Genomic DNA, 72,089 nt, shown 5'->3' with positions numbered 1-72,089 from the left:
CGCGGACAAGGAGCATCAGTCTTCACCCAGCGGTCTAAAGAGACTTCCAAGGATGAGACCATCGCCAACGAACCATACTACCAGTCACCACGACCTGCAGAAGAGTACGTCCAACATGAACCGGAGATGAGGCAGTGCCTGCCTCAGGGGGAATTCAGCGTTCTCCCTGATAGGCAACTTGATGAAGACGAACCCATGTATGTGAATCGCCCCCTTTGATGCGGAGGGTGTGATTTACTGATCCAGCCCATCAATCCGCCAGTTTATTGACCCGGTATAGTTCTTGCAGTAACCCAGTCGCTCGACCGGCTGCATAACCCATCAGCTTTTGTTTCTCTGGTGTACGTTTTAGACGACACTTGCGCTTGTCTTCCGTTGCTTTGCACTTCGCGCAATCGCATATCCCAGCATAGCAAACTAGCCGCCACCATAAACTGTACGGTAAACACTAAACAGGCACATGGTTTCCATGGAAATAACACACAGGATTGCTTCACACTAAAATTAGTAACTGGCGGCACGTCTGGTTTTGACCGACGTCAAAAGTCCCCTCACGCTCATTCATAACCGCCCACCATTATGTAACCTCGAATTTTAAACGTTGTTGTGCCATCCGAATAGGTCACAGGTCAATCAATAGTTCTGTCTAACTTTACAAGTTTTTCATGCATGTTCTTTATCAGCATCCAAGTCCTGGCACAAACAACCAAGAGCACAATCAAAAGAGACCCGGAATTTCTGATGGTCGCTGATAATTGTAAAAATAGAAGAAAAACACATGGGAACGAGTTATGAATTCGCTTTTCTTCTATTTTACATTAATTTTATCACTGGGTCAGTATCCGAGTCATTGATATTCTTCATTTTTCCTGATTTTTGTCCCCACTTTTCGTTAATATTGGCCAGTCATTTGGCATTGCTTTGCCACTGTCATGCTGATGATAAATTTCGAATCCCCAGCCAAGATTATTCAAGATCATGAGAATGGACGCCCACAGAATGTGTAAGATGTGAAAACTGTCGAGTCTCTAGGAGATTGAACAAGGGTTGCATTGTCTCCATTCACCTACCTTAGGACTTGATTGAAGAAACATCTGAATAACCACCACACCCTTGCATAGACTTAGCACAATGATGGTGTAGATCTCGCAGCAGATCTGCATGACAGTGACCTGGATACCCTTGCTCCAACGCTGGGTGCTACGATATACTGTATTCGGGTACAGATCTTGAGATGCGGATTGTAGCGCGTGTTGTAGCCGCAGTTAAATGACACTACCGATTGCAGTGTTCAGCGTGCAACGCGTACGAACCAGTCATGACCAACCTACATGTAGACGGCGTCTAGGGTTTCGTACGAAATGGGCTCTCTGCAAAATGAAGTATCACTGAAGAATAGGCCTCATGTCGGCGGAGATGCTCCAGCTTCATCACCACAGCTTCGACTGCAGCCACCTCTATCATGCAATATTCTGTTTTCGAGGTTTGTGGTTTATTGTGAAAAAGGGAAAACAGAACATACAGACATACAGAGGAGAGCAATGATGGCCTTTCAGTACATAACAATCAGCTAAGAACTCCACGCGGGATGGTAAAGGGCATGGGACAAACCAAGTTCCGCCGAGATAAATTATTAGGAAAACTGGGCATGGCCTTTCTCTAATAACCCTCCGAAATCCCGGTTAGGTTTCAAATGGGGTTTAGAACCACCAATAAGAATGATTCGTCACCCCGGAATTTCCGGACCCATTTGAACTGGATTATACCATAAACTGGCCTCTAACCACGAGACTTCTGATCCAAAATGGCTCAGTCACTGACGCTGTATGCACATCAACACGACACGTCAGGACAGCGGCATGCGCGTATGGTTGGTTCCCTTACATAGTGCTGCAGCCGGTTTGCCCGAGTTGATGTACAAACCAGATCTGAATCAAGACGTAGATAAGATCAACATAGCTCTGTGCTGTTACCGCGTACTGGCTTCATCAGTACCGTTCACCACTGCAACCCAGCCTTTGGATGGCTGCGTATCATTTATTTTAACTTTTTTATTATACAGAAGTGTTTTTGCATAATTATGGTGGCAGACACGCACCTGGCAACATGGCGGTAAATACACGCCGGACAGTAGTTATACAACAGGAAGAAAGGAAATAAATCGCTGAAAATACAGTCTCATGCGTACCATTCAAGCTTTCACAGGTACTGCGGAAGTCAGTACTGATTCACTACGACTGAACTCTGGCTAGCAGCGTCTAGGACAGGATGTATCGGCTGACAACAGATGTGCAACGCACTTACATGGTCTGGAGTCAGTAGGGCAACTGTTACTCACAGCTGCAGTATTAGGGGTTCAAGTAAAAGTAGATTCCTGCACGAGTAAGTGGCTCTAAGCAGCGAGTGACTCAACCTATGAAACATTGGAACGGTGATGACATAACAGTACTGCCCTTAACAAGCAAAGAGCAACTATTAGCCCTTTGTGAGTCCGCTGAAAGTAAGACAATTTACTCACCTTCAAATAACATGAACTTTTGCTTGTATCTCTGCCAGACATTCACCGATGTTTACAAAGTTGACACCGCTGGAAAGGTACAGTCGACCTACCCTTATAACGATAACCCCTATAACGATATTACCTTTATAACGATATTACCTTTATAACGATATTACCTTTATAACGATATTTTTCTGTCAAACCAAATCACTCCATTGACTTTTGTTTACAATGCCTTACCTCTATAACAATATTGCTATAACGATATTACCCCTATAACAATATAAATTGGGCTGACCAATCGACATTTTCCATTTTATAACAATATCCAGCAGGGAGTATGTAGAGTCCACTGTCAAGGTAGGGCACGCTTCACTTGATAAGTCGCTGTGACATGACGAAATGCAATTGGGGCACCAGTGGGCACCTTGCCATGTACATATTGTGCATGTACATAAGTTTTTGACTGTATGAAGAGTGTAAAAAAGAACGAAATTCATGCATTACGACGTATGTGTATGAATGAACCAGTTACCCTTATAACAATATTACCCTTATAACAATATTTCTTGGTCGGACGCAAATATCGTTATAAGGGTGGTCGACTGTATTTCCAAGACGAAGCGACTAATACCACACTCAAGCCAGCTACCTGCACGGCCTCTGCTCTGCGTGGCCTAGAATGCCGCTCAAAACTGCAGCCGTGCGCGAACAGCTCCCGCTAAGTTCAAACAGAATCTGAATTTGAGCGGCTTGGGAGGTAAGGGGTTATAACCGAAGATAAGTTTAGAAGCCGCCATTCCCTGCTGAAGACACAATGTTCCGGGGAATTCCCCACTGATCATTTGAGCTTGAGTAGATTTAGGAAATTTCTGCAGCGCCAGCACTGCATTATGTAGTGCTCTCCGAGCCCAAACATTAATATTCCAACCTACAGTGACACTCTGTATCCACGTGACAAACACATTATGAGCACCAGACAGCAGCGTGAGCCAGTGTCGCACATGGAAATGTGAGAACAGACGCTGAGGGCCGTTTTTGGCATTCGCAAAATCTTAGTTCGTACTGTTATCCCTGGCGCTGGAATGCGACTAGATGGTCCGAGTGTGACAGCGCTGCTACTGGAAAGTGTCCCTCAGCGTCTGTTCTCACATTTCCATGTGCGACACTGGATCAAGCTGTTGCCTGTTGTTGTTTGGCTTTATTTAGAGTGGAGTTCCAAAACAGGCCTAAACCTAATGACAATGGTCCCACTTGCCTCGTGCATACTAAGTGTTAATTGCGCTGGATACGGGGAGTCACTGTAACTTCTTTTCCCTAGTGTTTTTGTTTTGGCTCGGAGATCACTACAGTTGTAATGCAGTGCTTTCGGAGCAGAATATTCCTCATCCTACTCAAGCTCAACTGATGAACGTGAAATCCCTGAAACACTGTGTGTTGAGCAGAGAGAGGCGCATTGTTGCAGGTTTACCGGGTGGATGGCTCGACGGGCTTCTCGTGTACTCCATACGCAGTCCTGAGTCAGTCAAGTGTCGAGACAGTCGGCAGGAAGCGCGAGCTCTGACGTACGGATCACACACCTTCTTAAATCTGTGCTCGGCAAACGCTAATCCCAATCAAGACTGCTTTCATCATGAATCACACAGTCAGCCCGCCACTGGCAGCCATCGTCAAGGGACGAAAAATGTAGTTTTCATAGCTACGCATAAGCAAGCAAAAACCCTAGGACATACTAGCCGTATTAAATTGAATTAGCCTGTACAAGCTGACAAGAGAAGTGCGTTGAAAGCTCAGCAGATTTAGCGCGGGGACAGTAAATACTTGAGCCGAAATAGAAATAACATCCTGATGGTTCTGTGCTGCCGGTGCTCACCTACGACGTGTTTACTCCACTAGATACACTGGTCAGAAGGCGCGCTCACTTTATTTTTGACAAATCTCCACCAGTCAGTTTAACTAAACTGATGAAATTTGGTACATGCCGGTTTGCATGCAGTACATAAATATTTCTCTTCTTCTTACTTCAAGTATTTTCCTGGGTTTGGAGCAATGGTTTAAACGAGAAAGGTCTGAAGGAAAAGTGACTGACACCACGAGGACTTGAAACAGGGACCTTGACTTAAGGCTATATCGATGCTCCACCACTAAGTAATGTTGTAGTCGTCATCAAAACAGCGACCATCAGCAATTTCTTCAAACGTTCAAACTCGTACTTCACGTGAATCCACGCAGGCTGGTAGGACGCAGCCCCCACTGTATCCCGCACGCTTCATGTGAAAACTAGCAGTCGTGGAGTCCGAAGTATTTATCTTTTCATAATGAACAAGGTTTTCGGAGACAGCAACTTAAATATGGCAAACAAGAGCACTGACGTCTTCCTTTTACATGTACATATCACATTCACATTTCTCTTGTAAGTTTGTTACTATGTACCGCGCTTTGCTTGCTTGCCTCCTTCTTTTATGCCGCTGTTCTTTCCATGTCCACTTCATTCCTGATGATGGTCATAAAGACCTAAACGTTGTAACGATACCTCTAAAGGATTTGTGTGAAATGCAGTGCTCTCTTGAGTGTAGGCAGGTTGCCTGCAAACGACTCAAGTTTGTTACTATCGTAACAAGAGAGCTTGGAAGCGTTTTTGCCTAGCGAGAGTCAACTTTCTCTTTGCATTCGAGGGTAAAACGACACTGTCTACGGCCTTGATGACCTATGGAAAAAATTGTTGGGATCATGTTTGTCTCTTTCCCTCAAAACCAGTTAATATCATGTTATAAATTTTTCATTTCTCCTAATTAGGCGATAGTGCGGGATCGAATCCTAGGTTATGTACCAGGCATATGCCGATGCTGTCCTTGATGGTACGGTACAGGACAGGTACGAGATAGCGCTTGGCATGCCGATGGCACAAACAAACAAAACAAACACGGAATTAAAGCTGTGTAGGGTCCCTGGCTAGCGCCAGACGTTACTGAAGTAATGTCTTTTGCATAGCTACGGGAATAAAGCATGATCACGGCACAGTTAGTAACCTCGATTGGCATGCTATTCATAATAATCATTATAAAATTTTACTAGGGCCAGCCCCAAAGGCCGTGTAACTTCTCACGGGGTACCCTAACCAATTTCAGGTTTCATGACGGAATCTTGACACTGGTGAAGAGCAGTGAACAGCTGTAACAACAGTAGGGTGAGAAAAGAGAGGGACACAGAACCTTAGTTTGAGGTGATATTTAGGAGAACTGAGGCGCGGGAGTGAGTAGAGCGTCCAGGGGCAGCAGCTAAGCGGAGAACACACATCTGGCAGAGAAGTGGGCCTGAATTGCTATAGGCACAGCGATGAACGAAAGCGTTAAGCTTCAAATGATTATATTCTTTGAATCTTTGTATTTTTTATAAAAAAAATTGAAGCGGATGTCAATTGGTGAGAGGGCAACCAAAAACAACTCATAACGCCTGCTGATACCAAGTATATCATAGCAATCACCGGTAGCGAGCGACCATTATATCTGGGAAGCGATGTATCAACAGTTCAACACCCGAATGCTGACAGAAGCCAACGAATGGTCTATGACAGTGACCGGAATGTACTAGCTAGTAGTTCAGCAGACTTTTAGGAAGTAACAAAGGAATCCAAAATAACACCAGAGCATTCACAGAGTATGCCCTAGTGCGAGATTGAACCCTGCGTGTTCTATCACTGATATGGGCTACACACAGCTAATGAGGCAATGTGGGCGCTACGCATGGCCTTCTGCACGTCGAAAGTTTCAATATTAATTTTGTAGTAAAGTACTTTCACCCATTCCATCGTCGTCAGGCAGCCTAAACACTACATGTCTCAATTGTTTGCTGGAAGTGATTTTCATTGAGTTGTTGACTTTTAGACGTATATTTACTCCTTTGTGCACAGTCCGAAAGGGGAAAGAGAACGAAGGTCTGATAGTGTTTCTCTACGGACATGGCCAGAGTAAATCAGATGTGGACAGTGTGCACACTGATCGCTTTGTGCTTAATGGTCCAAGCTGGATCTTCTTTTGGTGAGTGTTCCTTCATTGAATATTTTATCTCCGATCTCAAGTCGTTTATTTTTTTAATTATAAATACTGGACTTGGAGTAACATCTGGTCAGCCATTAATTTAGTCTAGTACTGCTCTTCTTAAATTTGACCTTTATTACAAGACTCTTCTTTTCTTTTTAATTTCGTTCTCCCACTCTCACCCACACATGCTCTCAGTTAATTCTGCCATCGTGAGTCCCATTCGGGACGGATACGAGAATGATAATAATAATACTAATAATAATAATATCTTCACTAGTTTGAGGGAAAGAGACAAACGGGAAAAGTCTAAAGAAAAAAATTGACTGTCACCACCAGGACTCGAACCAGGGACCCTCGCTTGTAGCTAGCGATGCTCTAACCACTGAGCTATGGTGTAGTCGTCATCCCAATAATAATAATAATAATAACTGGACTTGGATATTTTACAGGCTACGTTTTATTATTGTAAAGCTTTCCTTTTTGATGTTGTCTCTTATTGTTGTGACCTTTCCAGAATATTGTGTTGCATTGAAAAAAACTCAAGTCGTTTCAACCATTTTTAAATTATGTTGAGTCACCTCCACCATTACACTGCGCTCTTTTGCCGACTAGACCCTCCTGCACACGACCACCATTGCGAGGACACATCCGTAGACGATATTGATAAACTCCTTCAGACAGCTGTTTCGCTAATACATAGCTCATCAGTGAAGGTAGATGTTGAATTATTAAAATATAGACCAAACTGCTATTATAATTTTGGTTTTCACATACAAAACTGGCATAGCTGAGGTGATAACGCGGGAAAGGGAAAGTGTGAAGTACTGTTGACGCGCATGGGACATGCATGCAGCATCAGTGGGGAAAATCAATCATTATGACTATCAATGCAGAAATAACGTGTATGAATCAGTGTACTGCGTAGCTAGAGAGAGTCTGTGTATAGCACTTGTCCCAGCGTGTCAGCGGCAGTGGTTGATGGGCAGATAACTAGGTAGCTTTCGGACAACATTGGTGGCATGAAGCCTAGTGACTGCCAAGCATCTTGGCGCGACGGGCGACCAGTACAGTGTCGGGATCGCGACAGTAGGGCGTCTAACAGTAGGTCGAAGTACCCCTGGGCGCCAGACTTGACGGCGTCTGTTACAATAGGGCGTCGCACCGTAAGGCGCGAGAACATTTTGCCGCGCAGACAGTAAGGCGTATGGACCACACGTCCCCGAGACAGAATGTCACCACTACCACAGGGCGTCCATTGCCTTTTGATTAATTTTTTCAATCTTCAAGTTTGCTGTGAATACAATGTAAGTTTTATCGAATTATTCTCGAAAGTAATGGTGGTCACTGACCGTCACAGCGAGCATGGATTGCATGGATTGTGTATAATTGACAAAATAGCTTGGGGACGCTCTTGAAGGTACCATCCACGTACCAGCTTTCGGAGGTTTCGAGTAGATTCAGATCCTCGTCTGTACTGAACAGAAGAAGTTCTTGTAAGTTTCTTGGATTTGGAGGAACATTATCGGCAGCAAGCGGTTCACGCTGGATAGATTTCAAGGGAAGATGCCTTAGGTAACGAGGATAGGCAATCAGCAGACAGATCATTCGTTGCAGCTCTCAGAACGGCACTCGTTGGCTCAATTGTCGTTGCGGCCCTTGTCCGTAGCTCCTCCTTGGCTTTCTCGACTGTGACACGCGTCGCATCCGGTGGGTGGCAGTGGGGAACGATCTTGAACACGTCATCCCTGACAGTTTTACAGCGTCCCTTGCATTCGCCTCGCCGCTCACACCTCCAGTAAGTCGTGTCCTGTAGTCCGTCCTTGCCCTTGGTGTACGAAAACCCCTCATGGATGAGGAGTCTCTTCTTCTTCGTAGTAGATAAGTGAATACCATCGGCTTGAGCTGCCAGGGTCAGATTCGGTTATCGGTTATGACTAGAAAATCAGAACATTGCTGGGGATAATTTGGGGGGGGGGACGTACCTGTGTTTTATTCCGAGGTGATTTGTTAAGTTATTCGACATGGGTCGACATTATACAGTTTAGCGCCGATTCGTCTCGCCTCCGACGTGTCCCAACGCCTTGATGTCTCAGTGCCCTCGTGTCTCAGCGCCGTGATGTCTCAGCGCCCTCGTGTCTCAGCGCCGTTTGCGGGCGCCGAAACGTCTTAGCGCCTTAAAATCTCGCGCCCTTTCGTCGTAAACCCGTCATGCCCCAGGGGCTGCTGTGGAGTCGTGAGGTGCGTTTGCGGGCCATCATGGTGCTCGGACAAGTGCGAAACACAGACTCTCACTAGCTACGCAGTACACTATTTCTGGCACGTTATTTCTGCATTGATAGTCATAGTGATTGATTTTCCGCGCCGAATTTCTGACGGTGCATGCATGTCCCATGCGCGTCAACAGTACCTCAGCTGTGCCCGTTTTGTATGTGGAAGCCTTATATAATAGCAGTTTGGTCTATATTTTAATAATTCAACATCTACCTTCACTGATGAGCTATGTATGAGCGAAACAGCTGTCTGAAGGAGTTTATCAATATCGTCTACGGAAGTGTCCTCGCAATGGTGGTTGTGTGCAGGAGGGTCTAGTCGGCTAAAGAGCGCAGTGTAATGGTGGAGGTGACTCAACATTTTCTTCAATGGCCGAGAGCTCTGTCGCACCTTGTAATAACATTGTTAGATTATTGAAAATAGTTTTTTTTTCTAATAGGTCAAACGCCCTACCCACGGGAAAAACAGAAAGCATGCACTCTAATAATTATAATGCATACCCCAGCTCGAGTTTTGACCTCCAGGTTTGAACTATCACTCCAATTGGAAATTTCACGTTCATCGTATTCCCTTAATTCTACTCCCGTCCTGTTCGAAAATAAAGTTGGCTTTGAAATGTGTGTTTGTGCTTTTAGCCACTACTAATGTACGTATCGTTGGTGGACCAAGTCCTTGGATAGGGAGAGTAGAAGTTCGTCTGCCAGATGGTACATGGGGAACCGTGTGCGACGATGCCTGGGACATCCAAGACGCACAAGTCGTTTGCCGCCAACTCGGGTAGGTAATTTTTTACTATTCCTTATTTTGCACAGTGACCCATGCCGGACAAGCAGGATCACAAGTACACGTATATTTAAAAGATACCGATCAAACCTTTATATGTTGCGATCTCGGCGGTATTAGTGATGAAGTTGGTTGGTCCTACTAGGAACACATCCTTCGGGCATAACTAGAGACTTGACTGACTCACGACTGCGCCATCCTGAGCACACAACGGGTATGTCCCACCTTCCACTCGGCGAACGTGCAAGAAAGTACCACTCCCTGTTCAATACAAAAGTACACAGTGTTTCGGGAGTTTACACCTTATCAGTTGGGTTTGAGTAGTCTGAGAAAGATGAGAGGTAAATTCCCCAACAAACTGTGTATGTTGCATGGAGTGGTGCTTTCTTGCTGGTTTGGTGAGTGGAAGGTGTGAAAAGCTCCTCGTGTGCTCCTGCTTTGCGGAGTGGAAGGTGTGACATGCTCCTCGTGTGCTCCTGCTTGGCGTAGTGGAAGGTGTGACATGCTCCTCGTGTGTGTTAGTCATAACATAATAAAATCTAACTACATGTACCAACCTCTCAATTCAGGAAGGTGTCCTGTAATGTTCGAGCTCGTTGCTTGCCAGACCTGCTAACCCGCGTGCCTGGCCTTGCTCAGACGGCTCAGTTATGTTTGCATACACGGTGCATCAATCCTTCCTCTTCTCAATCTATATGTTATAATTTTGCAGATGTATTCCCAGTAAGGCATGAACGGAGAACCCCCCCCCCGACTTAGGCCTCGGCCTTTGGGGAATCCATAAATAAATAAAATAAAATAAAAATCCACACGCTGATAATTCACAATCATTCTCTTTTTTACACGAAATAGTGATTGCGACTTCGGCGATAATTTTTTGGAGGAATGAGTTTGCTCCCACACTGGAGCTCGCGCTCGCGCTATTCCACCGACTTGACTTGACACTTGACTGATTCAGGACTGCCATCCAGAGCACACGAGAAATCACGTTTTCACACCTGCTACATGTTCCTGTCCCAGTCATGAGCGCGTGTTGTTATCACCTGACCTTGTTTATCACTTTTGTAACTTAGGGTTTGCCACGTTTCTATGCAGAATGAGCGCAATTGCGCCTATTTAGCCCTATAAAGATCAGTCTATTCTTATTATTCTTGCATTCAACATCATATGCCTCCACTGATGAGCTCAGGAGGAGCGAAACAGCTGTCTGGAGGGTCAATGTCAATATCAATCTAAATACCGGAATTGTCCTCACTGTGGTGATGGCGATGTGAGTGCAGAGTTTGGATCGGCCAAGAGCGCAATGTGGTGGTGTTATTTTTTTTACTATTATTCGCAAACCCAACTCGTAAAATAAATAATTATGTGGACAAGGTGATAGCCACTGTCATCTCGGCGTGACTATCACTCCTTCACTAAATTTTTCTGACCATATAAAATCTATCACCCATAAGTTTCGCAGTCGTGTTTTTCTGTTGCGCCATATGGCCCATTTCCTTTCTGCTTCAACCGTGAATTTGCTCTACAAGTGTTAGGTACGACCACTGTTAGAATACGCAGTCCCTGTCTGGTCATTCGCCGTATCCCATTCAGATTCGCTTACGTTAGACCGACTGCAAGCCGTTGCTGCTCGTTCATATCTGCTTTATAAGACCCGGCACCCTCCTGAGTGGGAAACCCCGAAGCAGATTCTTAATCGTACTTGTGACTGGTCATCCCTGAAGTGGCGTCGTCAGATTCTGTCCTTGCTGTATTTTCATCATGTCTTTTACCAGTTTCTGTCTTTGCTAATTCGTTTCAAATTCAATGTATCCCTTAGTTGTCGTCACCCGTCCTCTATAGTTTTACCTCGTTCTGGCGCCCATTTCCTTAAATCCCCACTCTTCAGTTTATCTGTGGAATGGAACAAACTTCCAGAACACATCCGCTGCGTTCAGTCCTCTGTCAATTTTCGCATTGCTCTAAAGGCTCATTACTCTCAGCATAGATATTCTCTGACTGGAATTCCGAACCTTTCCGTTTGAGAAATGTTTTTCCTTGAAATTAATCCTTGCTGGGTTTTTTTAATCTAAATGTCCCGCTATTATCTGCAGAGGTGATTTCGTCCCTCGTCGTTTTCTTTCCTGCTTTTATACCTCGATATTTAGGTACTTGTTTCCCTTCTTCCCATGCTTCATCTTCCACTCTCCTCTCCCCCATTTCCCCATTTTTCGTGCGATATTTATGTGGGAGACTTCCGTGATAAGCATCCATTTGCTTTTGGAGAATCCTTTTAAATAATTTAATACAATACAATACAATACAATACAAAAACCAACAGCTACTGATCAGGGGCTGCACTGGGCAGCAGTGATGGTGAGGTACCAGGGGCTCCACCGACCAAAGGTCTCGGCTTCAATGCCACAAGCACGCACCAGGAAAAAGAAACAGAAATGTAAAGGAAAGCTAGATCTAGCTATGGGGAAGTAGAATTGGTAAAAGTACCGGTAGGTATTTGAAAAACTAAAAACAAGATGAAAAGAGATTGTAAATTATCAGTTTTTGGACTGATGTACAATGTACATGTAAACTTCATCAACTAAAACTTATGAACTTTTTAATAGATCTGATACGAAACTCGCACAAGGAAGTGTAAACAAAACAAGCTAAAAAACAGAAAAATAATAAGGCACCCATTTTGATTATCCAGGGGATGGCCCACGTCTGGTAAAAGAATAAACAGAGAAAAGAAAAGAATCATAACAAGTTTTTTGCATGTATGCAAAACAAGGCCAGGTACGCGGATTAGCGGGTCGGGCAAGCGACGAGCTCGAAAAATTACAGGGAATCTGTTGCCCAGTACCAGTTGCTGTCTCTCAGGTGTCTGTAGACCTTTGTCTTGAATGTGGTGTATTGGATTCAATAATAACATTAATTATAATCCGAGTTTCAAATAATATTAATAATGAATAATCTCTCTCTCTCTCCGTCTCTCTGTCTCTCTCTCTCTCTCTCTGTCTCTCTCTCTCTCTCTCTCTCTCTCTCTCTCTCTCTCTCTCTCTCTCTCTCTCTCTGTCTGTCTCTCTCTCTCTCTCTCTCTCTCTCTCTCTCTCTCTCTCTCTCTCTCTCTCTCTCTCTCTCTCTCTCTCTCTCTCTCTCTCTCTCTCTCTCTCTCTCTCTCTCTCTCTCTCTCTCTGTCTGTCTCTCTCTCTCTCTCTCTCTCTCTCTCTCTCTCTCTCCACACTATACTTTTCGCTATATATATATTTTCAATCGTTTTTGTTTCTCTTCTTCTCCCGATTTTCTGATGCGTGAAGTAGGCGCGGATGCCGAGACCATTGGTCGGCGGAGCCTGCAGCACCTCATCACCACCGCTGCGTTGCATTTGCAGCCCCATTCAGTCAATGTCTTGTTAGTCTGTTGTTTTGTCATTTCCTGCTTCTTTCTTCTTTTACGAATTGGGTGCGTGGTTTCAAGTAAAAAAAAAAAAAAAAAAAAATGAAATTAGAGGCCACATGCCACGTACTTGTCTTTTCTCTCCGAAACTCAACACTTGCAAGCCATATATGAAAGAAAGAAAAAAATCATCGGTCACACCACCGGGACTCGAACCAGAGACCTTGCTATTCGCGAGCAATGCTCTAACCAATTGAGCTAAAGTATGACTGTTATCCACGGTGATGGTAAATCTATCCTTCTTCGAACTGAAACTATGACCTGAAGCGGGAGATTTCCAGAATTTGCTCCCTCACCCAGGTTGAAGTGGTCCCTGTGGTTGTCTGTGCCCTGGGAGGCTTGGTGAGAGAGACTCCTCAATGCCTTCGGACTGTGCAGGAGGCTATCCAAGGTTCGGTTAAAATTCTAAGAACTGTCCTTAACATGTAGATGCACACCTGCTGCGTTTTCATGTTCAATAGCCAAGAGACTTGAACAACGACTGATAAGATATTTCCTTTCTTACTCCCTTCATTGGTTGATGTACTTTGATTTAGCACTATAGGTGTGGCAGATTAAGGCTTTTGCACGTGGCTACAATTTGCATAGTCTATGCTTGTGTCCTAGTGTCGGCTTTTTTCCCTTGTGCTACTTCAGAGCGGACTCTAGAGGCGACAGTAATAGACTGGTTCCGATTCCGAATCCCAATGTCAAAATAATCCCCATAACAACATGATTCGGCTCACCAAGTTTCGAGCTTTGACCGATCTCAACGTCCTTATCACAATATCTGTCGCTGCAAATTCTTTGTTATTGTTTTGATGTTGGAGTTCGGATTGAGTATCTTCCCTTTCTTCCTTTTTGCTTCCCCTATTTGTTGTCCCTTTGGTTTTTAGCTTTTTATTTCTTCACTTTCTTTTTGCTGTCCCACCCATGGAAATATTTTCCCGGTGGGTCTGGCCCTATCGCCTTCGAAAGAAGTGAATAAGGAGACATAATAATAATAGTAGTATTGTTAATACACACAGTTCGCATCTTCCCTGAACCTGTTACATAGGAGCAGATTCGACGCATCTGTCAACAGTGTCAAGCCACATTAGTCTATCTCCTGCAGCTAAAAGAGCGCTCTCCACGGAGATGAACTGCTGCAGATTGGGAATATTCATGTTGAGAAGAGTCGATCATTGCTGAACATGTTCCAATTTGATCCTCCTGCGTGTGGGTGGTGTTAGATAACACTACACTGCCATGGAGTATAACCGGGAGAATGCATGCGATGTAGTTTGGAAACAGACAGGGATATTGAGTTCGCGGCGTGTTTTTCTGGATTTGCTCATAACATTATAGGTGGCATGTGAGCTCCACAGGAGGTTTGTAAGGCTAATCTTTGTTTGTTTGTTTCTATTCTTTATTTAGAGTGGGAAGTCCAAAACTGGCCCTAGCCTAATAACAATGGTCCCACTAGTGAGGGAATGTTGTATATCTGTGCATAAGGATCAGTTAGTGTAACAGCAACTAGTGGGGAAAGAAAAAGAGAGAAGAAAAACAACTTAAAACAGGAGTTGCGACTTGCATAGGAAGAAAATAACGGAAAGAGCAGTGCATACAGCATTTATAAAGAGGCTTATTTATCTGGTAAGCAAAAAGGGAAGAGCCATTGACTTAAAGCGATTGCGTTTTCTTTCTTGCCTGACCACAGCGGGGAGCTGGTTTCATAAGATGGTCCCAGCATAGGTAACACGTTTGGCAAGGTATGCAGTTGGCTGGGACAATCAGTAAATTGCTGTGCCCACCACGAGTTTGAGTGGAATTACTGCGGCTGAAAAAGTTAGCGAACAACATACTGATGTTAGAGGGGACATGGAGACAACGCCAGATAAAAGCCAGAAGGTGCATGTTGGCGTATGTGGTCAATGTTTGGATGTTCATGCGTGTTAGAATATTGCTTGTGGGTGTCCCCGGAGGTACCCCACAGACTGTCTTGAGGTTGCTCCCCTTTCCGAAATGACTTGTTGAAAAATTGGGAGAGTGATGGTGCTGCATAATATTATCCAGCTGTCTGATGAGTGTTTCGTCAAATGAAACTCTGAGTAACGGCAGAAAAGGATTTGGTTGTGTCATTGCTGGGTTGGTATTATCCATACGGAAGTAAACAGCTTTTGCTTCTCAATATGTCTCTTTTTGAAGCGGAGCAACTTGCCTCAGACAGAATGCACTGGCTCGACGTTGTCGACAGATGCATGACCCTCATTTGATTTTTCATATGGGGCTATAATGCGTGCTGTATTATTATTATTAAGTAGACAATTGATCGTTACCCGTATCCATGTTCAATGATCCAATTCTCTGCAATGGTGTCAGAAATTGAGTTGAATATACATTATACCCATTAGTAAGTATGCAAGATTCTGCAACCGGTAGTGCTGCTTAAGATGATGTTCAGCATCATTGACCTGTCATTACACACTGTTTCGAGTGCTGATTGTCAGTTTTCTGTCAAATCGTCATTTTATCTATGTAGGTTCGTGGCGGCATTGGCTGGTATTCAGACCTTCGGAGGTGGCGTAGGCCCAATACTGCTGGACCAGCTAGCTTGCACCGGGCAAGAAAGCGACTTGTTCCAATGTATTGGAAATCCCGTGGGCTTCCATGACTGCGTGCATTACGAAGATGCCGGCGTCGAATGCGGTATGTTAGTAACGTTGTTGTTATGAATCAGAAGGCGCAGCAGCGCCAGAGGCCAACATAATATAAAAGGATAGATTATGGAATAGGATAGAATGAACGGAAATTGGGAGTTGAAAAGTGATATGCAGATATGTCAAGTATAGTGGAGGAAACATTTCACGTTCAAAATAAAATGGGCAGAAATCGTAATGAAACAGAAAGGGCTGATATCATTAGGTATAACTATAAAACTCGGATAATGAGCCACTATGAAATGTGACATAGAAGAGAAAGGGATATGGAAACGAGTTATGAAGCAGCTATCCAAGATTGTAACAAGGTAATAAGCAGTCAGTACGTGCGATACCAGGGCACAAAACTGACAGGCCATTGAGACATTCAGCGACCTAACGCCTAGCCCTAACACATCTCCAGTGCGCAAACCAACAGCCTTCCAACTTGGTACGCTGCGCTCACCTCCCCCTATTTGGTCCTACCCAACCATAAACCTTTTTAAAAGATTCGGGACACTGCTTCGCGGCGCTCTATTGTAACAAAATAAAGGAGATGATATCATTGGACAGCACTAGGTCACACTGCTTTTCCACACAGTCAATCGGAAGTTGTGAATTAAACGTTTCGGTCACTGTCAACATATTTCTGGATAATGAAAACGAATTCATGCACTAAATAGAAAACCTTAGACACACTACCTTCAATCCAAGTGGTCTCTTCGCTGCAAATTAGATAGATAGATCTCAATCAAATATTCGGCTAGGAGCCATCATTAGGTTGAGGAGAAAAACAAGTGAGGTGGACCTATAACAAGCAACACAAAGTGGACCGAAACTACACCATACGTGATAAAATTGCACCATCCTTTCGGCACAGACACACACACATACCTTTGCACATGCCAAGTCACTGAGACACACACTCATACTTTCACTGGCACCAACACTCACACTCAAACAAGCTCACACTCCAAATCACACCCACAACCACACACGTGTAACTAAAGACACACACAAAAACACCAATATACCTGAAAACAAGGCGTGAATAGGGGTGGGACTATGACAAAAAAAAGAGATAGAATTCCGTTGCCAAACTGCACTTACGCAACAACATTGTGCTGAACTACCAGTGTATAACAATGGCGTGAACAAGCACACATGACAACAGGACAGGACAGTGGCAACAGAAACAATGATCATCATCCAAATTTTCACATTGTCAATTGTCAAGCAACACCCAGCCACAATCACGGTTCACCTTAGGATGGTGTCTGGAGATGTGGATTGCCTCCCTTATCCGGCGGTTCACGCATGACACTTCCGCTGCGAGTATGGATGGTGATGTGAAGGGAATGAATGGGGCTGTGGATGGATGTTGTAGTGGTTGGTACAATGCGTAGTGCTCTCCCCAGGGCTTCTGCGGTGCCCCGCACATCCTAAGGTGAACCGTAGTGTACATCTCCAGACGCCACCCGAAGGTGAACCGTGATCGTGGTTGGGTGGTGCTTGACAATTGACAATGTGAAAATTTCGGTGATGATCATTGTTACTGTTGCCACTGTCCTGCCTGTTGTCATGTGTGCTTGTTTACGCCATTATTATAGTTCAGCACAATGTTGTAGCGTAAGTGCAGTTTGGCAACGGCATCTCATCTCTCTCATTTTTTTGTCATAGTCCCACCACTATTCACACCTTGTTTTCAGGCACATTAGTATTATTTTTGTGTGTGTCCTTAGTTACACGTGTGTGGGTGTGGGTGTGGGTGTGATTTGGAGTGTGAGCTTGTGTGAGTGTGAGTGTTGGTGCGAGGGTGAGTATGAGTGTGTGTCTCAGTAATTTGACATGTGCATGGGTATGTGTGTGTGTGCCTATGCCGAGAGGATGGTGCAGTTTTATCACGTATGGTGTAGTTTTGTTCCACTTTGTGTTGCATGTTATAGGTCCACCTCACTTGTTTTTCTCATCAAACCTGATGATGGCTCCTCGCCGAATATTTGATTGAGAATTCTCGTAATTTGCAGCGAAGAGACTACTTGGATTGAAGATGGTCTGTGTCAGGTTTTCCATTTTAATGAAGTGGCTGCAGTGGAGCTTGCGCACATTAAGAATTCATGCACTAAAGAATTATGTTCTAACCGCACCTGTTAACTGTAGAAATTGTGTGAACGTCAGAAAGGGACATAAAGAGTGATAAAACTCTTAGATTTTCGGGGCATGCCAGGTATAATTCAAATTATTGATACTTCCGTAATAACGGTACTAATTGCAAGGTGCTTGGAGTGATCTACTTGCACACATACATGTGGTATTCTGCAACAAGCTTTCTTTTAAAATCTCCTTTTCAGAAGCTGATTGCGGCCCTCCGCCGGAGGGTACAAAGTCTGCTGTTGCTTACTCCTCGACGGAATATACCTCTACAGCGTCGTACAACTGTCTGCCTGATACTCGGATAGTGAAGGGTGACAGTCAGCTTGTTTGCGATTCTCCAAATCAATGGAAGGGACTTCCGCTGATCTGTGAAGGTACGAGAATGCAGACAAAAATTCGTGTGTATTTCGGCAAGTTCTTTCCCCTTGTCCTAGCGCACGGACCAAGATGTAAAAAGTACACGATACCAGCGGGGGATACCCTGTACAAGTTCAGAATTATAATTACATAGCCCAGCCAGAGCAGTCGACATCTGCGAGAGACAGTGGCGGAAAAGGTAAATGTCCGCCTATTGAAGCTGTTGGTACCTTGGCTAGCGCGAGATGTTACTGAAGTAACTATATTTGCATAGCTACAGGACTAAAACATTCTCTGTGATATCTTAAAAGCAATTTATACCAAGAGATGAGGATGAACCTCCCTCCTAAAACATCGTCAATTAGCGTAACGTAAATCTCCTGCTGTGATGCTGTACTTCCTGTGCGCGCGTTCAATTATAGTTCTCATGGTATTTTTCATATGACCTGAATGATTTACCTGTAGATATCCTATGCAATGAAACGTCTATCATCTCCAATAGCTTTCTCAGAGTTGAAAAACGAAGCATCGATTCTCTTGCTGCCATACGGTGTGATGACGGATTTAGTTTCGATGGCGAAGACCCAAGTGTAACTTGCGAGAAGCTCTCAGCCGACTCAGCCGCATGGAGCAGTGCCAATGGGAATTGTCTACGTAAGTATGCTCAATGGGGCTTCAAGCATCCCGTACACGTGGCTTTGTTATCAGCAGGAACAACTACACTAACTTTTTACACGAATTCGATGATCAGGTCTTCTTAAACTCCGATACTTGGCGTTTGTAATCCAATTTCCTCGTAACAGATATGAGAAAAATTGGAGGAACTTGCAGAACAATATCCCGAAGATATTTCCGGCCCTTTAAGAATAATAGGATGTCGGGCAGATCCATCTCGAACCAGGTGTTGATAGCATGCGTGTGAAAATATGTTGAGGTCGTCAATACGTTGGAAACACACTGCGTTTGTGAAACACGGCAACCGATAGCGAAAGGCATTGGCTGGGTAATACCGGTGTGTGGGGTCGGGTTAATTTCCGTTTTCAATCAAGTTTACCCTCAATCATTTTTTCTCGTTCACTGGGAAAAAGTTGGTCTGCTACATTTTTATTCACGTCCCTTTCCCTCCCCTCTCTCTGTGTCTCTCTCTCTGTCTCTCTCTGTCTCTGTCTCTGTCTCTCCCTCTGTCTCTGTCTCTGTCTCTCTCTCTCTCTCTCTCTCTCTCTCTCTCTCTCTCTCTCTCTCTCTCTCAACATATTCCAATTTTAACTCGGATACTGAGCCAACATAATCTAACTAAATTAGAATGAATTACATCGAAACGAGTTATGACGCAAATTTCCACGACTGTAACAAGGTAATAAGCAGTCAGAAAGTCTGACTGCTTATTATCTTGTAACTCGCTTTCATGTGATTTCTTATATTCTAATTACCGGTACAGTCGGTATCGCCTATAAGGTTGGCGGCTATAGTAATATACTGGATATAGTGATCAATTTCTCAAATTCATTTTCATTTGCCATAACTAAGTATACACAGTTATCGCGTATAGTAATAATCGTCTATAGTATTATATCGCCTATAGTGATCAAATTCATATTTCAAAAGACGTTTATTACACTATTTTTGCATCGGTTATAGTGACTGATGTAAAATCAAGCGATGTAAGAGGAGAACAGGGTGTTACTTCTTCGTGAAGAACTTGTCCAGTGAGTGTTGTTTGGTGAGTTTTGCTTGTACAAGTTGCCAAAATATGCCTCCATCATGAGGAAATGCTGATTTTGTGTGTCAGGAGCTACAGCCAGCTACATGACATTGTACATGTATGTAGTGCGTATGTGCACGGCGCGCTGAGTCGTTTGACACCCCACTCGCATACATTGCATGCAGTATCGGTCATAGTAATATATCGCTTATAGTGATAAAATGCTCAAAATCAAACACCAACGCTATAGGCGATACTGACTGTATATCCGAACTGTTATCATGGCATGGACTTACCCTCCACCAGCCGCTAGATGTTGACGCAGTCCGCACAATGGCAGCGGACCGACAGGCATGGCGTGGAGCCCGCCCCACCTAAGGGGACTGACCAGACATGTTTCTATTATATTTTATACTGACGTCACTTCTGTCATTTCATTGTATCGTATTACTCTTTAGACATCAATCCTGAATGGCATAAGCGAAAGTGGCACCCCCGCCACCTACGCGGACATGCTTTTAATAATAATAATAATAAATAACCGAATTATCTTTTGAACAGGCGAGGAGGTGACAACAATTTAAAGGTTGGCAATGAACAGAATCATCTGAAGCAACATGTTACGAGGGTTTTATTGAAATGTAAAGTGGTGATGGACAAATAAATAACTGTGATGAAAAGGTAATGTGAAAACCAATGCTTCCTGACGACCTTTGTGCGAAAGCTAGTTAGATGCATGTTTATATTTTTCATCGTTCCTATTATTGTTTTCACATTACATTTCGACAGACGGCTAGATGACAACAATTTTAAGATGGCAATGAACAGAATCAGCTAAAGCGACATGTTACGACGGTTTTATTGAAATTTGAAGTGGTGATGGACAACGAAATACCTGTGATGGAAATGTAATGTGCATTTTGATCTACAGAATTCGCCTAGGTAAAATTCCCATTCATCTCTCCGTATTTAATTGGTTTTCTCTGTCCCGGTCCACTCGTAATAGTCTCTCACTTCCCCGTGCTAATTCAGCCGCATTTACCAACTCTCCTCTGTTTTTTCCTACAGCCTTTGGCTGCAACTTCCCCAGCATGTTAAGACATCAAAATGTCTTTCCAGCTTTAAAAATGCACTCCGATCGCATAATGTAGTACGATAGGATCTCATTGCTGGATTCTTGTCTATCCTTCATTCTTCTCTTTTTCTATATTCTTTTTCTTTTCTTGCCGTGGTTGGCTATCACCCCTCTCTCGCACTTTGCGTGCCAATTGGTCATGGACCACGAGTTGAGTGAAATAAATAATTAAATAAATAAACTCGGATGGTGAGCCAATTAAATTATTGTGAAAAGAAGAAGGAAAAAATGTTACACTGGGTACGTTGGTGGACAGTTAGTCATAACTCGTAACATCTTGTGCTTCTTCCTTTCGAAGTGTAATATGAAAACAATAGTAGGAACGATGAAAAATATAAACATGCATCAAACTAGCTTTCGCACAACGCTCACCAGGAAGCATCGTTGTACTGATTAACAAACTTGCAACACAGATTACTATAAAGGATCAATAGTGACACTATTACACCTTAACAATGCCAACACATTATCACAAGGTATTTTTGAACGATATCATGTGCATGCGTGAAAGGTAACAATCGAACACTCCAAGGGGACAAAATTCAACAGGTATGAAACCACACGAGTGACAAAATTCTTGCCCAACACGGCCAGACGAACACAGCATTCTACTGGTTGAACAATTTTAAAAAGATAACACTCTCCTTTTGAACACAAAGGTCAGGCTTATGAATGCTTTGGAACACAGCCTCCAAAACCTTGAAACTGATCACAATGACGTCCACGACAGAGAAAAATGAATCAGAATACACTTGGCAACATTCAGGGCGAGATACCAAATGATTATACACAGAAGACTTACGAGGTCGAAACGCACGCCCACACTCACTCTCACACTCTCCCAAACCCACCCTTTCTCCCTCACTCAACTCACTGCTAGAATCTCCTCCGTCAGTTCCGTTTCCGTTGCGGTCCTCATCGCTGGCGGTCACGTCCACTGTTGCCGTCACGCTGGGTCTCCTCCTTTGTCGTTGTTGGTGGGTGCTTCCTCTGATAGAATGTGTTGTGGTGTGTGGTGTTTAATCCATGCGCTTGGGTGCTGAATAGTTCTACCAACATACCGGCTAGCACAATGCCGACATTTTGGAGAATAATTTAAAAAATAAATAAAGACTAAAATTCATGTACACGTACTGCACTGCGAGAGGTATGGCTGGGCATTGCCCGATCAATCGAACAAACACCAAATTTTATTATCCGTGTTATGCTATATTCAACTCTGCAGCTCTTTCACCAAACATCACTGTTAATGTCACAGACGACAACATGTCGCTCTCGATTGACCATGTTCACACGGCGCCGCTGATCCAGCAGTACTGTGTCGTGGTGGCCTCACTGACCAGCGATAATGAAAGCGTCGCCGAAAGTTGCCATGAAGGCCCAGACGTGGTCATGGAGCGATCCTCTGCCGTCATTCAGCTGAGGGCGTACGTAGTCACGGACGAGAACTTAACCAGCGAGTTGTCACCTAGCGCTATTGTTCTTCCCATCCCATTAGGTAGGTTCGTATACAACTGTGCATGCTAGGTGTTCTCCGTAATTTGAAAACAATGCATGTTGAATAAGGCCATTTACTGGTGGAAGTTGTTCTTCCTGCATAATATCTGTATTCGTTACAGTGTAGTGTGTTTCATTCTTGACAAAATTCTATGGAAAAGAATCAAAAATGACCCGGCCAGTGAAATACTCGACGCAAGGTCTCCACTGCGATCATAGAGTTACACATCTGTCTACGTATTCCTTTGGTGGACGAAATCTTGCAAAATCTAAACACTGGAATATTTTAGAGGTGACTTAAACAGACATCTGCCTTATAACATTAAACCGGCTCGGGGTGAAGAAAGTGAAATTTAATTCATATGAAAATAAAGCCAACGGTGGCATTTTGTTTTGTTCCCTTCCTTCCAGGCCCAATTCCCCGGGAGTCCTGTTCTTGTCCGGTGGCTTCGTTTGTCATCATTGCTGCAGTTGTAAGTCCGGTCGTACTGGTTGTAATATTCGCTGTGGTGATTGCCCTTCTCTGCTGCAAGCTACGTTCTGGCGTACACAAGACAACAATGAAAGATGTTGACAATGCGGGAGTGTTTGCCTTGTCTCAGCCACACCAGTGCGAAGACTACGATGCGCTAGATGATCACAGTCAACGCGATCTTGTGAGCAAAGTGTACGATCAGGAATGTCCAGAGGAGCTGCGCGAAACTGATCTGTACGTAAACCGTGATATTCTGGACGAGGTGGGGCATGTCGATGGTGTGCCGTGCGACTCGGTTGACATCTCAAGACATACCACAGGGCCTAGCATGCGCTATGTTGTACCACCTTCACGTTATGCCATGCAACCATGTGGATCTGTCCAGTGCATGACCATTGATGAACAGACGGAGACATTCTGCAGATACACTGTGCTCCCGAAATCACCAGCCCAGACTGCCTCTCGTAATGGAGCCAACGATTCACGGAAAACACATGGCTGTCGTAGTTCCATCCAGGCAGATACTCCCCCGCCTCTACCCCAAGATGAAACGGAAACTGTGCCGCCGCAAGCCCCAGCCCAAACTGCCACTCGTTATCGAGGCAACGATTCACGGAAAACGCCTTATTGTCGCAGTTCCATCCAGGCAGATACTCCACTGCCTCTACCCCCGGATGGAACGGAAACTGTGCGACCGCAAGCCCCAGTTCCGACTGCCGCTCGTTATCGAGCCAATGATTCACGGAAAACGCCTGATTGTCGCAGTTCCATCCAGGTGGATTATCCGCTGCCTCTACCCCCGGATGGAAGGGACAACGTGTCGCGGCAAGTCCCAGCCCAGGCTATCAATCGAAATCGAGCCAACGATTCACGGGAAACGCCTGACTGCCGCAGCTCCATCCGTTCGGATACACCACCGCCTCTACCCCCAGATGAACCGGACCTTCACTGCCCAACTCAAGGGTATATGGATTATTCAACCACAATATATGGTAATGTCGCACAACATGATGAACCCATCTACGTGAATCGTCCCAACTGATGTACTACTTACGTTCCATTGGGCCCAAAACCAACTGCATACTGCACTTCGTCTGCTGATTTAAAGGCAACACAAAGTCTATAACTCACGGTTTCGTACAAGCCTGATCTCATTATTACTTTCAATATATCACGCTTCATATCGCGGACACATTCAGTGGTTTTTAAATCAGCTGCATACTGCACCTCGTCTGCTGATTGAAAGGCAACACAAATTCTAGGACTCACCTTTTCGTACAAACTGCACATTTGCTGGGTTACTGAGCTCATATTTCTTTCAATATTACACCCTTTATATCGCAGACACATTCAGTGTATTTAAACCAACTGCATACTGCATCTCGTCTGCTGATTGAAAGGCAACACAAATTCTAAAACTCACGTTTTCGTACAAACTGTACATTTGCTGGGTTCCTGATCTCATATTTCTTCTAATATTTCGCACTTGATATCGCGGATAAATAAGTTTTTCGTTCCATTTATTTTATCTCTAAGCAGTTTGGCACGCACTGATTAGCACTCATACGTACACTTATCAAGTTCGATATTAGATCTTGCATAGCGAATGCCGAATTGAACCTTTTGCGTATGTGCTTTACATAATTATTCATTTTCCCTCTTTTTCCGCGTTTGAGTTCACCCCTCCTCAATTCGATTGGCTGTCTAAACATGCTACGAGGCACAGAAATTAATAAATAAATGAACAGCCTTTTGCCTACGTGTACGCATCGGGTAAGCGCACCATGAGCTGACATTCGGTGCCATTCTCTGGAATAAGTCGCCGGCTGAAGTTAGATGTGAATCACAAAAGGATGAGTTTAAGAGCACCATCTGACACTGTATTGAGTCGCTCGTCCCTACCTCTTTCTGTCTTAGCCTCTAGAACCGCTAGTTCTTCAGTTCCCTCTTTTTGTGCACGATTGCCTTATTTGTAAGTTCTCACATCTTTTCTGTACCATTGCCTTATGCTCTATTTACATGTATGTGCACCATTGCCTTCCGGAACGCTGTATTTTTTGTTTTCGCATCCTTTCTGGACATTTCCCTCCAGAAACTCTTTATCTGTAATCGAGAGGGAAATCTTGCATAACAAATTAACTATCATAATCCGACCTCTTCATTATTCATTTTTCTAACATCTTTCTCATACATATTCATATCACAGATTTCTCGTCAGATTCAGATCTGAATCAAGACATAGATAGGATCAACATAGCTCTGTGCTGTTACCGCGTACTGGCTTCATCAGTACCGTTCACCACTGCAACCCAGCCTTTGGATGGCTGCGTATCATTTATTTTAACTTTTTATTATTATACAGAAATGTTTTTGCATAATTATAGTGGCAGACACGCACCTGGCAACATGGCGGTAAATACACGCCGGACAGTAGTTATACAACAGGAAGAAAGGAAATAAATCGCTGAACATACAGTCTCCTGCGTATCATTCAAGCTTTCACAGGTACTGCGGAAGTCAGTACTGATTCACTACGACTGAACTCTGGCTAGCAGCGTCTAGGACAGGATGTATCGGCTGACAACAGATGTGCAACGCACTTACATGTTCTGCAGTCAGTAGGACAACTGTTACTCACAGCTGCAGTATTAGGGGTTCAAGTAAAAGTAGATTCCTGCACGAGTAAGTGGCTCTAAGCAGCGAGTGACTCAACCTTTGAAACATTGGAACGGTGATGACCTAACAGTACTGTCCTTAACAAGCAAAGAGCAACTATTAACCCTTTGTGAGTCCACTGAAAGTAAGAAAATTTACTCACCTTCAAATAACATGAACTTTCGCTTGTATCTCTGCCAGACATTCACCGATGTTTACAAAGTTGACACCGCTGGAAAGGTATTTCCAAGACGAAGCGACTTATACCACACTCAAGCCAGCTACCTGCACGGCCTCTGCTCTGCGTGGCCTAGAATGCCGCTCAAAACTGCAGCCGTGCGCGAACAGCTCCAGCAAAGTTCAAACAGAATCTGAATTTGAGCGGCTTGGGACTTAAGGGGTTATGATCGAAGATAAGTTTAGAAGCCGCCATTCCATGCTGAAGACACAATGTTCCGGGGAATTCCCAACTCATCCTTTGAGCTTGAGTAGACTTAGGAAATTTCTGCAGCGCCAGCACTGCATTATGTAGTGCTCTCCGAGCCAAACCGTTAATAAGGATTCCAACCTACAGTGACACTCTGTATCCATGGGACAAACACATTATGAGCACCAGTCAGCAGCGTGAGCCAGTGTCGCACATGGAGTTGTGAGAACAGACGCTGAGGGCCATGTTTGCCATTCGCAACATCTTAGTTCGTACTGTTATCCCTGGGGCTGGAATGCGACTAGATGGAAATGTCCCTCAGCGTCTGTTCTCACATTTCCATGTGCGACACTGGATCAAGCTGTTGCCTGTTGTTGTTGTTGTTTGGCTTTATTGAGAGTGGAGTTCCAAAACAGGCCTAAACCTAGTGACTATGGTCCCACTTGCCTCGTGCATACGAAGTGTTAATTGCGCTGGATAGGGGAGTCACTGTAACTTCTTATCTTATCCCTAGTGTTGTTGGTTTGGCTCGGATATCACTACAGTCGTAATGCAGTGCTTTCGGAGCAGAATATTCCTCAGCCTACTCAAGCTCAACTGATGAACGTGAATTCCCCGAAAAACTGTGTGTTGAGCAGAGAGAGGCGTATTGTTGCAGGTTTACCGGGTGGAAGGTTCGACGGGCTTCTTGTGTGCTGCAGACGCAGTCCCAGTCAATCAAGACTGCTTTCATCATGAATCACACAGTCTGCCCGACGCTGCCAGCCATCGCCAAGGGACGAAACTGTCGTTTTATAGCTGCGCAGAGTCAAACAAACACCCTAGAACACAATAACCGTATGATATTGAGTGCATGTGTTCGAATTAGCCTGTACAAGCAGACACGAGAAGTGCGAGAAGCGCGGGGAGTGTGTGCGAAGGTGTACAGAACAAACATTGCGATTAGAACATGTCACAAACACGGCTAGATTAACATCTTAGCTGTGTGAGTGCTAGCGCTTTCAACGGCCATCCGAAGGAAATACTCATCTCTGAATGACGCTACGGAAAATAAATTATTTTCTGATCTATCTTCTGTCCATCCGACCCCACAGTAAGTACTTGGGCCTGAATAGAAATCACATTCTGATGGTTCTGTGAAAGGAGGTCTCAGCAGCGCCAAAGCGAAATAAGCCAGGCCCAGGAGACAAAACATTATGATATCCGAAACAATTCTTGCAAGAATCAGTTCCAAAGACGGACTTACTCGTGCATGCACATCCGGAAAGGACTGCAACAAAAGGTCTGCCGTGCACACGCACGAGGCCAGCCACCCGATGGTAGGGGCCATGCAGTAGTAGAATAGTCCTACTTGATGCAGGAACAGAGCACCTTTGTATTTGTATTTATATCATTATCTCATGGCACATCATAATGACGGCCAGTAAAACTGAGACAAGGGTGAAAGCTAACCACAGCAGTAAAACAGATAAAAGAATACAAATAAGAGGCAAAGAAGGCAAAGGAGGAGACAAACCAGCAGGATATACATGGAACCTATAATTGAGCAGAGATTTTAGCAACAAAATTTTCCATCGACGTGCTGGTCTTGGCCTGCGTTGGTAATGTCGCCCAAAACACATAGCCAGCAAAGATCGGGGATCTAGTGAATAGGGTGGAGGCAGCGCGTGGGAGACTGAGTGAGTTCCGGGTATTCCGTGTTTCGGAGAACCAATTATAAGCCTGCATATGCAAGGGTATTTTATTTAGTAATATTTTATGTATGAGACCACAGAGGTGGTACTTATGTCGAGTGGAAAGGGGACTGATCTTGGCAATTTCGTAAAGACTAGCGGAGGGAAAGCGACCTTATGCAGACACTTACGTTGACAACGTGTCAATAGCGGTGCCTTTAGCTCTTACATTGCTGTCATGGCGTTTTGGACGAAAACATCACGTAGGCAACGTTTTGTTATGTGACCATAATTATTAATAATAGATAAACAGACAGGATCGCTTTTCTAAATGTGTTTACTCACAGACGTCTATTTAAAAGGTTTGTGTGTGGGTTCCCCTGCAAGGTGTCTCTAAAGAATACATTTCGGAGTGCATGCATAAAATACCGTTCGTGTACATGTGCTGTGGTCATGATGTAGCTCTGCCACAGCCAGTACAGGTACGCCTTGAGACGCATTACACTGCACTGATAGCCCTTACCCAAAGATGCCATCATTTTTCGCAACTTATGCTTTCGCAACCGTGCCAAATCAAGCGCAAGTAGTTGCAATCGAATCCATGTTTTGCATACACTGATGCCAAAAACAACCAAAGAAGAAGTGGCAATAGCAGAAGTGCAGCGACAGCAAACTCTATACTTTTTTAGTTTTTTTACATAGTTTTTTCAGGCATCTTTCACGGGAAAATTAACACAATGCTTTAAAATGCAATAAATCATACACTGGAGAAGAACTCAGAAAAATGCACGTGTAAAATAAAGAATTTCAAACCCAAACCAAAAAAACTTTAAATTAATTTTGTTATAATAAAATCTATACTCCTTCCTGCTGTGAAAATGTGATAACGTTACACAGTACAAGTACAGTTTTACCTGGTGTAAGCGTCTTTCCTTATGTATGTAAACGATCTGGCAGAAATGGATCACACATCACTATATGCTGATGATACAGCACTACTTGTGACAGCACCCACTCTCCCCGAGGCTAGTGCCAAGTTACAGTCCAACATAGATGGCGTTATTCATTGGATGGAAAAATGGAAATTGCAACCCAACTCTTCGAAAACTGCTGTAATGTGTATCCCCCCAGTTGTTCCTGTGACCTATCTTCATTAGTACCCAGTCCCTTCACCTTTCCAGGCACCACAACCCCGCTCTGCATCGTTGAAAAACACAAGCATCTTGGCGTCATTATTGAACAACACTTAACCTGGAAATCCCAGATCGAAAATTTAGACCGTGTTAGCTCAGTAATGGGATTTCTCTCATCACACATCACCCACTTGCACACCGACTGTCGCCATGTTATCTACACATCGTACATTCTGCCTATTTTTGATTACTGCTGCATAATTTGGGCTGGCATTTCTAAAACACTGATTGCTCGACTCGAAGTTATGCATAGGCGTCTTTTGAAAATATTATTTCGGCTTCCTCGCCTGACTCCAAGCGCAGACTTATACCACCTTGCTTCTGCTGTGCCGCTCTCGGTCCGCGTGCGTTTTTTGGCATGCCAGACAATTCATAAAATTAAGCTGGGCATTACTCCTCTTCATGCTCTCTCCTGCCTAAGCTGGTTTGCTCAATCTCAAGACATGCGCACCAGAAACTCTCTCCGCTTCCCTATTGCGCGGTCTGCCTCTATGCAAACATCTCCTCTCTTCCTTGCTTACCGCCATTGGTCTCTCCTCCCACAACATCTAAAATCCTGCCAACGTTACAGTACATTCACACAGCTACTGCAGAATGCAACATACTAGTTGATATCCAGCCCTGCCCTAGCTTCTTTTGCTTTTCAGTTCCCCTTTCATTCTTTTTCTTTCCCCCCTCTAGCTGTATTACCGCCATGGCTGGCTATCGCCCACATCACCATTTCATTGGCTAGTGCCACGTGATTGTGAATAAAAAAAAATAAAAAAGCGACCTCTGGGTTTAGCGACCACCTGCTCTTTTCAACAGTTTTCCATGTACGGACTGTTCTATACAGAAACTGTGGGACCTGGTTCTAAAGACCAACTGGCTTCAACGACCGCTTTTGGTTCCACCGTGGGGTGGTCGCTTAAACCAGGTTCTACTGAAGCGGGTTGAACGCTGCCTCTACCCTTTCAGTGCACGCTACAGAAAATGCACGTAAAGCAACTGCCGCAGATCTAACACTACTGTTTCTTTGAAATGAGTCTGAAGGCACACGAGAATCAAGCCTGAAATCTAATTTTCACCAGTTGTAGTCTTCGGGGTTCTGAGTCGGATGGTCTTGTTCCGAGGAAGCTGAGACGCTCCCTTCCTCCTTTATTCCCAATCTAACTCGCACACTTCCACCGAAACTGGGTGGATGCACCCTAATAGATGGGGATTTTGTTATGTAAAATGTCATCAATAATGCAGACAGCCAGACTGTTTCGGCCAATGAAAAAAGTGCCTTTTCGTTCTTATGAAGGAACTGATTACCACGATTTGCTCATGTGCTGTAGTCTTTCGGAAGCTGAGTCGACTGGTTTTGGTCCCAGAAAGCTGCAATCCAGAGTTCAACCTGTATTTCCAATCGAACATAGTTGAATAAGCAGTCCCGTGCTCATGCGGGCACACGTCACCTGGTCAACGTGCCTGCAGCCTACACCTTTCACACCCAGGTTCAACTCGAGTTCAAATCGAATCACTTTTAAGTTGTACCCTTCAGGCTACGCTCTTTCATATTAGTATGCGCAACTATAAAGCCTTCCAACTTGGAAGGTTCTAAGTTATGAAAATTAATAACATGAAAGGCGAAGGTGAGAACGCTCAAGGCGAAAACAAGCTAACCATCACGGCAAACTAAGAATGTTAGCTTTAATGAGATGGTGACGAAAGACGAAGGACCACGGCACAGGATGGTCCCGGCTCACTATGAGAACGCGAAACCACAGCCACCGAATTTGTGAGGCTCATGTTTACATGTAACATTCTGGTCCTTTCTTTTTAAATTTAATCCTTGACTCTCCATTCGAGTATTTTATAATGAATCAATTTCACATAATCACTACGCCCAGGTTCACGCCTAAGGCGAACTGAGCTTAAGGCATCTCCTGCTTCTTAGCTTCTAAATGAAAGTTTTGTTGGAACGCTCTACCCGATGTGAACTGCCGGTACATAAATATTTGCTGGCTGCCGAGTGTTGCACACGAAACTCCGAGTAACATCGAAAAAGGATATGTTTGCTTCATCGCTGTGTAATCTTTGTATTACTGGCTCTGTCCTCTGGACAAAGAGCACTATACGCAGCCTGTGGACCTTAGGCAAGATGATGAACTGGATATTATTACAGTGCACATCAGAACAGGTTCGCCACCAAGGTGAGTCGATAACACACAGCCGTGTCCATATGGCTCCTACGGTACAGGAATGCCTGAAGTGGTGAAAATAGCCTCCAGGTCCTGTGAACCAAGAGAACCAGTGCATATCAAGCCTCTACGTTCCGGTGATTGGCAGGTCGCAGAAAAGCTGTAGACCAACAGGAAATGATGGCCCTAAGCCAACTACACGCAGCGAAGCATGCTGATTATTCTTGATGGTGTGGAAAAGCTAACCCCTGAAACAGATGCTTGACAAAGTCATTTGTCACGTATGATTCCACCAGAGGATGTCTAGTCATGGGTGAGTGATTTGAATTGTATCCTAATTGTTAGGAGGAAACGAAATTGTGGTATGCTGATATCCTTAATTCTTTCTTAAATTAGAATGCTCACGGCTTCACCTGACACCTAGTGCATGGCGAAACTTCTTTTCAAGCATAAACTACATCCTCATGGGGGCTACCTAGTCATGGGTGAGTGCTTTGCGTTTTCGCCTAATTGTTAGGAGGAAATAAAAATAATAATAATAATACACTTTTGTCAATAAGACAGATCACGGTTTCACCTAACTTCTGGTGCATGGCGAGTACTATTCAAGACCTGGAGGTGAAGCTGCAGGCTGCTGACGCGGAAAAATGGACGCTGTCGGAGCACGTGTCTTTGCAGGAAAAACCGTACGCGGTTTGGTAGAGGATTTCAACTCTAGGCTGGCGCAGCACAGATGGCAGGTGGTATCTAAACTCTTGGCAATCTAACTTGCGCACTTCCACCGAAACTGGGTGGCTGCACCCTAATAGAAGGGGATTTTTATGTAAAATGTCATCAATGATGCAGACAGCCAGACTGTTTCGGCCAATGAAAAAAGTGCCTTTTCGTTCTTATAAAGAACGTGTTGTAGTCTTTCGGAAGTTGAGTCGATTGGTTTTGGTCCCAGAAAGCTGCAAACCAGTGTTCGACCTGTATTCCCAATCGAACATATTTGAATAAGCAGTCCCGTGCTCATGCGGGCACAAGTCACCTGGTCACCGTGCCTGCAGCCTACACCTTTCACACCCAGGTTCAACTCGAGTTCAAATCGAATCACTTTAAGTTGTACCCTTCAGGCTACGCTCTTTCATATTAGTATGCGCAACTATAAAGCCTTCCAACTTGGAAGGTTCTAAGTTATGAAAATTAATAACATGAAAGGCGAAGGTGAGAACGCTCAAGGCGAAAACAAGCTAACCATCACGGCAAACTAAGAATGTTAGCTTTAATGAGATGGTGACGAAAGACGAAGGACCACGGCACAGGATGGCCCCGGCTCACTATGAGAACGCGAAACCACAGCCACCGAATTTGTGAGGCTCATGTTTACATGTAACATTCTGGTCCTTTCTTTTTAAATTTAATCCTTGACTCTCCATTCGAGTATTTTATAATGAATCAATTTCACATAATCACTACGCCCAGGTTCACGCCTAAGGCGAACTGAGCTTAAGGCATCTCCTGCTTCTTAGCTTCTAAATGAAAGTTTTGTTGGAACGCTCTACCCGATGTGAACTGCCGGTACATAAATATTTGCTGGCTGCCGAGTGTTGCACACGAAACTCCGAGTAACATCGAAAAAGGATATGTTTGCTTCATCGCTGTGTAATCTTTGTATTACTGGCTCTGTCCTCTGGACAAAGAGCACTATACGCAGCCTGTGGACCTTAGGCAAGATGATGAACTGGATATTATTACAGTGCACATCAGAACAGGTTCGCCACCAAGGTGAGTCGATAACACACAGCCGTGTCCATATGGCTCCTACGGTACAGGAATGCCTGAAGTGGTGAAAATAGCCTCCAGGTCCTGTGAACCAAGAGAACCAGTGCATATCAAGCCTCTACGTTCCGGTGATTGGCAGGTCGCAGAAAAGCTGTAGACCAACAGGAAATGATGGCCCTAAGCCAACTACACGCAGCGAAGCATGCTGATTATTCTTGATGGTGTGGAAAAGCTAACCCCTGAAACAGATGCTTGACAAAGTCATTTGTCACGTATGATTCCACCAGAGGATGTCTAGTCATGGGTGAGTGATTTGAATTGTATCCTAATTGTTAGGAGGAAACGAAATTGTGGTATGCTGATATCCTTAATTCTTTCTTAAATTAGAATGATCACGGCTTCACCTGACACCTAGTGCATGGCGAAACTTCTTTTCAAGCATAAACTACATCCTCATGGGGGCTACCTAGTCATGGGTGAGTGCTTTGCGTTTTCGCCTAATTGTTAGGAGGAAATAAAATAATAATACACTTTTGTCAATAAGACAGATCACGGTTTCACCTAACTTCTGGTGCATGGCGAGTACTATTCAAGACCTGGAGGTGAAGCTGCAGGCTGCTGACGCGGAAAAATGGACGCTGTCGGAGCACGTGTCTTTGCAGGAAAAACCGTACGCGGTTTGGTAGAGGATTTCAACTCTAGGCTGGCGCAGCACAGATGGCAGGTGGTATCTAAACTCTTGGCAATCTAACTTGCGCACTTCCACCGAAACTGGGTGGCTGCACCCTAATAGATGGGGATTTGTATGTAAAATGTTATCAATGATGCAGACAGCCAGACTGTTTCGGCCAATGAAAAAAGTGCCTTTTCGTTCTTATAAAGAACGTGTTGTAGTCTTTCGGAAGTTGAGTCGACTGGTTTTGGTACCAGAAAGCTGCAAACCAGTGTTCGACCTGTATTCCCAATCGAACATATTTGAATAAGCAGTCCCGTGCTCATGCGGGCACAAGTCACCTGGTCACCGTGCCTGCAGCCTACACCTTTCACACCCAGGTTCAACTCGAGTTCAAATCGAATCACTTTAAGTTGTACCCTTCAGGCTACGCTCTTTCATATTAGTATGCGCAACTATAAAGCCTTCCAACTTGGAAGGTTCTAAGTTATGAAAATTAATAACATGAAAGGCGAAGGTGAGAACGCTCAAGGCGAAAACAAGCTAACCATCACGGCAAACTAAGAATGTTAGCTTTAATGAGATGGTGACGAAAGACGAAGGACCACGGCACAGGATGGCCCCGGCTCACTATGAGAACGCGAAACCACAGCCACCGAATTTGAGAGGCTCATGTTTACATGTAACATTTTGGTCCTTTCTTTTTAAATTTAATCCTTGACTCTCCATTCGAGTATTTTATAATGAATCAATTTCACATAATCACTACGCCCAGGTTCACGCCTAAGGCGAACTTCACTTAAGGCATCTCCTGCTTTTTGTCTTCTAAATAAAAGTTTTGTTGAAACGCTCTACCCGATGTGAACTGCCGGTCCATCAATATAATATTATGCTGGTTGCTGAGTGTTGCACACGAAACTCCGAGTAACATCGGAAAAAGATTTGTTTCCTTCATTGCTGTGTAATCTTTGTATTACTGGCTCGGTCCACTGGACATAGAGCACTATACGCAGCCTGAAGACCTTAGACAAGATGCTGAACTGGATATTATTACAGTGCACATCAGAACAGGTTCGCCACCAAGGTGAGTCGACAACACACAGCCGTGTCCATATGGCTCCTACCCTACCGGAATGCCTGAACTGGTGAATATAGCCTCCAGGTCCTGTGAACCAAGAGATTCAGTGGATATCAAGCCTCTTTGTTCCGGTGATTGGCCGGTCGCAGAAAAGCTGTAGACCAACAGGAAATGATGGCCCTAGGCCAACTACACGCAGCGAAGCATGCTGATTATTCTTGATGGTGTGGAAAAGCTAACCCCTGAAACAGATGCTTGACAAAGTCATTTGTCACGTATGATGCCACCAGAGGATGTATAGTCATCGGTGAGTGATTTGAATTGTATCCTAATTGTTAGGAGGAAACGAAATTGTGGTATGCTGATATACTCTGAATTTTCTTCAATTAGAATGATCACGGCTTCACCTGACATCTAGTGCATGGCTAAACTTCTTTTCAAACATAAACTACATCCTCCCGGGGCAACCTAGTCATGGGTGAGTGCTTTGCGTTTTCGCCTAATTGTTAGGAGGAAATGAAATTGTGGTAAGCTGATTTATAATAATACACTTTCGTCAATTTGAATGATCACGGCTTCACCTAACGTCTGGTGGATGGCGAGTACTCTTTTCAAACATACGATACATCTTCCACACGCCTTGATCTATTTAAACGCAGCGTGCTGATGGTTCGTCCCAGAAGCTTTACCACCAAGCAGCAAGACAAAGTTGAGCTCGGTGAAGTTCGCATTGCGACCTCTTAGAACAATTGACGTCTGATTTAAGGTCGTGCCAAAGCCTTGCACGGCTTAGTCGTAAAAAAGCTCCAGTTCCTTGAAACAAGATGTTATTTACGTTTTAACAGGGCAAGTTACATGTGCAGGTAATCTCTGTTTGCTCTCTGAGAAGGATTTGGCACCGCGCTGAACATATCGAGCAGAAATGGATAGACGGTGGTCGGTTTGCGCGCCTATTTTTCTCTGCCTGGTCTGCTGGTTCTCATCCTCTTTTGGTGAGCAGCTTCATTTTTTTCTTCTTTTTTGTTGTAAACCTAGCTGACTAATTCCAAATTGATCCTACAACATCGCATGTGGGACAGAGTCTGCTTTCTAGATTATTTTGTCAGAATAAATATACAGGAAATACGAGAGGCCGTAGAGTGAGTGCAAATTACTTATAAATGTTCGCCGAGGTCGCTACCACCATTAATTGTAATACCTGTTATGCAATAAGAATCACGGAGCAGAGTTTGCAATGATCAAGGTGTGTTTGAGCCCATTATCCCAACGGGGTGATACTGTTGAGTGTGATCTTCTTTAAGGAGACTCTTAAGAAATGTCCCAACAACGAATAATTCATCCTCTTCTAACTATTGAAAAATTCCTTCCGTGAGGTAAGGCGGTGTGGCATATAGATACCACATCATCAAGGTATCTGTATGGCGAAATCAAAGTTATTTTATACTAAAGGATCTAAAATTCAGCTACACTTTGTGTTGCAATTCAAATTATAATTCAACACCAGCAACAACACTTAATGTATATGTCTATTACAAAATTAATATTCTCCAAGCTCACATATAATCTATTCAAGCACACACTTCAACGTAGTCATCAATTGGGCTCGGAAACATTGTTTTTTTTGTGTATTGAAGCCTCTACAAGCGTTCGTCTTGCGGGTGGATCTAATCCGCTTAGAGGTCGTGTGGAGGTTGGCTTGAGCGACGGCACGTGGGGAACCGTCTGCGACGATTACTGGGACATCCGAGACGCAACTGTTGTTTGCCGCCAACTCGGGTAAGTAAGTTAATGGCATAGTCTGAACCAAAGCATTAGGGTCCATAATTATTATTCAACCATCACCCCCGCCCTCGCCAAGTATGCTTTCGTAAACACAGGAAATAAATTCATTAAGCGTCCTAGTGGAATATGGGAATATGAAGTATAATATTTGAAATTGAATTAACAATGTGGAAGTGATGCACTTAAGTATTTGCTGTGCAGTCTGCTACTAATTCTAGGTTTTGAACTCGCCAGATTCTTCTATCTCCCTTGACTCCATTACCTAGGGTGCATTTGATTGGCACGATCTAGAACAGGATCGAACAGCTGGTGCACATGGACCAGCCTCATGCCAAACACACGGTACTCCAGAAACAGAGCACATGTTTGTGAAAAATGTGCCAAACTTGGTGCATTCTTCAAAATGTGTATGAGTCACCATGGTCACTTTGTACGGTACTACGAATCCAACCCGACATGCTTCCCGTCGAAAGTGCCCCTTTGTTACGTCAGAGCTACAAGCACTAATTAGGAGGCGCAAAGCGGCCTTTCGCACGTGGCGCAAGGGAGGCTCCACAGACACCAAGCTTTACAACAGCTTTCAGCGCCTTCGCACCCAATGTAACAATCTCTATCGTTGTCTGCGGAACCAGTACTATCAGAAAATGTGTGCCAAATACAGAAAATCTCCGCGTCGCTTATGGGCTACAACTATGTGACAAAGCGTAAACCAAAGTCGTCTCCCATTCTTGCACCTAACCTGAATGACCACTTACATGCAATAGTCCACGACCCCACAAGCACGTACGACCTGCCGTCTGCACCGGTCCTTGAAGATGCATTGACCTCTTTCGATCGGGTCAGCACTACAGAGGTAGAGCGTGCTCTTCGCTCCCTTATACCGTGCAAGGCACCGGGTTCAGATGGCCTTCTGCCTGGTTTCCTCAAGTCTATGGCGTCCTCCTTGGCGCCTTCTTTGGCACAAATCTTCAGCGCGTCTCTTAGCAGTGGAGTGTTTCCTTCTGCCTTTAAGCGAGCGAACATCACCCCGATCCCAATATCCGCCCAGACCGACGTCTACAGCGCAACGAGCTACCGCCCAGTTTCGCTGACGTCGATCCTATCCAAAGTGTTGGAATCCGTGGTAATGTCGCAACTATTCTGTCGCCTGGACTCGACTACATTCCTACATGATCACCCATTTTGGTTCCGCACAAATCGCTCCGTCCATCAACTGCTCTCTCTGGCAATTAATGACTGGTGTCTTGCTCGGGACCAGAACCTGACCTCTGTTGTCGCGTTTCTTGACCGTAGTAAAGCGTTCAATCGTGTGCAGCATCAGCAGCTACTCTTGGCTTTGCACGAGATTGGTATCAGCGGATCAGCACTCTCATGGTTTAAATCCTACCTTTCTGGCAGAGCCCAGCGGGTCCTCAGGTATGGTGAGGTCTCTCCATTTCTACCTGTCACTCGTGGGGTCCCGCAAGGCAGTGTCTTGGGCCCAACTCTGTTTAACATCTATGTTCGCCGCCTTCCTGCAACTGCTGACACATCCGGGACGAAATTGCTCGCTTTTGCGGACGACAAAACGGTGTACGCATCCTGTTCGACGGCAAAGGAGGCTGCAGATTTAGTTTCCCACACGTTATCAGCACTCGCTACTGATCTTCAGCAACCTGGCCTGACTATCAATGAGAATAAGACTGTTGTAATGTTCATCGTTGCCAAGCACTCGCCGGTCTGTCCCACGCCCACTGTCTGTATCGATGGTAAACTGCTGACAGAAGTGTCCAGTGTTCGCTGTCTTGGGGTTGTAATTGACAACAAGCTCTCGTTCACACCTCATTGTGATAAGCTTGTTGCCAAGGTGTCACGCAAAATTGGTGCTCTACGGCGTTCTTTTCGTCAACTGTCCCCATGCGCTTGTCGCCTTTATGTGCTATGCGTAATTCAATCTGATCTAGAATTTGCATTTCAAACGTTCTTGCCCTGCTTATCTGAAAAAGACCGTGAGCGCCTATTTGCTGTTCACTGTTGTGCGATCCGAGCTGCCTGTGGTGCCCATTACTGTGCTGACGTGGACCCCCTTTACCACTCTCCTAAGCTATGTCCTCTGGACCACCGTTTCTTACAGTTGTTCATTAAATTTATCTTTCAGTGTAAAGTAGCTGACCCGGTTGCCAGTTTAGATTCTCTACTTTGTAGGCACAGTACACCTGGTTACACGACTCGCGGCTCTTCTGCAAATAATCTTTTGTTATGCCGATATAAGACTTCATGCGGGTATCGCTCATTGTCTAGTAGGATTGCTTTACTTTGGAATGCTCTGCCCTTTGAAATGAAGTCTTTCAATACGTCTCCTGCATTTAGCGCCCATCTTGCCTGCCTTCTTAATTACGGGCCACAATGTACCCGGTTAAAACAGCTCCTTTTTGAAAATGTCTTCAATGAGTGATGTGTCGCTTTGTTTTGCTCTAATTGGTGCTTTTCTCCAATGTCATGCAGTTGAATTTATTCAGCTTTATTTATTGTGTGCTTGCATACTGGTATTAGTTTAGTCCCACAACCTGCGAAAAAATGATCAGCTGTAGCACCTACTCCACCTTTATGTTTATGTGTCCATGTCATTCGGATCTTCTCAAGTTGTACATTTACTGTTCCGTCTGTTGAGATACCGAATTCAAATGAATCAATACCAATACCAATACCAACCCAAAGCGTATGCACGTGATCATTTGGGACCAAAATCGAAGTTCCCGCCAGGTTTCACTGTGAAAAAGTGAAACTGCTTGGTCTGCTCCAGCCTCGAGGCCGGAGCAAGCAGAACATGTTCTGGCCGACTCACAACAGGTGCAGTCCCAACCAAAAGCGCTGTTCTGGTGAATCCTCTGCTAGGTGTACCAAAAAAGAAAGCGCCCCAAGTCAACTACATTTCCTGGTGCACGGGCTGTTCCTGTATAACTGAGACACCGGGTAATAATTATGTTTGTGCGAATGGATATTGTTCTAATGTAAGGTCCCAAACTTCCCGAGAGCACGAGTATCGACGCCGAAGGGCGACGGACACCCCTCATCAGTTGAGCTTGAGGAGGCTGAGGAAGATTGTGCCCGAAGAGCATCACGTATATAGTGCTCTCCAGGCACAAACATCACCATGAATACAAACTTACAGAGACGCTCCGTTTCCAGCGCGACAAAATTAATACCCAATGAACACCAGATAGCAGCGTGAGTCAGTGTTGCTCCTGGACGGTGAGAGCAGACGTTGAGGACCATCGGTCATTCACATTCTGCCCGTATTTGATTTTTGTGATACAGCGTGGTGCGGTCTGTCTAACGCGCTTGTTCAAACTCTCGAAATACACCAGCATCTGCTTTTAATAATCCGGTTTCGCAAAGATCAAGCATTCTCCTCCCAACGGCTCTTTAAAGTTGCGTTTTGTATTGTTCTCCAATTCACGTATGGGATTTTGTTGTTGTTCTCGGCGTGCCAAAGTATCCGCGTGCATCATTCATGCGGAATTTACATTTTTCAAAGTATTCGTCTAGAGACTATGTAATAGACCTTTTTCACAACCTTGATGCAACTGCCTAGTGTTTCTTTGCAACAGAGCCTTCGGCCATATTTTCCAATTTACTGCCTTCCCAAGTCGTCACAACAAAGCGCTCTCAGCCGAACCACGAAGAATAAAGACGCCAGCACAGCAAGGACACTTCCATTGCCAGATACTATTTTCCACGTCTCCAGACAGCTGTTTCGTTCCCTGCCGGAGCTCATCAGTAGAGGATGATAATGATGATAGTGGAGTATAAAGAATGATGATTCTTATACAGAAGAAATGGCGCAATTGCGCGTTGTCCACATAGAAAACTAACAAATGCAAGCTGCTAAATGTAAAATGTCAGAACAGGGTGAAGAGTTATTGCACGCACTCATTGGTGGAAAAATACATCACACAGGCAACGCAAATCTTATGTGGAAATGGCCCTACAACTAATTGCAATAAAAGAGGAAATAATGATGCCACTGGAAAGTACATGTATGTTGTTTGTAGTGATATTAGTATAATGATGACTCACCTCCGAGATCCGCCAACGCGACATGCTCCGTTGCCGTTCAGGATTCACACCGACCTGTCCGCTGGTCAACACGATCGACAGCGGGAGCCCTCGCTGATGCCTAGATGTCGATGTGCACTACGAAACTTGTAGTCGCGAGTGCGATACTGGCAGGTCTAGCACTAGCAACCACTGACAAACGAGATCTCTTGTGTCTTTGGTGCTCTTCCTTCTTTCCATGTCGTATTGATTGAATAAACCCGTTTTGGTTCATCCAAGCCCATATAGGTCGCATGCCACCTGGGTTGGAAGAAAGTCAGCTCCTGTCTCTACCATATCGGGACCATCTGGGAAGACGCTATTATCGAGCTCCTCGCAGAAATCCACACGACTGTCCCAAGCCCCTTTTGACAGAGGTCCTTGTACATAGGCAGAGCCAATCCTCTAGCACGGAGTTGCTATTTGGTCAGGTCGTTGTTCACGTGCACATCTTGATCGTTCAGTTTGAAATCAAGACGTTTACGGTACACTGGCAGCTTGGCCTAGCAGCTTATGATGCGCAGCCTCACTGGTCTTGCGTTGTCCTAAACGCTTTTGCTATCGTACCCAATGCGCTCTGCAAAGAGTAGTTTGGTAAGCACTAATCCGGAGGAGCTGCTCACATCTCTACCAGTGTACATGTAACCAATTTCACTCTACGTATATATTATAACAAGGAACCGAGTGTATGTATCTATTATTGCACGATTAAAGAGGTCATAGAACGAGTAAAAGACCGAGGTCCCCAAACACCGATGTCGTAGTGTTTATGGGAATATAAACACTGCTATAAAAACCGAGGCGTAGCCGAGGTTTTTATAGACAGTGTTTATATTCCCATAAACACAAGACAGAGGTGTTTATTCTATTTATACCTAGCTTCGTTTTTGGCCTGAAATACTGGTCCGAAATAGCTATTTTAGTATCCCAGTATACTATTTTATACTATTATGTGTAGGTAGCATTGCGTGTTCCAGAGCTAAGACCTATCATTCAACCAACATCTGCATCAACACCCTGGTGGCTGGGTGGTCAAGATAGGTGCTTGGGAATCTTATGGTTGCAGGTTCGATTCCTGCTGAGACTTCTTTCTTCTCTTCAATTTTTTTCTTCCTCAATTGGAGAGAAAATTTCCAAGTCCCTTGAAAGTTGAAAAGTTACAACCTCTAAGTGGGTAATATAGCTAAGTATATACCCCAAGTTAAAGTGGTGAATATGGAGATATATTCACCAGTTATAGATCACAGGAATTAGTGGTGGTTAATTTAATATGAGCTGGGCATAACTCTCGATATACACGAGGTTCTTTTGATATAATAATTATATTTATACCTCTCCATATTCACCATTAGGTGTGACCACCTAATGGCTTGTTCCTCGCTGACAACTACTGCTAATTCCCCTTAGCGGTGTATATGGAGATATATACACCACTAAGGGAGAGCATGCCTAAGACTGTAAGTGTATATGGAGTGAGGTATAATTAAATTTATACCGCGACTAAGTACAGCGCTATGAATGCTACGAAATCAGCATCTGCTTTTTGCTCTCTCTCTCTCAGACTGCATGAATTCCAAGACCCATTTTGTGTCGAATCCGCGTTCATCTGAATAGGTATGCAAAGGCAAGCAGCGCTATCCCCCGCTACGGAGGTGGTCGAGGCCCGATATTGCTGGACAATTTAGAATGTACTGGGCAAGAAAGTGACTTGTTCCGATGTCAAGGCGGTCGAGTGGGCGTGCACAATTGCGAACATTCGGAAGATGCCGGTGTCGAATGCGGTAAGCTGTGGTAACATACCAGTCTCATATTATTATACTTCTAAATGTACTGTAAAACCGGAAAGTCTAAAGACCAAAAGGTTTAACGTTTTTGTAATTTTGGCATGATTACGTGCAGAAAGCTTAGCGATGGCTACGTGGCCATCCATCTATATTCGCATCTTTACACAGAAATTTAGCGATAACGTGTTTTCAAATAACAAAAAAGAAATTGGTCGTTAAAACGTTAGACTTTGTGACTCGTTAGACTTTCCGGTTTTATAGTATGTGGCATAGATTGAAACTCCGCAACACTTAACAACGGGAGTAGGGTGAATTGAGCTGAAACTCTGAGTTTCATGCCTATCCATCTGTCAATCCCCAGACTGCATAATGGTAGTGGTGGAAATGTCCTGGGGTTGTAGGAGGGTAGCGGTAAGAATCTCCATTGCAATTTTAGAATTGTAGCTTTTATTTTACGGTCCCTATTTCAGAGGCATTGTTGTCAGCCGACCCTTAGTGCCGGATTGGCTTACTGTAAATTTGTACCCCAGGAAAAGGGGATTCAGGGTAAATTTTGCAAGCCTATTATATTCCCTTACTTGTCTATCTTTTCTCAGATAACAGCAAGGTTCGAATTGTGGGTGGACCAAGTGAGATGAGGGGCCGCGTTGAGGTTCGACACAACGGCGTCTGGGGGACGGTTTGTGACGATTCCTGGGACATAAATGACGGTCATGTCGTCTGCCGTCAACTCGGGTGAGTTTTCTGGGTTTAATTGTAATCCGTGGACTGTTGTAAAGCGAATGAATTGTTGCGTTTTTTCAGCGGGCAATATGAAAGCATGATGAGGGGAAATTCCTCATGATCTAAACTATATGTTTGCAGCGAGGTGTAAGCTGCCCGGCCATTGACAGAAGCATTATAGATAAATAAGAACGTTTAAAAAAAATATATTCTCATTCTTATTTTATTAGGGATTTCCCAACACGCGTCATTGACTCTTTACAGAGAACCCTGAGAAAGTCTGGATGGATGATCGAAATGCAGCAGGTGAATTATACCGGCTGTAAGCAGGTGGCAATGCATTCCACCTGTCAGCGCCTACCTGAGAAATTGCACTGAAACCCTAGCGTGTACTAGAAGGGGTAGAATACGCTTGGCAGACATATAACCATGGGTAAGGGCAGCAGTGTGAGCACCATGAGCTCGAAGAGTAAATCGGTCTTGTAGGAGGGAGCAAGTAAGGTTATTCAGGCAGCGAGACACAAATACATAGGTCTTGAAATTGAGGCGTTGTTCAAGGGTGTATACATTGGTATGACCGTAGAGAGGGGCAGTTGGGGTCATTCTATCCTAGGAAAATTTAATATTTAGCCAGACTGTTGTTATATGGAGCTTGCGACAAACCGTGTATATACTGATGCTGTGCTGCCACACTCAAGAGTAGACTGAATTACAGATACAATAATTATAGAACAGTCGCTTGCCAAAGTTATTGATAATTATTCTGTTGCTAATATTCTTTAATAGCAAGCGGAAGCAGAGGGGTCAATGGGGTGTCATGACAGAGAACTGCTGAATCAGGTGGCAGCTTTTTATCAGGGCGGCGAAGTATTAAAACTGTCCTAGATGGATTCAATGAAAGTCTTTTTCGTTCAATTTAGCCATCAAGCCATCGAGAGCAACCACGTCTTCACTCAGTCGAGTAGTGCATGTTTGACAGAAATGGCTACGGATATGGAAGGTTATATTATCATGTGCGAAGATTTTATGAATGCCTGAAGCATTGTGGTGTATCGCGCATGCATATATAGAAGAACTTCTTACAAGTGTAGGTGCTGGGTCAGCGACGACATCCGTTGTCCGGAGATGATGTGGAGTTGCCGAGAGTGACTGTTGTTGTTGTTGATTACTTGACAACCTGATGGGACAAATTGCTTGAAAAATCCACCGATTACAGTTCTACTGTAAGTGTTGAAGTTCAAAATATCACATTACGGTAGCGGCCCTACTACTTGCGGGCGACGGATCTCCTTTTGGCGGAGTTCCTTGTACCTAGGTAGAGCCTGTCGTCTGGCAATCTGCTGTTTCTTGATCAGGTCGTTGTTCACATACACACGTTGATCGTTCAATCTGGAGGAGCTGCTCGCATCTCCACCAGTGTGTATGACACTAATTTCACTCTACTTCAGTTTTATTCCGGGAATAGGAACAGCGCTGTGAATGATACGAATGCGGCATCTCTTGTTACTCTCTCTCTCTGTCTCTATGTCTCTCTCTTTCTCAGTCTGCATGAATTCCAAGACCAGCTTTGTGTTGAATCGGCGTTAATCTGAATAGGTATGCAAAGGCAAGCAGCGCTATCCAGTCCTACGGAGGTGGTCGGGGCCCTATATTGCTGGACGATTTAAAATGTACTGGGCAAGAAAGTAACTTGTTCAGATGTCGAGGCGGTCGAGTGGGCGTGCACAATTGCAGACATTCGGAAGATGCCGGTGTTGAATGCGGTAAGCAAACATTCCCATAAACTATCTGTACATTTATATGGCATTGCATTTAAAATCCACAACGGTTAGCAATGTAACTAGGCTGAAATATGCTGAATCTCATGGCTATCCGTAAATGCTCAGAATACATGATGGTACTGATGGAAATGTCCTGGGGTATAGGAGGGTAGAGATAAGAACCACCATGGCAACTTTAGAATTGTAGCTTTTATTTTTGGTCCGTATTTCATAGACTTGGTTGTGAGTCGACCCTAAGACTGGCTTACTGTAATTTTGTATCCCAAGGAAATTGAATTCAGGGTGAACCATGCAAGCCTCTCTCTTTCGGCTACTTTTATATGATTTTCCAGACCCTAGCAGCGCTCGAATTGTGGGTGGACCAAGTGAGATGAGAGGCCGCGTTGAGGTTCGACACAACGGCGTCTGGGGGACGGTTTGTGACGATTCCTGGGACATAAATGACGGTCATGTCGTCTGCCGTCAACTCGGGTGAGTTTTCTGGGGTTAATTGTAAATCCGTAGACTGTTGTAAAGCGAATGAATTGTTGCGTTTTTTCAGCGGGCAATATGAAAGCATGATGAGGGGAAATTCCTCATGAACAAAAAATATATTTTCAGCGAGGTTGAATCTGCCGGCCATTTCATAAAAATAAAAATAATAAATTTGACGGGTTCGCGTACCGGGCAGGTCAAGAACAAGGAGTCGTACAACTCCCTGGTCAAGAACCATCTTGTCGTTTCCGTAGCACGCCACCACCCCATGATCAGGCGTCAGATGCGGCTCCTAAACGGTGGGGGAGGATAGATCAGATCCACCAACCAGTGGCCAAAGGCCTCAATCCCATTTTCCACATCCATGTTTTACTCATGCCAGGCCACGGCCATTTCATAGAAGCATATATATGAAAATTTACTCGCATAATAAGCCAGTGTGATATGTAAGTTAGAAGAAGCAAATATATGGAAACTAGTTATGAAACAACTATCTACGAATATGACAAGATAATAAGCGGTCAGTACGTGCGATAACAGGGCACAAAACTGACACGCTACTGAGACATTCAGCGACGTAAGACCTAGCTGTAAAACAGTGGGTCCAATGTTATTAGGCATTTTGCCTGTTTTGATTTCCACTATAAATAAAGTATACAACAACAACAACAAATCTTCCAGGCGCAAACCAACAGCCTTCCAACTTGGAACGTGCCAAGTTGGGTAGGACCAAAGATGGGAATGTGATCGCAGCGGAAATGTGCACCAATGTCTCAGCAGCCTGTCAGTTTTGTGCCCTGTTATCGAATGTACTGACAGTTTATTACCTTGTTTCGTTCATGGAAGGTTGCTTCATAACTCGTTTTTATGTATTTGTTTCTTCTTTTTTTAATAAATGGAAAACATGTTTTTATATATTCAGATTCTTATTTTACTAGGGAATTCCCAATAGGCCTAATTGACTTTTTACATGGAACCCTAAGAAAGTCTCGATGGATGGTCGAAATGCAGCAGGCGTAATAATTATTTGGACAGGCGATAAGCAGGTGGCAGTGCATCTCACCTGTCAGCACCTACCCAAGAAATTGGCCTGAACCCTAAGCGTGTGCTAGCAGGAGGTAAACAAGGTTGGCAGACACCTGACCACGGGTAAAGGCAGCAGTGTGAGCACCATGAGCAGGAAAAGTATAGCGGTCTTGTAGGAGTGAGCAGGCAAGGCCATTCAGGCAGCGATACACAAAAACATAGGTCTTGATATTGAGGCGTTGTTCAAGAGTGTATACATTGGTGTGCATGTAGAGATGGGCAGTTGGGTCATTCCACTAAGAGAGCATGTCTGAGAAAACCAGAACATATGTGCAAGTCGATCTCTCAGATTTCGCTCAAATTTTGCAGGTAGGTTTGCTTTGGGGTGTAGATCGACATTCCAAAGCCCGCACAAAATCTTTTGAAGGGAACCATGAAATTGGCATACCCCTCAATAGTGGCCCAATATTGGCACGATTTATGGGTCTACAAACGAGCTACGGCACACCGTACAAGAACAAGCTACGAGCAAAACTCCATCGAGTCAACATTACCTCACCTTAGAAGAGTTCTTGGGGCAGCACCACTTAGCCACGCCAGCATCCCAGAAGACGAGGGCAATCATCCCTTGACGCCACAAATGATCGTCTTGAAAATAGCCAAATTACAAGCGCTGATAAAACTGCGAGCTACGTCCTCAATTAGCAAACACTATACACCGGCAGATAGTAGAACACCTCTTCTAGCACTGAGGACATGTCCCCTTCATCCTTTTTGGGTTTTCTTGAAATAAACAATTTTGAATTTTTCCACTCGACCATTCTGAAATACGTCCCAACTCATACCTGCGCAGGAAAGCTCGCCCCTCCGCTACGTCAAGTCAGCAATTTCTACTCCAACACCACTCCCAATGCTGCAGAACAAAGTTTATTGTTGACTCTGACAAGGAAAAGCAGCGGTGATCACTTGTCACTCCAAACGACAAGCTTCTCCTTGCGCCACCAAAATGTTTCGGTGCAACAGTTGATGCAAAAGTGACTGAATTTTGGCGTGTAGTTTTTGGATTTTACTGCAAGAGGAATGAAGAAATCACGTGCATCGTGACGTAGGATAATGCTTTCTGGTGCACGACACAATGCACATGATCACGATCGTTCCCGAGGCGCTATTCGAAACGGACCATGAGGCAGGAGGTAAGATGCATTATATTTCTTGCATGCTCTGCTCAGAACATTCAGAAACTATCGTTATAGCACTAGCAGTATTGCATTGGCAAGAATTCTTTGAGATATTTCCTCTTGCAGTATGAACAGGGATGCATTTTTTCGCACTAACCTCGCTCATCCTGAACATGGTTCAACAGGAACTACGGCTAGTTTACATGCTGATGATCCACGTAGATCTGCAACAGCAAGGAATGACCGTTGTCCATGCCATCAAAGTCGCTTGGAGTAGACCAGCGCGCGGCCTATACACTGGTTGCATGGGGTATATGGCGCGCCCACATGGCAGATTTCGTACGTCATGAACAACGTGATTTGACCCTACTCGCCCTAGTCTGTGTGCTGCATGTTGAGGGAAAGTCCCGGCTGGAAGGCCTATAACACGACATGCGTGCTCTTGAGCTTGAGATCAAGATGCACTTGATCCGATCTAGATCAACGGGTGATCCATGTAAGTGCAGGTGCGCTTGATCAAGGTGACTCAGAACAACTGCTGAACCGTGATCTACGAGACCTGGCATTCTTGTGTCACGAAGCACGTGATTTCACCATTCCTCTTGCAGTAAAATCCAAAAACTACACGCCAAAATTCAGTCACTTTTGCATCAACTGTTGCACCGAAAAATGTTGGTGGCGCAAGGAGAAGCTTGTCGTTTGGAGTGACAAGTGATCACCGCTGCTTTTCCTTGTCAGAGTCAACAAAACACTTTGTTCTGCAGCGTTGGGAGTTGAATTGGAGTATAAATTGCTGACTAGACGTCGCGGAGGGGCGAGCTTTCCTGCGCAGGTATGAGTTGGGACGTATTTCAGAATGGTCGAGTGGAAAAATTCAAAATTGTTTATTTCAAGGAAACCCAAAAAGGATGATGGGGGACATGTCCTCAGTGCTAGAAGAGGTGTTCTACTATCTGCCGGTGTATAGTGTTTGCTAATTGAGGACGTAGCTCGCTGTTTTATAAGCGCTTGTAATTTGGCTATTTTCAAGACGATCATTTGTGGCGTCAAGGGATGATTGCCCTCGTCTTCTGGGATGCTGGCGTGGCTAAGTGGTGCTGCCCCAAGAACTCTTCTAAGGTGAGGTAATGTTGGCTTGATGGAGTTTTGTTCGTAGATTGTTCTTGTACGCTGTGCCGTAGCTCGTTTGTAGACCCATAAATCGTGCCAATTTTGGGCCAATATTGAGGGGTATGCCAATGTCATGGTTCCCTTCAAAGGATTTTGCGCGGGCTTTGGAATGTCGATCTACACCCCAAAGCAAACCTACCTGCAAAATTTGAGCGAAATCTGGGAGATCGACTTGCACATAATCATGTTCTGGTTTTCTCAGACAGCCTCTCTTAACCCTTTGGTGTCCATGGTTAGATTTCGAACCATGGGTATTTGGTATGCATGTGGGCGCATTCAAACTTTCCGTTCTCGCCCGTATCTTGACAAAATTCAACAATTGAAGGGTCTAGGTGGTAGAGAAAGCTCTCAGCTATCGCCTCGAACAGGTCCCATGGTTCTCCGATGAAATTTGAATTTTCTTCGCTGCGTGCTGCGAGTCAGGAGTGCGGGAAAAGGGGGATTTTCCCAGCTTCACGACAGGCGGCACATGCCAGGACCGGCGCGGTGCGAAGTCATGGCAAGTTAAGCTGAAAAAAGTTGAACAATTCCGACCCAGAATCAGTGAAATGGCTGCAGGAAACAGATTTCGCCTCAGATCTGGAGCTGGACTCGCGTTAGGAGCACGTTATGGCGGCCAATGTTATTATTATTATTATAGGCTTTTCCGCGTTGGCATCGCCAAGCAAGCTTGGCTAGCCTTCGCATAAGCTGCTCCATAATGATGAGACGAAACAATGAATGTATGTATACACGATCTAGGACAGAACCAAGGTTGAGGATATGTTTGAAGAAAGCTGCAAGTTGTGTTGAGGAACACAAAGTTGCAAACTCTACGAAAGTAAACTGCAAGAAATGTTTTGGGGTTGATCTCATGATTATTGTAGTCACTGGCGGACAATGAGTAGTGCTTAAGAGGAAAAAGTTCACTATAGCTCAAAACTGCTGGCAGCAAGAAGTTTGTTAGAAAGAGCTTGCAACAAACAGTGTATATATGCAGTGCTACTGTACGCAAGAGTAAACAGTTTCCTCTGAGACAAAAATGCGATAATACTCCTAAAAAGGACACACTTCAGGCTCTTTACGAACATCTTGAAAGTTTTTGATTTCACAAGTATACTTTCATCACTTAATCCACTGTTCCTGTTCCTTTTCCTTTGCCTGTATTTTACCTGATGAGAAGGCTGGAAGTATACTTGTGAAACCAAAAACTTTCTCTGCGCAAAAAAAGAACCGAGATCTCGTGGTACATAACAAGACGTGGAGATAAACAGTGAAAAAAGTCACAGAGGAAGTAGAGAAAACACACACACAACGCACGGATCTCACAAAAGTGTTATACTAATATGCACAACAGTTATCACGTTTAAACACACGGCGAGGAGACGATAATTTGATAACCGCAATCAATAAAACTAGCTGAACCGACATTTGTGTACTTTATTCATGCAATGTAAAAACGGTGGAGACGATGTGCAATAAAACGATGAAAATATGAAGATATGGTGTAGGGAAAAAAATATGCATTCAAACAAGTTTTCGTACAACACTCATCAGGAATCGTCGTTGTACTAAAGGACACTGAAACAAAAATTGAACTATTATAGAAAATCTAAGTTAGAGAAATAACACTAAGAGCAACAACAGTGAAATTTACAAGTGTGAATTTTAACAATCAAAGCGAGAAATGAACAAAGGAGAAAGGAAGGAAAGACAACGTGATAACACATAACAGCAGTACATTACACGTAGAACATTAACGGCCAAGCTTGGCCGCACTAAACACGACACGTTACTTGAACAATTTCAACCCAATTATACTATCTTTCTGTACACACAAATTAGGCTTATACAGACGCTGATAGATAGCTTCCAACACCTTTAACTGTAGTCCATAACCATGACGACCACGGCACAATACAGTGAACGAAGAGTCGGAACACGAATTGCAACAATCAGGACTAGCTAGCAGATGATTGTACACTGAAGACTTGCTACCACGAAACCTACGCACAACACTAACACTCTCACCGGCATTCTCACCATCACTCCCATCACTGCTCTAATACAGCCTAGTTACACTTTTGCTAAACATCCAAAAATTAGAGCGTGGCTCACCATGATCGGACCTCTAACGTGGTAATGTTTTACGAGCACACACGCGCGCACACACACTACCAAAAAAATTCACGAAAATAAATTTGACGAAGAAGCATACAAAAAAAGGATGAGAGAAAGGTAGCTGACCTGCGCTGCATGGCTTGAACGAGACGATGTTGACATAGACGAGACGAGGTTGGCGTAGGAGAGACGAGGTTGATAGAGACGAGACGAGGTTGGCGTAGGAGAGACGAGACTGACATGGACGAGACGAGGTTGACATAGACGAGACGAATGGCGGTTGAGGACGGCTGGGCATGGGATGATCTCAGGGTCGTGGGTCGATCAATAATCGGGCGCCAATGTTGAATACGAAAAAGGACGACTGACGACACATTATCCAGACATTACAATGGGAACAGGTAGGTTGGTGGAACGACATTTATTAGAGACGGGACAACAGACTACATGGTGATTATTGAAGAGAGAACGAAACGTCGACATGGTGATTATTGAAGAGTGAGAACAGAGAGCAAGTCTGAACGGCAAGATAAAGGGTCTGGGTAGCTAGGGCAAATATGGGCGCGCAAGTAGCTACCCGGGCCAACGGAACAAAAGGAGACAAAAGGTGAGTACGCAAGTGCATGCAGGCCAGCTAGAAAAGGTACGGGAGGAGATACCTGACAATATATTCCGCCCACGCAACCAAGGATACCTTCGAGTTCGTGGATGATGCAAGGGAATTTGGTCAGCAGCAGGCAGAGAACTCTGGATCGCTGTTCCTGTGCACTTTCGATGTAGCCAGCCTCTTTACAAACGTGCCTCGCAAGAAAACAATAGATATCTGCATACAGTCGCTATACCATGATGATGAAATATCAGCCCCGCAAATACCCCAAGATCTTTTCAAGAAGCTGCTTTTCAAAGCCACACCAGACGTGCAGTTCAGTTTCAATGGCAATAATATTATGTACGCACAGAGGGACGGAGTAGCCATAGGTTCATCCTTGGGCCGCGTGCTAGCCAATATCTTTGTTGGATATTTTGAGAACACAATTCTAGACAGTCATTAGCCCCAATTCTATAGGCGTTATGTGGATGACACATTCGTAGCATTTCACAACCGGAAACTGGCATTGGAATTCTCTGAGCGTTTAAATAATCTTCACCCAGCTCTCCAGTTTACAATGGAGGAGAATAATAATGGAGAATTGCCGTTTCTTGATGTATTGATTAAGCATTCTTCCACAGAATTGCTCACCACAGTATATAGAAAGCCGATGTTCACAGGTCTTTACACCCGCTGGGACTCGTTTTGTGACACAAGAAACAAAATTAATTTGATCAGATCATTAACTTTCAGAGCTAAAAACATCTGCTCACCATCACTATTATCAGCTGAAATTGCTAAGCTAGAGGATATTCTGTGTTCTAACGGTTACCCACTCAAAGTACGTAAGCGAGTCATGACAAGCGCTCTTGAACCTAGCCCAGATATAGCTTCTGCTGCACAACTTGAATCTGCAGCGCGTATTATCACAAAATTGCCGTGGAAAGGGCAAAATTGCATTGCCTTCCGCAAAAAGATTACAGCTGCATTTTTGAACTGCTATCCTACAGTATCTCCCATTGTAATTTATACAACCACGCCCGCATTCAGGTCTATCGCGAAGAATGTTTCATCAACTCTTGAAAATAGTAATTTTATTTATAAGTATGCGTGTCGCTGTGAGCAGACGTACGTTGGTGAGACATGTCAGCGATTCTCGGAAAGGATCAAGCAGCATATCCAAGACAAGCTGTACAAGAAGCCGCCTGACAAACGTGTGGCAACAAGTGATAGCGCCATCACAAAGCATTTGCAGGCTTAGCCTGAATGCATCCCGCAGGAACTCAACAGCAGCCTCAGTGTCATCACACAAGCCCGGAACAGCGCGCACCGATTACCACTGGAAGCGCTGTACATTCTCAGTTTGAGGCCAGAACTGTGTCGACAAAAGAAACACATCAAGGTGCTGAGGCTGTTCAAGCTGCAACCGGACTCACAACTTTATCACGTGTTTGTTCTGGTACTGCATTCCCCTCACGTGTTGTTTCCCCCATTTTTCCACTGCTCCATACGTTCTTATGGTAGTGTAGTGTGAACTTGAGGCACGTAAGAATATTCTTGCTGATTCTCTACCCCCAGTATAAATTCTGGCTTCGTTTTCGTTCTTGCTCATTCCCATGTAACTACTGATGAAAATGGGTGAAAAGCTTTTAGTATTATGAAACTGACAACCTTGTTGTTGTGTGTATATAATTATATTTTGTACGAGAGGGATACAGAGCAGTCATTGTCATTTTTGTCGGTATGAGGGTAAGGTCTAGGCATGACTGACTAGGAACAGTGGTGGGCTGTAGGACGAGGTTTTGTAACCTGGGGTCAACTCAGAGAAGGTGTAAATAGCGGGTGTTGGGGTGAGGTAGGCAATCGAGCATGTTGACACTATAGTCACCGAGGAGGAAGATGTCCGGATATGTTGCGGCCATCTGCAGGGCCATCTTCGCCCCTTACATCGAGCTCCTCTCAGACCACTACATGGCTGTCGAGACCGCAGTGGACGCAGTAAACGGTAAGAAATGGGTCGTTCAGCTTTAGTTGTGCAACCCAACGAATATGGTCTCCAGTCTGTCGTCTATTTGAAGTTGCCTGGATTTCAGTTGCTCCTACACATACATGTACATAGCAACGCCACCAGCCTCTCCCTGCGTATTTCGGTCCCGGCGATAAAGAGCGTAGGCGAGTATAGCAAAGTCGCAAATAATCACAGTGCAGACCAAGCATATTATTATTTTCACTGATTGCTAGCACATCAACTCTGTACTTAGCACGCTAGAGCTTGCGGTAATGTCGGTTAACACATTGCACAAGCCATTACTTGAAACGCGCTCCAGCCGCTTTCATAGAGCCGGTAGAACGCACGCTATTCATTGATGCATGTCAAAATGCATAGACACTAAACCGGAATTCACCTGAACTCGCCTGCCAGCAATACAATCATGTATGCGGCTGCAGCACACATCAGAGGTGTACCCGTAATGCATGCACCGTACTTAGCACTAGCCGGTTTGCTACTTTACATTTGCCTTGATTGGGTTGTGGGAAGAACACAAGCTTGCTCCTTTCTCACTCACCCCCATCACCTCTTTTATGAATGATAATGATCTCCTTGATTCAACACAGATATCATAATTCATACCAGACGAAAATAAATAGGAAGGCTGGGCCAGCTACCTCCTCTCATCTGGCAATCTATAACGGACTACGGCCATCACACTCACACCCACACTCAAGCCCCTTAATGGGCATCGCCCTCCGTGTATGAACCGTCCACACTCCGTCCATTTCATGGGCTGTACCTTGTGCACTGACTATCATACATACTATCATATGAGCCGCACACACTAATCTGGAGGAGCTGCTCACATCTCCACCAGTGTACATGTAATAAATTTCACTCTACTTCAATTTAATACCGGGAATAAGTACAGCGTTATGAATGCCACGAATCCAGCATTTGTTGTCACTCTCTTTCTTTCAGTCTGAATGATTTCCAATAACAACTTTGTGTTGAACCGGCGTTCATCTGATTAGGTATGCAAAGGCAACCCGCGTTATCCAGCGCTACGGAGGTGGTCGGGGCCCTATATTGCTGGACAATTTAGAATGTACTGGGCAAGAAAGTGACTTGTTCGGATGTCAAGGCAATCGAGTGGGCATGCACAATTGCGGACATTTGGAAGATGCCGGTGTTGAATGCGGTAAGATGTAGTAAAAACCATCTCTTAATAATGACTTCTAGAAACAATAGGAGGACAGAGAACGTGTTTTTACTCCGAGTTTCACGCACTAAGCGATCATCAGAAAACAGCACTGAAAAATCTGGATCAGTATTGGTTTATAATTATACTCACAAGGCCAAATGATAATAGCTGCAGCATGGCGCAAATCTAAAAGTTGTGAATGGTGGCAGTGTAAAGCGTAAAAAACTGCATCATGAGGCAAATCCAAAAGTATACGTGTGAATGACAGCAGTGGTGAAAGGTGACAACCACTGGAGCCGGTTGTCTCTTACTTAATTAGGTGATGGCTGTGGATGGTTTGAAGTTCCAAAGGTAGTAGTTTTAAATTACTTCTTCATGTATAGGGCATTGCATTGAAAATCCACAAAGGTTAGCAATGTAACTAGGTTTAATTGTGATGAACCCCTTAGTTTTATGACTATCCGTCAATGCTCAGACCACATGACGGGAATGTTGAAAATGTCCTGGGGTTATAGGAGGGTAGCAATAGTAATTTTCACGGAAATTTTAGAATTTCAGCTTTTATTTTTCGGCCCCTGTTTCATAGACATGGCTGTAAGTCGACCCTTAGTCGTTGACTGGCTTACTGTAATTTGTAGCTGAGAAAAAGAGAATTCAGCGTGAATTATGCAAGCCTATCTCCTTCCGCTACTTGTCAATATTTTTCAGACCTTAGCCGCGTTCGACTTGTGGGTGGACCAAGCGAGATGAAAGGCCGCGTTGAGGTTCTACACGACGGTGTCTGGGGGACGGTTTGTGACGATTCCTGGGACTTAAATGCCGGTACTGTCGTCTGTCGTCAACTCGGGTTAGTGTTCTCGGTTTTTAAAATTGTAATCCGTCCACTGTTGTAAAGTGAATGAATTTGCGTTGCGTCATTTAATCGGGCAATATGAAAGCATGATGAGCGGAAATTCTTTATAATCAAAGAGCTTTCGGCCACGAGGTTCAATCTGCCTGGCCATAGGAGAGAAACATAGATAAATGCAAACGCTAAATGAGAAGAGCATCGATTTTTCAAGTATGGTCGAGAAAAAAGACTATTATCTTTGATATCGGTTCGAATGGCATATATCTCACTTGCAAACGATGAGCCAAATTTGCCAACTCGCCAATTTTATGCTCACGTTGCCATAGGGACCAGAGCAGTGATGACGTCCGTTCTGTTAGTACCGTGAGAGAGATTGTCGATCATTACAGCATTTGATCGTTTTCAATTATCGTATTGTATGCACGATCTGAAAAGGTGCTGTATTCAATGTTGTTAGTTCCGTGAACTGTTTATAGGCCGTCTCCTTCATTTCCCTAGGCTAGCTGAAGCCTAGGAAATGGTTCTTGTCGGTGAAGATGGTAGGTATTAGCCATCACTTCAGAGACATTTTCAGCAAACTCTCAAAACTAACGACTTGACGTTATCTCATCTTTCAATCTCCACCACCCATCGTCTTACCTGGCTTCAGAAGATGTTACGGGAGATATTTTAGTATTTTTGTCGTGAACTATATACGCTTGTCTGCTGATGTCACCACAATCCACCTTTCTCCTATCGGGGTCCCGTCCCAGTACACAACCGAGCTGACTACTGACACACAGCTCACTGCAATAACGTTATTACCGTAAAGTACCGCGAGAGCGCCCCGTCTCGCGAGAGTGCCCCACCTTGATTTCACATCCAGAGGAAGGAAGATCGTATGGTAGAGTGCAATAGAAGGTTGTACGATGCGAGAATCTTAGTGTACTAAGGTCACACTTGGCAGGTTTTTGTGTGGAGCTTGTGTCCGCTCGAAGGTACGGATTGACTGCAAAATGGGCAATATGTGTACAAGCTTCATGTCGAATAACCTACAGACAGCAGACCACCTCCACAATACGACCACGAAAGGATGAGATGGTGGGGCGCTCTGGGGGTACTTTACGGTACAATAAACCAATTGAAACTGATCAAATACTGCAATGATCGACCCTCTCTCACGGGGGCTAAGCAGAACATAAGTCATCACTGTGCTGCTCGCTATGTCAGCTTGAGCATACAATTTGCGATTAGCCAAGTTTTAGCTTATCGTATGCAAGCGAGGGATATGCAATTCGAACAGAGATCAAGTTTGCCTTTCATCTGAACCCTACTTGAAAATCGATCCAATTTCACTTCACGATCCATGCCATACTCCCTTTCGCTATCTCTCAAGCAAGTTCAATAGCACCCAGTGTTAGCATTTCTTTCTGTTAGATTCCATTCCTCAATCGCTTATTCAAAGTAGAGACAGGCAAGCATAGTCGGATGGTCTAGAACCATGATTGAGAAACAGAAGGGACAAGGGTCAAATCCTTCTTGGGCGAGGAAGGATTTTTAATTGAGAACTCGTGGCCTGGCAGGAGGGAATCATGGATGCAGAGAATGGGATTCCCGGTCTACTTTCTGCTGGGTTGGATCTACTCACTTCCAACCACTTTAGGAGCTTTATATTGATCCAAAACAGGTCTTGGCGTTACTGCGGATGCAGAATACTCGGTCTCCAGACACGTCTCACGCGAACCATGATCTCCTTTAAACACACTGGAGAAGGTCAGATGAAACAGACACGCCAGCCGACATCAGTGACCGTCCTGTCGTCTAAGTTAATAATCATATCAAGGCAATTTCATTTCTCTCCGAAACTCAACACTTGCAGAAAGAAACAAAATCATCAGTCCCACCACTGGGACTGGAACCCGGGACTTTGCTATTCGGGAGCTCATTTTGTCTTTCTTTCGTATCTGGATTGCATGCGTTGGGTTTTGGAGAGGAAAGAGCAACACGAGGCGGGCGACCTCATTTCGTAATATTTGAAATTCTCCGTGAAGTCCAAGGTAATCCCCTCTGCTGCCGAACCCTGGAGAGATATATGACTGCTGACGAATGAACCCTGACAATGAACAACAATTTCAAATTGAACTCGGTTGAGCTGTTCGTTTGCTCATGACGCCATCAATATCCTGTTTGGCTGTTTTTGGTTCAGCAGATGGGAAACCAATACATGCTTTGTATATGTAAATTGCATTAAGCCGAAGCGGAGAAGCTCTTGACGATCTGCATGAAGGGCGAGACTAGGCTGAAGCTGGTAGCAAATCACAGTTGTAAAACATTTCACCCCACAGTGTGTCGCATGATAGAATAAGTGTAGAACTTACTACTAGTAGTATGTTATGGCATGTATGTTGTCTTCATTGCATTCAGAATGTTGAATATGGTCAGTTGCTCTTCAAGAAAAATGTATCTCCCTTTGTGACTGTAGGTTTTCGACAGCTATTTTGGCCATTCAGCGATTCGGCGGCGGCAAAGGCCGGATTTTACTGGACAATTTGCGTTGCAATGGGCTTGAAAGCAACCTCTTCCAGTGTTCTAGGAATCCGGTAGGAGACCATGACTGTAGCCACAGTGAGGATGCTGGCGTGCAATGTGGTAAGAATTGTGAATGCCATTGACGAAAATGCTCTTAGTGCAACTCCTTGGTCCTTATCAAACTACGCATGAATGAAAGTCAATAATGGAGTGCTTAAGCTAATCTGCTGGGTTATTGTTGTCAGCCTGGTTTTCGTTTAGATTGGCGACAGATAAAGTATCCGAGTATAGTGTAGCATGAAATGAACGTCAAATTAGACACGAGTTAGGCTTTCACGAAACTTGTTATAGTTGTGATATTGAGCCCCTTTTTCGCAATCAGATGGTTTCTGTCTCCGTAAATTCAATTGATTTCTGGGTACTTTTAAGCTTGTAATCGGGCAATAAGCACCAAAAACGTGTTGCAATATGATGAGTGTGAATTCCGTTGAAATCTTCAATAGGTCGTTTGCAAAGGTGGCCGATATCTTTATTTGCATTAATGGATTCTCCACAGGGTATAAGTCTCTCGGAAGAGAGTCAAAGAATACGAGAGCAATTTTCATCTTTAATGCAAAAAAAGTAGTTTGACTTATTTTACCCTCTCCGTTGTTGCTTGTTCTGAAATTATGCAGTACGATGAGGACATGATCTGGCGCCGGGGCAGTACCGGCCCCAGGGGAAATTCAGCTGTTGGAAGCGGGTGCACGGATGTATGTGAATTGACCCTGTTGATGCGAAGGGTCTGATTTGCTACTCCATCAAACCAATACACCAGTTTATTGACCCAGTTTGATTACTGGACCTGCTGAAGTACCCCATCAGCTTCTGCTTCTCTGATGCACTCTTTAAGCTCCACATACTCTTTTCTTTTGGGTTTTACTTCGCAGACATGTACGATATTTGAAATGCATAACCCAGCATAGCATTATAGCCACCATTATTTACTGCGATACAAACTTACACTTGGTCTCCGTAACAATACCACAGCCGATTGCATATGTAAAATGTCTAACTTAGAGCCCTCATTGTAACCGTTTGAAGGTATTCTTGGAAAAGACAATGCTTGCTCAAGGCAACACAACTGATATAGGGCACGAGGGCACTTCGTGCCCTAAGGTGATAACGCGCGTGCTGACAGGATAGGGAAAGGTGCAAGATACAGAGCTAGAGGGCAGATAAGGTTAGCGCTAACAGGGAACTGTTACACCATCCCTCCCTCCTAAGCGAGGCACAGGTGCCTCCAGGGAGTCGAGGAATATGTGGAAAGGGAATAATCAAAATGAAATCGTGTCAACCCAACAACGCTCATCTAATTGAAGCACCGTGCAAGGTAACCAAGGACAGTCAGGCGAGTGAAGATAACGGAAATGGGGAAAATCTAAAACAGGAGGGGAATGGATTGCTTAACACAACAAGGATTAAGTGGGAATTCTCAAGGTACACGTGCGATTGAATTTGAGCGAGTAACATTTCGCGGTAACCATAGTGTCACTAACATGCCCTGGACGCCCTGTAACGCCTCAGAGCAACTATCGGCCTACCGGCCTCGTCCAGCAAGTTCTCTTCTGGCTCCCAGGTGGCTTCGTCGTCTGGGTACCCTTGCCACTTGACAAGGTACTGAGTCTGATGCCTTCGCTGGCGATCGTCAAGAATCTTCTCCACCATGTATCTGGTCTGACCGTGCAAGTCGGTGAACGGTGGCGGGGGTGGCTGCCGCCTGCCGGGAATAGTATTCTGCTCATACCGGCGCAGAGCAGTGACATTGAAGACAGGGTGGCACCGAATAGCGCTGGGTAGATCCAGCTGATAGGCGTTGGGTCCGATCTTCTTGATGATTGGGTAGGGCCCGAACCACTTAGGGCGTAGCTTCTGTGAAGGCTGATCCCGGGCTTCTGCGGTTGTTAGAAAATCCTTGTACACCAGCACCATGTCGCCAACCTTCAGGTTGCTGGGCACCCTTCCCCTGTCTGCATACTGAGCTTGTCTAGCCTGAGCGGCAATCATGGCGTCCTTTGCCAACTTGACGGCATCCGCCCGATCCTGGATCCAGTCTGGGGCACTCCCTCCTCCCCTCCGTGCCAGGAAATCTGGTGGGGACTTGGGATTAAGTCCATAATTTAGATAAAACGGCGTGCTAGAAGTGGAAGACTGATATGAACTATTAATTGCAAATTCGCAAAGAGGCAGAAGCTTGTCCCAATTATCTTGTTTGTGGTTAACAAACGCTCTAAGCACATCCTCAATTACTCTATTCATTCTCTCAGTCTGCCCATCGGTCTGTGGGTGATTGGCAGTACTAAACGACAAGGTGGTACCTAATTGATGAAACAATTCCCGGAAAAATTCAGAAGTAAATCTCGGGTCCCGATCACAAACAATAGTGGAACTCAAACCGTGTAATCTAAACACATTCTGGAGATACAAATCAGCAGAACCCTTAGCGTCAATTTTGGAAGTCGTGGGGACTAAATGGACACATTTTGTAAGCCGGTCAACAAATGTATAAATTGCATCAAAGCCCTGAGGGGTCTGGGGTAAGCCAACGATAAAGTCCATGGAAATATCTTTCCAGGGGGTGTCTGGTACTGGGAGCGATTGCAGCAAACCGGATCTAGGCAACCCACCCTTAGTGCGCTGACATATGCCGCAAGACTTAACAAATTTCTTCACGTCAAGACCCATCTTGGGCCAATAGAAGAATTGACGAAGCCGGAAATATGTACGATCCCGTCCCTGATGGCCTGCCGTAACACAGTCGTGGTACTCCTGCAGGAGCTGAAGCCTTATTGCACACTTGGGTACACACAAGCGATTGTTTGGTGCTGCACGGAGGTATAGGTACCTGGACTCTTCATCCCAATAGTACCGCTCGTGTAGATTATCAGAGGAATCGCCGCGCAGCCGCTGAATTATTGGGGAAAGCTGCTCGTCATTCTGATATGCTTCCGAAATCATCTCAGCAACCCTATCACTCAGTTCCAAAGCAAACTCAATCGTATTCAAATGGGGTGCTGGTAGGATGGATGGGCAATCCTTTTCCTCAACTACATTGCCAATTGCTGACCCGCGCAGATCAGGGCGGCGGGATAACGCATCAGCCATATTTTCCTTGCCGGGTTTGTGATTAACTGTGAAGTCATAGTCTGCAAGAAATTCAACCCATCTAGCTTCGCGCTTAGTGAGATTGGCTTTTGTGCTCAAGTAGACTACGGCCATGCTGTCACTGAACACTTCAAAATGCTGGAATAGATAAATTCTCCAGGATCGCAGTGCAAACACCACCGCCAGGGTTTCGCGTTCTGCAGCAGTGTAATTTCGCTCCGCTTGTGACAGCTTACGACTGGCATATGCCACAGGATGCCAAGCACTATCGCTTTCCCCCTGTTGGAGAAGGACGCCTGCTATTGCAAAATCACTTGCGTCTGTTGCAACTCTGAAAGGCTTCTGTACGTTTGCTAGTTTCAACAGCGGTGCACTCAACAAGGCCTGTCTCAGGGATTCGAATGCATGCTGACGGGGGCCACTCCATTCGAACCTGGCATGTTTGCCAGTGATCTCCTCTAATGGCCGCGATATAGTAGAGTAGTGCTCAATAAATCTTCTAAAGTAGTTCGCAAAACCAAGGAACTGTCTCACCTCCGTAACTGTCGTCGGTGGCTGCCATTCCCTCACTGCTTTAAGCTTCTTTGGATCTGGAGCGATACATTCACCGTCGATGCGATGCCCTAGAAACAGAACATCCTTGACACCAAACTCACATTTCGACTGCTTACAGAATAGCCTATTTTTCCGGAGCGTCTCAAGAACTGTCTGGATATGTTCAAGATGATCTTGCCAGGATTTGCTGAAGATAAGAATATCATCCAGAAAAACTACCACAAACCGCCGTAAGTACGGTTGGAGAATACTGTTCATCAGTGACTGAAACGTGGCAGGGGCGTTAGTTAATCCAAAGCCCATGACCCGGAACTGGAAATGACCGAAGGGAGTATTGATAGCCGTCTTAGGTACATCTTCCTGACGGATCCTAAGCTGATTGTATCCCGAGCGTAAATCCAGCTTACTGAAGTATGAGCTACCTTGAATGGTATCAAACAGGTCATCAATGTTTGGGAGGCAAGCTTTGTTTTTGATGGTGATCCTGTTCAAATTCCGCCAATCACAAACCATGCGCAATGAGCCATCAGACTTTTTAACGAAAAAGACTGGGGCACCGTATGGCGACTTGCTGGGTTCGATGAAGCCCTTGCGGAGGAGTTCCGTGAGCTGGGCTTGCAATTCGTCCATCTCGGGTTTGGGGAGACGGTAGGCAGCCCGTGATGGAGGAACGGCACCCTCCTCAGTCACAATCTCATGGTCGACATCCCTCTCTGGCGGAAGCTCGGTCGGCAGGTCGTCTGGAAAGATGTCCGAGTACCGCCGCAGAAGGTTAGCCAGCTGCTCTTGATGATCTGGGTGTTGTCTGGCGGCTGATGGCTTGCTGTCCTCCTCCTCGTCGTCAGTAGCGTTGACCCACGCCAGGATTCCCTGCGCGCCTTTCCTCAACTCGCGGCGAGCCTGAGAACCAGATATGAGCATGCTCTCAATTGGCGGCGACTCCTGACGCTCCGTATCACTATTTTGGCCGGAAGGGGGTTTAGCAACGAGCGGCTCTCCGTTCAGTTTGACTTCGTTGGTCTGAAAGTTGATATCCGGGTTGTGTCTGGTCAGCCATGGCTTGCCCAGGATAGCATCATAGCGGCTCAACGGAAAAACTGTGAAAGATTGGGTGTTGCTGAAGTCCTTCACGATAACCTTTACCGGACCGGTCCTCTGCAGTCCCGATGATGTTGATGAGCCATCAGCCAGGGTTACCTTCAGTGTTTCGTCCTTGCTCTCCGTAACAAGGCCGTTTCTTTGCACGAAAGCTTCCGATATGAAGTCGTGCGTTGATCCCGAGTCAATAAGCATAATTGCCCGGCGGCCGTTGATCCTGCCCTCAACACGGAGAAGGTCATGCTCCAAAGGAAGCTCCGTGTCCTGTAGTGCGATATCAACGTTGCTGACATGGGATTCCTGTTCGGCAACATCTTCCGAATCAGCTTGCAGCGTCGGTTCTTCCAGCTCTAGTATGCTGTAACGGTTGCGTATGTCAACCGGGTAACCGTTGGGTGCTTTCCGCTTGGTCGCCAGCGAGCGCACGCCATTTTTCACTGGCGACCAGCGTTTGGGTGTTGATTGCTGGGACAATCCCGAGCTAGGTGACCTGGCTTCCGACAAGCGAAGCATCCACCCTGCCGACTCAGGTGACGCCTCTCCTCCGGTGTTAGCCTTTGGGGTCGTACGGGCTGACTTCGGTGCTGAATCGGTTTCGGCTGTTGGTCCGCCGTTTGCGCTGACCTGATCGCTTGGCTCAGATCAGTGGGGTGCTCTCGCAGCACCCGGGTCTTGACAGATGGGTGCAGTCCATTTACGAACAGCAGTCCTCGGGTCAGCTCGTCGATCTCAGGCACTTGTAGGCTTAGGCGCGAGAACTCGGTGACATAGCTCTCCAAGCTGGAGTGCTGCCTGACAGCGAAGAGATCCAGTCGCACCCGCTCTTGATGATGCAACGGACCGTATACCTTGGCGAGGGCTTCACGCAGCGCTGGCCACGTCGAGAACTCCACACCCGTATCCAACGATGCGATGAGCCATAGCTTGGCGTTGCCGCTCAGGAAGCCCGCTGCGTAATCCACCATCACCGATGAGTCGGTGATTCCCAGTGACCGAATCGCCAGCTCAATGGAGAAAGCCCACTCTTTGAACTGCGAGAGCTTGCCATCGAAGATCGGCGGCTCCTTAGCGTGCCGAGGCTTCCCGGACGAATGAGCGGGCGGCACAGGGAGCGGTTGTTGTCGGTTGCTCAGACGGGCGCTGACTTGGCGACTGGCTGCACGGACCTCGCTGGCCAACCTGAATAGCAACACAGAAAGAACAAGGATCGCCACGACAATGGCGAGCTCCAAGAACACCATGTTAACCATCCTCCGCTACCAGTGTAACCGTTTGAAGGTATTCTTGGAAAAGACAATGCTTGCTCAAGGCAACACAACTGATATAGGGCACGAGGGCACTTCGTGCCCTAAGGTGATAACGCGCGTGCTGACAGGATAGGGAAAGGTGCAAGATACAGAGCTAGAGGGCAGATAAGGTTAGCGCTAACAGGGAACTGTTACACTCATGCTCATTCACAACCTTCAATCCTTTTGCTACCTCAACTTTTTAACAATGTTTTAATCATCCAAATATGTCACAGGTCAATCATTGGTTCCGTCTAACAATAGAAGTTAACACTTTTACCAATATTCTTTTCCATCAGCCAGGTACCGTCACAAGAACCCAAGAACACAAGCTTCACTGATGATCATTAAAAATTTCTTGATTCCTGCCCTCACGTTTGTTTGTAATGTATTTTCTGGCCAGTTCTTTGGCATTTCATTGGTGTTGTTATGCTGACGACAATTTGCGTTCACTGCTCAGCTTATCCAAGATAATGCAAATGCAAAGCCACAGACATTGTAAGATGTGAAAACTGTCGAGTCTCTAGATGGTTGAACTAGTGTAAGGTGTTCAGCCTTCACCTACATTTACCTTGGGACAAAAGGCAGGTTAATGCATTTTTGTTAGACACCCCTCTTTTACAGTGTCGTACATACTTTCAACCCGGGCTGAACTCGACCCGGGTTTAAAATTCTCATGTAAACACAGCCTATGTGAACCAGTGCAGTCGTAATTCATGGCTCACACATGACAGGCTTTAGTAAAATAATGAAAAAAGGCTGGTTTACATAAGCAAAATCGGCGCCGCAAGACATCGCAAGACATCGGCGGTGAGCTCTGCCGGATTTTGTTACGACTGCACTGGTTCACATAATTGCAATGCGCCGGGAGAGGTTGCAAGATGCCCACTCCCAATGACTCATGGCGCGTACCGGCGATATGTGAACCAACCCTTCATCAAAGTTTACACGAATAATCCCCCCCCCCAAAAGGCAGACAGGCACGGCAAAAAGCAAACTTTTCAAAACGAAACACTTGCACAGTGCACGTTGGGACACAAAATTATTTGTTGTAGAGGAAAGGACAATATATAGAGCAAGAGAGAGAGAGAGAGAGAGAGAGAGAGAGAGAGAGAGAGAGAGAGAGAGAGAGAGAGAGAGAGAGAGAGAGAGAGAGAGAGAGAGAGAGAGAGAGAGAGAGGGAGAGAGAGAGAGAGATAAAGAGATAGATAGATAGAGGGAGAGAGAGAGAGAGAGAAAGAGAGAGAGAAACAGAGAGAGAGAGAGGTCATTCCATCCGTTTAAACCAGATCTTCCGATTGTACAGCCGGCCAGGCCCACCTTCGACACACAATGCGTGAAGTTTCACACGTGAAGTAAAAATTAGTAGCAGTCAACAGCAACACGGTTTCAACCTTTGAAAATTACTCCGAACCATACCGAATGGGTAGAGTTGCGTTATGTTGCTTCCTAAATAATGAGCCAGATTTCCGTAATTTCAGTTCATCCATGTCTCCTGTAAGAAGTGAATACCTGTAGTCGTATAGTGTCTGCACAATTAGAACATTTGTAGTGTTCGTACACCAACAAAGGGCCATTGCGCGGAAATACCCAAAACTAAATAAAGGAAATAAAGGAAAAATGCGGAGAGGTAAGCCCTATACCAAACTCTGTTGAGCAGATAAAGACTGGATATATCTCACGATTACCATACCAGCAAAAATATCGACACCAAGATAACACATTTTGCTGTAAACATTCTCTTATTGACGAACAACTGCAATAGTAACGAACAAGTGAGAGACAAATGTGACCTGTACATGTGAAAGGAAATTTTCAAAGCCGTTTTTCTGTTACGATCTTCAGTGAACTTACGTAACCTTGAATGGGCAACTAATCACACATGTATTCGGCGTGTATTTACCGCCATATTGCCGGGTGCGTGTTTACCACCATAATTATGAACTAAATACTCAGTAAGTACTTGTACAATAAAAAATTACATGTAAAATATTCTGTATGGAACAGAAAGAGTGGAGGGAATAGAACAAAAAGAAAGTTTTCGTAAAAACGGTAGTATGTCTGGCGTTTTTTTTCTCTTCTCAGGTAGTTCCCTTCCCCGACTGGTCCTTTGAATTTGAAGTTCTCCCAATCCTTTCCAAAAACGGTAGTTGTAGTAGTTTTCATTATTTTACTAGGGGAGTCCCAACAGGCTACTGCCTTTTTACTGAGAACCCTAGGTGAAGTTTAACCATGTTAATGAACAGAGCAAGAGTGTGGCCCTGTCGACAGTCAGCTGGAAGGGGGTTCCACCTGTCTGCCGCCAGAAAAGAAATATAGCGCATGCCATACTGCGTATAAACAAGTGGGAGAACTAAGGCTCTTTGTGCCTTGCCCCGGGTGCATGCCTCGTGACCAGGTGCAGTTGCTCGAAGCTGGTACAAATACTTAAGACGAGGACTAGCAAGATGCTGGGCCAAGCAGCGGTACACAAAAACATAGAGCTTGAGGCTAACACGCTGTTCCAAAGAATAGAGGTGATATAAGCGAAGAACTAGTTCAGTGGGCGTGGTACGATCGAGTCCAAACACTCTCTTCATTGCTATGAGACTAACAGTCACAATCCTGTTGTACAGAGTTGTGCTTAAACAATGTAGGTAAGCATTACTGGCATAGTCTAGGGTAGACTGAATAATAGACAAGTAGAATGTTCGCTTTGCATCATTTGTTAAATTTCTACGGCCATGTCGGAAAGCAGCAACTTTAACAAAAACCGAGTTACACAAGTTATGGACCTGTGGCTGGAAGGTGAGATGCTCGTCTATCAATAAACCAAGGTATTTGGCAGTGCTCGTAGGGGTAAGAGCCTTTCCTTTACAGGTCAAGGGCTGTGGCAATTGCGCTGCTGGCAGGCGTGACCGCTGCAGGATTAGAAATTGCGTCTTGTCAGGGTTCATGATGGCCAGGCAGGCATAGTGGGATGGTCTAAGACCATGATTGAGAAACAGAGGGTACCAGGTTCAAGTCCTGCTTGGAAGCGGAAGGAATTTTTCCAGCCGTGCTGCGACCCACAGTTAATTGGGAACTCGTGGCCTGGCACGAGGGTAACATGGATGCAGCTAATGGGACTTCGGTCTTTGACCACTTGGTGGTGGGTCTGATCTACTCACCTCCCACCGTTTAGGCGCTGCATCTGCGCCTTTGATCCTAGAGGGTGGTGGCGTTCCCACGGCGGATACGGAAAACTCGGCTTCCAGCCGAGTCTCACGCGAACCGTGAAATTTATTTTTTATTTTTAGGGTTCATGATGAGCCCCTTCAGATCGAAATGGACCTCCAGGGCAGTTAGATCGTCCTGGAGATCCTGTAACATAGCAGGAAGATCCAGTCCGATGATGAAGAAGGCAATGTCATCAGCATAGAGTTGTGACATGCTGTGCTTGAGAATTTCCGGCACCTTGCGAATATAAATGCAAAAGAGCAGGGGACCCAGGACCGACCCTTGCGGGACGCCCCTGGTACAAGGCACAGTCTCACCATGCTCGCCTTTGACTATTACTTGTTTACTGCGGCGTGACAGATAATCTGCAAACCACTGCAATACAGTGCCCCGTAACCCAACATCAGCCAGCTCATGGACTAACTGCTGAAGTTGAACGCGGTCAAATGCCTTACTCATGTCTGCAAACACTATTGCGCATCGTTGACCGTCGTCCAATGCTCGGTTCCATCTATCAATGCAGAGAGCAAGGGCATCCTCACAGCTGTGGTTGGAGCGATATGCAAACTGTTCCGGTGGAAGGGCAGAAAGCTCATTGTGATCACTAAAGAACTCCACAACCTGTCGATGAACGATTTTCTCCAATACCTTGGAGGCAAGTGGCAACAGAGATATGGGACGGTAGTTTGTAGCTGACAGTTTGTCTCCGGATTTGAATAGAGGACAGACACGTGCGTGCTTGTACGCTGTAGGAAACACACCCGAGAGGAGAGACTGGTTGATAATTGACACTAGCGGGGCTGCAATGGACGCCTTACATGACTTAAATATGCATGGAGAAATGCCATCCGAACCAGCAGACTGGTAGGAGTTAAGATTGGTCTGTATGTCCATAACTGTCTCCGCATTTACTAAGGTGAAATCAGTCAGGGTACTCGCTGTGGTAGCATCTGTCGAAGCAGGTATCTGCAGTGGTTGTGGCCGGGTTGGGTCATGAACAACTGCTGCAAACGTATCTGTGAGTTCTGGAAGTGATGCGGCGGGAGTAGACTTTACAATGGCTCGGCCAGATAACTTGTTTAGGAGGGACCACTGTCCACGGGGATCACGCTTCATATTTCTAAATTGCTGCTTGAGGTACTCTGACTGCAGGCGCCTGTTGAGGAGTGTCCCTGCCCTTCTCACGGCTCGATACTGTTGCACTAGCTGTTGATCCGAGGGATGTAACCGGACCTTTCTGTGGAAATGCTTGCGCTGCTGCAGAAGGTATCGCAGGTGAGGGGTTAACCAGGGTTGAGGCTTGGGCTTCGTGAAGGACGGCAGGCGAACACGGCATATGGGGCAGAGTTTATCATAGGTTGTGGTCAGTGCGGTTGATAGACTATTTGGCATCTCGTTGACATCAGTTGCACAGTGGGAAGACATCAGTTACCCTTCCAGGTCTACTCGCAAGGTATCCTGGTCTACCTCGTGGACAAGAGGCTTCCTGATAACCTTGTAGATAGGAGAGGCTGACTTAGCATGCAGTGGCACCGTGTATGCGAACTGGTTGAGGACAAGGTCAAGGTCACTGATACCATCTCCACTCCTGAGTCAGCCACTGGTACTCTCACTGAGTGAATGTCAGAATGGACGTAAAGGCAAACTCCACCACCATGTAAATCGCGGTCTCTGCGGTACAGATTATGGCCTGGAATATGCACGCTGGAGTCGGGTATACTGCTATCAAGATGAGTTTCGTTAATAGATAAGATGTGAATTTTATGAGCACACAAGAGCCGATGGATGTGGTGTACTTTATGGCGAAGACTACATATGTTGATATGAGCAATGGTGTGGTAGCTTGCCGTAGGTGGGTCTGGTGCTATCAGTACGTTAAGGCTAGTGTGGGGTAACTTACAAGTGTTTGGTGATGGAGGAGGGGAGAGTGGTGGCTGCACGTCTGTGGCTGTAGACCGGTTAGAAGCTGCCCTTGCGTCTGCGGATCCGCTTGAGGCGGTGGAGACGATGTGCAATAAAACGATGAAAATAAAAAGAAATGGTGTAGAGAAAAATATGGATTCAAACAAGTTTTCGTACAACAATTCACACTTGTAAATTTCAGTGCTGTTTTTCTTAGTGTTATTTCTCTAACTTAGATTTTCTATAATACTAGTAGTTCAATTGTGTTTCAGTGTCCTTAGTACAACGTCGATTCCCGATGAGTGTTTTCCGAAAACTTGTATGAATCCATAATTTTTCTTTACAAGAATGTTTTTCTTATTCATAAGATGATCCAAGGAAAATGGAAACAATGAAAACGTTGGGGCACACGTTATGCCTTAGCGTCCACCACCGTAACCAGATTTTGAACAGACAGACATGCACAAGGTAGCACCGGTCTCACAAGGAGTGCTGAAATGCTGAGATGCTGAGTACTGAGTACTGAAATGTCTCAGTTTTCCTTGTCAGTCTCGTGCTAACTTGTGCACTTATGACTACTCAAAACCAGGTTTAGTTGATTAGTCTAACGCATAACTTGTGTCCCGCCAGTTCCTTGTTTCCATGCATGTAGTAGTATTATTATTCGTTTATTCCACGATAGCGTGACGCTAATAAGGAAGGGTAATGAGTGTGATAGATCTGCCACTACTAGCCAGAAACAGCTACAGTACTGGCCCCCCTTAGCGGTGCGTCCACATTCTAGCGGTCTCTGTTTCGTAGTTTTACCATCCCGTGTTGGGTATTTGCGATGTGAACTCAGCCCGCTCAGTGGTCCGATTTCAGTTGGCAGCAATGAAGATGGACAATACCCGGGATGCAATAAACTTTGGAGCATGAAAAACAAACGATGTCAATAGCAAGGGTGATCGAAATAGTTAGAATAAAGGTTCAATATATCAGAAGCCAGGCGAATGGAATAGCACTAACTGGAGCATGAAAGCGAGAAGCACGATAGTGGCAAGCGTACACCACACCAGGTAAAAATAATTAGCGTAGATCAGAAAGAAGATAATTATGTATACATGTACAAGTCCCATAACTTGATTGCTCTGAGACAAGCTACTGCGGTAACTCACTACATCTTTCTGTAGTATGTACCGCATATATCGGCAGTATTGACGTCCGCTGCGACTCAGCCTGTGGATCGCAGCATGTTACTCGGTCTGTTCCAGGAAATGTAGAAATCAATACCGATGCCGAAATACTCTGGCTATCAGTTCCTGAGATCGGATACATCAGCTCATAACGGATACATGTACGTAAGCTACATTAAGCCAGGTGGTCTTTAGAACCAGGTCCCACAATGTCTGTGTAGAACTGTCCGTGCATGGAAAAGTGGTCGGTAAGAACAGGTGGTCGCTTACCCCAGGTTTTACTGTAGGTGGAAATTACTCGTTTAAGCAATACACGTTGGATCATGAAAAACGACCCTGGTCAATAGCAGGGGTGGTCGAAATAGTTTAATACACGTTCGAGATATATGAAGCCATGAGACTGGAATAGCACTAAATGGAGCATGAAAGCGACAGCCACGACACTGGCGAGCGGACACCTCACCAGGTAATTAATTATAAAAATATAAATAGTAGGGAGTATTATGACGTAAAGAGTAGGGGTCAAAGGCGTGTACCGGCTACACGGGTACCCTACCGTTAATCTAAGGTACCCTTCGTAAAAGGGTGCCCGTTGGGATTTTGATGAACCAGTCAGCACGGAGCAACACTCCTGGGATCGTGCATTCCAGCCGGGGGTCAATTATTCAACTCCACGCTGGATATCTGCATTGTTGAGTATTGTCGCACCTAGTAGATCTACTCCTGCGACTATCAGACACCAATCGATTGGCGAAAAACAATGTGATATCAAAATACAACCCGAAAACAGATGAATTAAAATCTTGATTTATATGTTTGTCAAAATTGCGCAAAAATTAAACATGGCTGCTAAAGGGTTCCCACCTTAACCTGCCTGTGAAGAAAATTGCCCGTTCGTTAGTTAAGGGGGCAGCCTACACAAAAAATTATTATTATTATTATTATTATTAGACACAATCTCATAGCATGTGACACGCATAGCTAATGCAGGGACAGAATCCCCTGAGACAAGAGCGTTGAGCCAGCCACGGAAATAGTACTTCATCATAATGTGAAGGGGTTTAATGAAGAAATATTTTATGAACCAGTGTACAGAAAACATCGATCCTTGTTGTAAAGAATTTTAAGTATAAATCTATGGTGGACTTCTAATTGGTTCAGAGTTGTGTCAGAAAGGCCACACCAAGTGGTATCGCAATAGTCGAATATAGGGAGAATATAGCATTGATAAAATAATAGTTTACACTGGATGGGCAAATGAGTGCAATGCGGTTGTATTACCCCTTATGCTGAACTGGTTTGCTTGCATACACATTTGACATATGCAGCCCAAGAGAGTTTGCAGTCAAACATCACACCTAGATGTTTGTGCTGAGTAACAACACGGATAGGCATAGTCGAGTCAGGGAAGTATAATGGTTGATCAGGAGGGGATGAAGAAATATACATGGCTTCTGTCTTGTCTAAATTGGGCTGGAGTTTCCACATTTGCATCAACATGACAAAGCTGTTGATGCGATGCTGCATGGTAAGGAGTAATTGTGTAGGGGAGGAATCAGAACAGATAAGGCCAGTGTCATCCGCATACATACTAACATCGGGGACAACTGAAGGTAGGTCATTAACGTAAAGCAAGAATAACAAAGGACCCAGAATGGAACCTTGGGGCACTCCAGACGTTACAGGGAGGGGATCAGACAAGAAATAGGACAAGCGAACAGCCTGAGAACGAGCAGACAGATACGAGGATATCCAACGCAAGGCAGCATCCTCCACCCGGAAGGTGACCTCCAACTTGGCATATGGCATTCAATTGACCGTGACTTTGGTGTTTCTCAATGGATTAGAGTGACATTTT

The 72,089-nt window shown here is 45.0% G+C and overlaps 3 protein-coding genes across 4 annotated transcripts in view; all 3 read left to right on the top strand.

The window, feature by feature from the left end:
- LOC135824322 (deleted in malignant brain tumors 1 protein-like) overlaps window positions 1-1,045 on the top strand; it is a 29,396-nt gene extending 28,351 nt beyond the window's left edge. Inside the window, exon 11 of the mRNA XM_065337055.1 lies at window positions 1-1,045. This exon is cut by the window's left edge and continues 533 nt beyond it. Coding sequence (XP_065193127.1) covers window positions 1-219 — 219 coding nt within the window. The 3' untranslated portion in view covers window positions 220-1,045.
- A 5,277-nt stretch (window positions 1,046-6,322) lies between these two features.
- Window positions 6,323-25,260, top strand: LOC135825169 (uncharacterized). Its single transcript, XM_065337892.1, has 7 exons — window positions 6,323-6,537; window positions 9,447-9,588; window positions 15,530-15,696; window positions 18,038-18,214; window positions 18,663-18,851; window positions 22,260-22,532; window positions 22,943-25,260. The coding sequence occupies exons 1-7, from the start codon at window positions 6,459-6,461 to the stop codon at window positions 24,046-24,048; spliced, it is 2,133 nt and encodes a 710-aa protein (XP_065193964.1). The 5' UTR covers window positions 6,323-6,458; the 3' UTR covers window positions 24,049-25,260.
- Window positions 25,261-35,308: 10,048 nt separating this feature from the next.
- On the top strand, window positions 35,309-58,886 carry LOC135825170 (scavenger receptor cysteine-rich domain-containing group B protein-like). Of its 2 annotated transcripts, XM_065337893.1 has the most exons (10): window positions 35,309-35,626; window positions 36,269-36,410; window positions 42,108-42,274; window positions 42,874-43,012; window positions 44,597-44,763; window positions 45,114-45,252; window positions 54,346-54,512; window positions 55,224-55,362; window positions 57,827-57,993; window positions 58,548-58,886. In XM_065337893.1, the coding sequence occupies exons 1-10, from the start codon at window positions 35,557-35,559 to the stop codon at window positions 58,553-58,555; spliced, it is 1,305 nt and encodes a 434-aa protein (XP_065193965.1). In that variant the 5' UTR covers window positions 35,309-35,556; the 3' UTR covers window positions 58,556-58,886. The 2 variants fall into 2 exon arrangements, with proteins under 2 accessions (XP_065193965.1, XP_065193966.1); XM_065337894.1 differs by lacking the exons at window positions 54,346-54,512; window positions 55,224-55,362; window positions 57,827-57,993; window positions 58,548-58,886 and adding an exon at window positions 52,445-52,885.
- The last annotated feature ends 13,203 nt before the right edge of the window (window positions 58,887-72,089 follow it).

This window comes from Sycon ciliatum, chromosome 9, assembly GCF_964019385.1.
Source record: "Sycon ciliatum chromosome 9, ocSycCili1.1, whole genome shotgun sequence".
Classification (NCBI taxonomy): domain Eukaryota; kingdom Metazoa; phylum Porifera; class Calcarea; order Leucosolenida; family Sycettidae; genus Sycon; species Sycon ciliatum.
The sequence above is the reverse complement of the archived record's forward strand: the minus strand, read 5'-3'. Positions and strand labels throughout refer to the sequence as shown.

What these genes read in the sequence shown, in the direction of transcription:
- LOC135825169 (XM_065337892.1), top strand. Translation starts at nt 6,459, where the DNA reads ATGGCCAGAGTAAATCAGATGTGGACAGTGTGCACACTGATCGCTTTG. An exon ending in CCAAGCTGGATCTTCTTTTG is followed by an intron (nt 6,538 to 9,446) that starts GTGAGTGTTCCT and finishes TTGTGCTTTTAG; the next exon opens with CCACTACTAATGTACGTATC. An exon ending in AGATGCCGGCGTCGAATGCG is followed by an intron (nt 15,697 to 18,037) that starts GTATGTTAGTAA and finishes TCTCCTTTTCAG; the next exon opens with AAGCTGATTGCGGCCCTCCG.
- LOC135825170 (XM_065337893.1), top strand. Translation starts at nt 35,557, where the DNA reads ATGGATAGACGGTGGTCGGTTTGCGCGCCTATTTTTCTCTGCCTGGTC. An exon ending in GTCGTCTGCCGTCAACTCGG is followed by an intron (nt 43,013 to 44,596) that starts GTGAGTTTTCTG and finishes TAATCTGAATAG; the next exon opens with GTATGCAAAGGCAAGCAGCG. An exon ending in AGATGCCGGTGTTGAATGCG is followed by an intron (nt 44,764 to 45,113) that starts GTAAGCAAACAT and finishes ATGATTTTCCAG; the next exon opens with ACCCTAGCAGCGCTCGAATT.